This window comes from Magallana gigas, chromosome 1 (assembly GCF_963853765.1).
Source record: "Magallana gigas chromosome 1, xbMagGiga1.1, whole genome shotgun sequence".
Lineage (NCBI taxonomy): Eukaryota > Metazoa > Mollusca > Bivalvia > Ostreida > Ostreidae > Magallana > Magallana gigas.
The window spans coordinates 53,818,472-53,879,419 of NC_088853.1; the positions used below are offsets into that span (position 1 = coordinate 53,818,472).

The 60,948-nt window shown below is 35.7% G+C and overlaps 1 protein-coding gene and 1 pseudogene across 1 annotated transcript; one reads left to right on the forward strand and one right to left on the reverse strand.

Moving 5' to 3' along the window:
* Positions 1 to 10,526: 10,526 nt before the first annotated feature.
* On the reverse strand, positions 10,527 to 14,014 carry LOC136271280 (uncharacterized; annotated as a pseudogene).
* A 26,617-nt stretch (positions 14,015 to 40,631) lies between these two features.
* On the forward strand, positions 40,632 to 60,488 carry LOC117685405 (uncharacterized). The gene is made up of 6 exons (XM_066086777.1): positions 40,632 to 40,920; positions 41,033 to 41,266; positions 41,498 to 41,574; positions 53,043 to 53,265; positions 58,430 to 58,482; positions 60,369 to 60,488. Exons 1-6 carry the CDS (start codon positions 40,632 to 40,634, stop codon positions 60,486 to 60,488), a joined length of 996 nt encoding a protein of 331 aa, XP_065942849.1.
* The last annotated feature ends 460 nt before the right edge of the window (positions 60,489 to 60,948 follow it).

Sequence of the window (60,948 nt, forward strand, 5' to 3'; positions counted from 1 at the left end):
TTTTGGATCTTTTGATGAAACATATACTCAACACATCTCTCTTTATCAGAGCTTCGACATCGAAATACGTACCGAACAAAACACGTTACTGAACATATTACATTAGGACGGTGAAGCATACAATTTTAAAACAAAGTCAGGTGGTAAAGAAAGGATTGCTAGAAGGCCAAGCCGAGCTGCGACACAAAAACTTACTGAATTTACAGAGGATGAGTTGTCGAGGAACAAACTTTTTAGGCAAACATAAAATCAACCATTAAAAAAGAAACCGACAAAAAAGGATCAGAATTTAGAAATTGAATTAGAGAATGACAAGATTACCTTGGATCGCTATTTTCAAGGTATTTCTATATAAATTGTCGTGAAAAACAATGCTTCGAAATACATAAAATTGAACTTTTTAGCTCACCTGAGCTGAAAGCTCAAGTGAGCTATTCTGATCACATTTTGTCCGTCGTCCGTCTGTCTGTCCGTCCGCCCGTCCGTCTGTAAACTTTTTACATTTTGAACTTCTTCTCTAAAACCGCTTATCCAATTTCAACCAAATTTGGCACAAAGCATCCTTATGGGATGGCGAATATAAATTGCAGAAATAAAAGTCCGATCTGTATTCAAAGCGGAGAAAACCTTGAAACTGTAGAAAAAAGGGGGTGCATTTTTAAAAATCTTCTTCTCAAGAACTACGGAGGCAAATTCAACGTAGTTTAGCAAATATTATCCTTATGGGAAGGAAAATATAAATTGCAAAAATTAAGGTCTAATTCAGTTTCAAATCTGAGTTATTACGAAAATAATGATAAAGGAAAGGCGTGTTTCAGCTTCGGTTCGGTTCGGCATCCGGTAAAATGGGTAGGCAAGACTTGGCCTGGTCAAAACAAAAGATTGGCAGTTATTAATCTGCCAATCTCATTAAAATTTCAGGATATTTGATGGACCAGTTATATTTGTATTCGCTGTAAATATTGCCGCAAAATAATGCGTATTTAGAATTGACGATTGCCGATCTGCCCCGGCTTTTATTTTGCCACGGCCCGGGTTTGCATACCCATTTTACCAAGACTCGTATTCCATACTTCTAAAACGAGGTTCTTTGTTTAAAGCAGCCATGACATTATACGAAAAAGGGTCGATCTGACTATGATGAATTTGCTTGTTATGCAACAGTTCGTGTATGAAGGGAAATTTTTGAAACATGCAAAATATATTGGTGCCGATTTTGTGAAGTAAATTGAGGCTAAATATTTCAATGCGTTGACAGATTTCACACATGACGTTGGTGTTAGCTTGTTCTGATTTTCGTTTCGTTTTCATTATTTATGCTTTGTAATTTAACCTGTGAACTCTCGTATTTCGTGATTTTTACGTATCAATTCAAACAGAGACTTCGGTAAATCAAACAGTTAACTGTTTACCTGCGCAATTTAAGCAAAATCTGATGTATCAAAAAAGTGCTGAAATACAATTCATTCTATCGGTAATTCGGCATTATCTTTTGCGTAATGGTAGATTAATGCAATAGGTTTTGTTGAGATCGAAGCTCGGCATTTTCTCGAGTTTATTCAGTTTAAATAGAGTTTGATATCGCTGAAGGAAATATATAGGTATATATACATGTATATATATGATTCATTTCGAAAATATAAATTGTGTTCTTTATTTGTTATAGTGCATGCATGTTTCTTGTGTTTAATTGTTTACAATTTCTATTTACTAACCATATTTGAGTGTTAAGCTTCGAATTATAAGCAAGATACAGAGATTTGCTCACAATTCTATGTTTGTACACAGATCTTAAAAACTAAAGATTAAAAAAGTAAAAAAAATTGTCAATATTTATTAAGAAAATTTTCAAAGTCTGTTCTTCCAGAAACCAATTTTAACAACTTATTGTATTGTAAACTTAACCTTTTTTCGTCATTATTACTCCTACTGTACATGTGATCCTTGACTGTGTTTGTGTACATTTGTATAAACTGATTTTGAACTTTAAATACCAATGAACTGGTCTTGAGTGAATAAAAGAATTGAAAATCTTAGGCCATTCTTTTTTTCCATTTTAAATGCTGAATAGGAAATACCAAGTTAAAAATCTTAAGCTGAATGTAATAAAGTCATGTCAACAAAATATGACTCAAACCTAGGGAAACTGTGAGCTCTGTATCTTGCTTATAATTCTACGATTGACGCTGAAATTTTGGTTGAACATTAGAAATTCTATATGAATTAGAGTATGTTAAATACTTGTACAAACAAAATAAAAGAATGATATTCTGTATATACCTACTCTCTGGGGTCCCTTCATTATACAATAAATAATGTGAAATCTACATCAATTTTGATAGTTTTTCAGACACGAGTAAATAAAAACGACATCTTTAAAACAGTTTCCATAGTTCTGACACATTTCTGTTATGGGGATAAAATAATTATCGCTATTACAGCGGAAAATTATCCTGGTTTGTACGCGAGGTAAATAACAGTCATTTAATTATAATGGAGAAGACAAATTAAATTTTTGAATGTTTTAATTTGAGGAATTGAGCACATTGAGGTACAATTTTCTTCTTCACATCTATACATGTAGGATTTTTTAAATAAAATACAATAACTATTATATATTTTTTTTTAAATACACTAACAAGTAAGTAGTTGATGAAACAAATGTACCTATATGCTCTCATATATTTTAATCGCTTTACAAAGGGGGGGGGGGGGGGCAGAACAAAAATATAGGGAATTGGAAGTTAACAACTTAACAGTGTACCCCTACCAAATGTTTAGTTTTATATCTTGCGTAGGATTTTCTTATTCTGGTAAAAAAAATAGTATTTCATGAAGGTACAATGTCAATGATTACGTGTATGCAAAAATAAGTGTAAAATTCGAATACTTGACAATATTTATTTTTTGTTATACTACCGAGGGACCATATGGCACAATATCTTTTGAACGCCCATTGTTGCTCAGGTGAGCGATGTGGCCCCATGGGCCTCTTGTTTTTTTACTAAGTACCAAGTCTTGTCAGCGGCGATAATTTGAGCTTCGGTCCAAAAACTTTTTTTTCGCTTGTAGTTTGCCGGAGAAACTGCATAGGAGAGTTGCTTTAAATCAACTTCCAAAATGGTAAATTCTCGAGTCGTATGTTAATTTATTGAATAAGATGATTTAAGTGTATTTTTGAGATATAAAAGATAAAGAAGAAAGAAACTTAAGCTTAAATAACAGATTTTACATACTCCACTTGTAAACACAAAAAGGGGACCCGACTCCTCCATGGACAGGTAGGTTTTCAGATCGCGTGTACATGTACTTATTGTATTGTCATGGTGTATATTTTATACATACACTTAACACATATTTTTTAAATTTCAGAATATTTTAATTATGTATATTGACATGTACATGCATATCCTGTAAAGATAACTATTTTTTAAATTATTTGCGTGTAGTGTAGATTTTATTCTCTTAATGCACACATATTATTCTTTGTACAAACTGCAGTCCAGAACATCCTTGATTGACAGAAAAACTGAATGGGTGAAAAAAGACGTATGTTAATGATGCATTGGCGACTTGTATTACATACATGTCCTCAGAGTAAGAGGGGAATAGTGACGACCACTCTTTCATCATAGTTTAACCTCTGCCATTGAGATTTAAGGAGTTCAGTGGAATCATGGGAGAGCTGGACTACAAGTTCAGGAGGACCCAGTCAGGTCGTTTTCGGGGACATACATTGTAATTAAGAGTTCTGATAAACCAACGCTCAGTCTTAAAGTATAGTAGATCGAGGTTATAAAAGTGTTCATTATAAATTTACCAGATATACATTATTACAGTTAAAATGAATCATTACCATTCTAGGAAGTCTGCTATAATCATGTTCTCTTTAAATTAGATAGTCAACATAAATCAAAACAAAACTGTATGAAAACAAGGCTTCATCAAAGGAATATGTGTCGGTGTACATAAACCTTACATATATAAAGCGTCATCAGTGGACCCTGTTTCTGTGTACATGAACTCTGCATAAATAACGCGTCATCAATGAACCCTGTTTCTGAGTACATGAACTCTGCATAAATAACGCGTCATCAGTGGACACTGTTTATGTGTACATGAACTCTGCATAAATAACGCGTCATCACTGTATTCTGTTTCTGTATACATGAACTCTGCATAAATAACGCGTCTTCAGTGGACACTGTTTCTGTGTACTTGAACTCTGCATAAATAACGCGTCATCAGTGGACACTGTTTCTGTGTACATGAACTCTGCATAAATAACGCATCATCAGTGGACCCTGTTTCTGTGTACATGAACTCTGCATAAATAACGCGTCATCAATAGACCCTGTTTCTGTGTACATGAACTCTGCATAATTAACGCGTCATCAATAAACCCTTTTTCTGTGTACATGAACTCTGCATAAATAACGCGTCATCAATAGACCCTGTTTCTGTGTACATGAACTCTGTATAAATAACGCGTCATCAATGGACCCTGTGTCTGTGTACATGAACACTGCATAAATAACGCGTCAACAGTGGACCCTATTTCTGTGTACATGAACTCTGCATAATTAACGCGTCATCCGTACACCCTGTTTCTGTGTACATGAACTCTGCATAAATAACGCGTCTTCAGTGGACCCTGTTTCTGTGTACATAAACTCTGCATAAATAACGCGTCATCAGTGGACCCTGTTTCTGTGTACATGAACTCTGCATAAATAACGCGTCATCAATAGACCCTGTTTCTGTGTACATGAACTCTGTATAATTAACGCGTCATCCGTACACCCTGTTTCTGTGTACATAAACTCTGCATAAATAACGCGTCATCCGTGGACCCTGTTTCTGTGTACATGAACTCTGCATAAATAACGCGTTATCAATAGACCCTTTTTCTGTGTACATGAACTCTGCATAAATAACGCGTCATCAATAGACCCTGTTTCTGTGTACATGAACTCTGTATAAATAACGCGTCATCAATGGACCCTGTGTCTGTGAACATGAACTCTCACAGGATGAATGACCATCTTTAAGTCCTCCTTAAAGATAGCTTAAAGGTGTTTAAAGGTAGCTTAAAGACGATCTTTAAGCCACCTTTAAGCTACCTTTAAGCTATATGTATTGCTTAAAGGTGGCTTAAAGAAAGCGTAAAGATGGCTTAAAGGCAGCTTAAAGACTATCTTTAAGCCACCTTTAAGCCACCTTTAAGGACAACTTATAGGTCCTTAATGTCCAAACTTCTTTAAGCCACCTTTAAGCCACCTTTAAGCTACCTTTAAGCCACCTTTAAGCCATTAAAAAAAATTTAATTCAATATTGTGCTTAATTTCCAACAAAATGTATTAACTTTATGAAAGAAAAGGTATTAAAACGGTTTTTGTTCTAGAAAGAAAAATGAAAAAAAAAAAACCCCAAAAAAACGGCCGCGGTGAGAATTGAACCCGGGACCCTTAGTTTAACGAGCATCACCACACATCCTCTGCGCCACGGCAACTTACATATTTTTAAGTGTTTTTATATCCTATATATCAGTGGATATTGAATCACTGTATTGAATGTGTTTACTTGAAAAGATTTTGACAAACCATTCAGTTTGTAACAATCAATTATATCTAATTTATAAATAACATGCATGCATGTATTTAGAATGAAATACGGAACTTGGTCTTCAGTGAACAAAAATATATTATACCTAAATGGAAACCGTTAGGTTCACTATAGTAGGCTTTCTTAGTTAATAAATTTAAACCGAGTAGATATACGTAATTCATCTAATTTATAGCTATAAAAATGTAAGAAAGAAAATGAAATCATTTCTTTTATTAAATGCATTGATACTATTAGGGTATTTGTTCAATTTCCCGCAATTTCCCGGTTTTCATGATCGCGGCGCCGTTCCAATATGTTTAAATATTTACATGTAATTGTATGTACATGATTTTTAAACTATCAATTCTATAACAAACAAAATTACCAATTACCGGTGACGTATTTACTGCATGTGGCAATTGCAAATGACTTGTACATACAATTGTATGATGTGCCAGGCCGGGTATATTTGGCATATTTACCCTTATACATATATTTAAATAATCAACCCCTATTTATGATCACCGGTACATTAATTAATTAGCCTCAAGATTTTACTCTTACATACATGTATCGTTAATTTGTAGACGTAACATATTTGAAACCCAGAGCTAGGAAATAATACTTTGAAAATGAATTACAAATGTAAATTAACTTTTATTCACTAGACTTATCGTATACTCGTACATACTAAGATTCAACGCCTAAACAAACATACTTTAATTAGTTTTATGCACATATTAAGATACAGAGACTGCGCTCATCCCTACAATAATTTTGAAACCCCCAAAAAATTATAAAGAATTTTATAACGGCAATCTGTGTCCATCGGAGCGGTGCTGATGATAGCGATCTGTGTTTAATGGAGCGACGATTAAAACCGCCTGGAACCCCCCCCCCTTCCTTGGAAATTATATTATTACTCGGATGACCCCCTCCCATCTCTATAAAAGAGCTTTTGCATTTAATATATGTTTTTATTGTTCAGCTTGATCAATATTGACTTAAAGGCCACTTAAAGACAGTGTAAAGGCAGTGTAAAGAGAGCGTAAATGCCACTTAAAGATGCTTAAAGGTGGCTTAAAGGTGGCTTAAAGGTAGCTTAAAGAAGTTTGGACATTAAGGACCTATAAGCACTTGCTTAAAGGTGACTTAAAGGCGGCTTAAAGGTTGTATAGCCTTTAAGCTCCTTTAAGTCACCTTTAAGCCACCTTTAAGGACTTGCTTAAAGATGGTTTTTCGCCCTGTGTCTGCATAAATAACGCGTCATCAGTGGACCCTATTTCTGTGTACATGAACTCTGCATAATTAACGCGTCATCCGTACACCCTGTTTCTGTGTACATGAACTCTGCATAAATAACGCGTCATCAGTGGACCCTGTTTCTTTGTACATGAACTCTGCATAAATAACGCGTCATCAATAGACCCTGTTTCTGTGTACATGAACTCTGCATAAATACCGCTTCACCAGTGGACCCTGTTTCTGTGTACATGAACTCTGCATAAATAACGCGTCATCAGTGGACCCTGTTTTTGTGTACATGAACTCTGCATAAATAACGCGTCATCATTGAACCCTGTTTCTGTGTACATGAACTCTGCATAAATTACGCATCATCAATAGACCCTGTTTCTGTGTACATGAACACTGCATAAATAACGCGTCAACAGTGGACCCTATTTCTGTGTACATGAACTCTGCATAATTAACGCGTCATCCGTACACCCTGTTTCTGTGTACATGAACTCTGCATAAATAACGCGTCTTCAGTGGACCCTGTTTCTGTGTACATAAACTCTGCATAAATAACGCGTCATCAGTGGACCCTGTTTCTGTGTACATGAACTCTGCATAAATAACGCGTCATCAATAGACCCTGTTTCTGTGTACATGAACTCTGTATAATTAACGCGTCATCCGTACACCCTGTTTCTGTGTACATAAACTCTGCATAAATAACGCGTCATCCGTGGACCCTGTTTCTGTGTACATGAACTCTGCATAAATAACGCGTTATCAATAGACCCTTTTTCTGTGTACATGAACTCTGCATAAATAACGCGTCATCAATAGACCCTGTTTCTGTGTACATGAACTCTGTATAAATAACGCGTCATCAATGGACCCTGTGTCTGTGAACATGAACTCTGCATAAATAACGCGTCATCAGTGGACCCTATTTCTGTGTACATGAACTCTGCATAATTAACGCGTCATCCGTACACCCTGTTTCTGTGTACATGAACTCTGCATAAATAACGCGTCATCAGTGGACCCTGTTTCTTTGTACATGAACTCTGCATAAATAACGCGTCATCAATAGACCCTGTTTCTGTGTACATGAACTCTGCATAAATACCGCTTCACCAGTGGACCCTGTTTCTGTGTACATGAACTCTGCATAAATAACGCGTCATCAGTGGACCCTGTTTTTGTGTACATGAACTCTGCATAAATAACGCGTCATCATTGAACCCTGTTTCTGTGTACATGAACTCTGCATAAATTACGCATCATCAATAGACCCTGTTTCGGTGTACATGAACTCTGCATAAATAACGCGTCATCAGTGAACACTGTTTCTGTGTACATGAACTCTGCATAAATAACACGTCATCAGTGGACCCTGTTTCTGTGTACATGAACTCTGCATAAATAACGCGTCATCAGTAGACCCTGTTTCTGTGTACATGAACTCTGCATAAATAACGCGTCATCAGTGGACACTGTTTCTTTGTACATGAACTCTGCATAAATAACGCGTCATCAATAGACCCTGTTTCTGTGTACATGAACTCTGCATAAATTACGCATCATTAATAGACCCTGTTTCTGTGTACATGAACTCTGCATAAATAACGCTTCATCAGTGGACACTGTTTCTGTGTACATGAACTCTGCATAAATAACACGTCATCAGTGGACCCTGTTTCTGTGTACATGAACTCTGCATAAATAACGCGTCATCAGTAGACCCTGTTTCTGTGTACATGAACTCTGCATAAATAACGCGTCATCAGTGGACTCTGTTTCTGTGTACATGGACTCTGCATAAATAACCCCTATCAATGGACTATGTTTTAGTGAACTTTACATATATAAAGAGTCATCACTTGGATGCAATATAATTTAATACTGTGCTGCATGTAATACAACAAGCTCAGATCCTAAGAAGTCTTAAAAGATTTGAAAAAAGGGGAGAATGAAAGTCTTAAAGGTATGAGATGAATGTGCCTCCTAGTTTTGGGGTACGCATGTATATCAATGTATACTTTTTTGTCCCAAGCCGGTTTTATCGGAGGTATCTATAGCTTTCCTCAGCGTCCGTCAGTCTGTCTGTCCCGCTTCAGTTTTTACACTTTTTTAGTTATGCGTTTGAGAAATAATAAAATAGTATGAAACTTGCTAAACAGCCTCTAAATGTCAAACAACAGATTGAGTTGACACTTTTGTAGCGTCTGGTAAACACTTTTTGAGAATTTTTTTTTTTTAATGTTCGGGTTTGTTATCAGGATTGGTGTGTATTGAATAAACGAGGCCAGTATGTGGTCAGCAATATGCGTTGCTTGTATTATAACTTGTATAATTTTTAACAAATTAGTTCTGTAAAATTGTATGCAGTATTATGTTGCGCGTTTAATCGGGACTAATTTTATAATCCAATCTGGTTGGGCTTTTTAACTGTTTAGTGTGTATTGAATAAACGAGGAAATTGTGTATATCGTGCATTACTTGTACCATTACTTTTTTGTCTTTCTAACAAACAAAAAAGGTTCTGGAAAACAGTGTCAAGCATTGCGTTGAAAATGTAATCGACAGGGTTTTTAGTGTTATTACAGTCAGGTTCGTTATCGGGTTGGTCTGTTGATTTGTGGTACAGAAGACTGTAAGAAATGATATTGTACATATTTGTATAAAATATGACAATATGTATTTTTATATTAATAATATGCAGCATATATACATACTTATATAGTGGTACATGCAGATAGCTTAAAACCTTTGAAGACAAGCGTTCCAGGAGCCGCAGATGATAATTTATATCGAGACGATGATAATGACAACATGACGGGTGGTGAAGAATTACATGGCGACGGCGAGACAAGCCCGAAGTTACGTCCAGACGATACAGCTGGACCTGAAGTTCCGGATAAAACAGTACCCGATGACCGATCAGAGCGAGCTCTTAGCAACGAATTTGGCATTGACAACGCGCAAATTCCCGTTTTCAAGACAACGCGCATAGGACGTCAAATTCGACCGAAAAAGTATTTTGTTATTCATTCTTTTATAACGCAGAAAACAGGCAAGATGTAAATACATGGATTATTATATATGCGAATATTGTGGAATTAAAAATTCTGCGACGAAATAATTTAGATATACATAATTTGCTTATGCCTTTTTTTTTTCATGTGTTTAATACTATGTCGATATTAACCTATATTGAATATGTAAATAATTGCTTCTGATGTAACATGTTTTAATCTGAGATGTGTTTTTGTTTTTCTTGAAATAAATTTGCATTTTCAAATGTCATATTATATGTTTAAATAGTTCATTGAACAATTTTTGTTTTGCATTGTCAGCATATAAGATGCGATTTTTTTTGTTTTTATTGCGTGCTATTCGTATAAAAGTTGCTAGTTTTAAAGATTTTGTTACGCGCTATCTTTATATTTGAACGGAGTCAAATCTTAAGGGGGGGGGGTTGTAACGGTTTAATATGTTATATCTATTAATATCATTCTTCATTAATTAATTGTTCACACATTATCTACACTTTAGCTATAAATCTTTTCCGTGTCTTAATCGCCCATCTAATCTCACCCCCTGCTGACTCCACATTGACCATTGTGTTCAATGTATTGACTCCTGATTGCAAGAATCTTAAAATGTGCTCCTGACCGTCAGGCCATCCTTAAAAAAATGTTTGTTTGGAATTGCCGCCTGGGGGTTTTCAGACCCAGGAGGGAGGGAGGTAAATTATTTTTTTTTTTCAAATTGGAAATTTATTTTATAATTGTTGAAGAATTAAAATGTCAATTGAAAACAGTGAAATGTTTATTACTTTTCTTTGTTCTGACATGTCAAACAAGAAAAACACACACAAAAGAGTGCTCAAAAATAACATTCAGTGAACCAAAACTGATATTCAAACTTTTAGATCTAGTTTTAACAGTCTATTTCATAGGGTTTCTTCTTGGAACTTCTAGCCCTTTTTGGAGACAATTCACACAAACTGGAAGAACCACGCGGAATTTCTTTAGAAGATTTTGGTCCTTTTGAACATCAGCTGAAGCACAATAGCAGCAAAGATCTTTTCTTGTGCCTTTGGCTGCTTCTGCATAATATGCAAACTCCATGTGCATTGTGCAGTTCAACTGCAAACGAACAAACACTTTTCCATGAAGAACATCACCTAGAACAAAGAAACAATACTTCAATGAATCACATGCAGCAACTATTAATTTTATTGCATTAATTTCCTAAAAATTGCAATATTAAATAAAATATTAATTTTTAATATTCTGGATTTATCTATAAATAATTTACCTTCAGGTATTAAAAGAGCTCCACATGTGTAATCATACTTTTCTAGTGTTCTTGCCAAAGTCCTTGTGTCCCTAAGTGTCAGAGTTTTCTTTGAATAGATACATCTTATCTTTTCACATTCACAGCAGGTAACTGTTGACCTTACATTTTGGGCAACCAGAAAGCTGTTCTTTACTCCCTGAAATCAGATGCGATATTTATTTAATTTTTCATAACTAAAAGTAATAAATAAGAGTTTAAGTAAGAGAAAATGTTAGCAGATATTTGCATATCAAATACCAAAGATTCAATATATACAAATTATCATTCATTCTAGTATTAACATACTTGCAATTCCTCTGCAACAGTAGTCGCTGTAGAATTTTTTGCAGAGGGTCGATCACCGTCTGTTGTTGGTTGACCCAACACCTCAGTCAAAGGCTTGTAGTGAATCTTGTCAGCCTTCTGGATAGGATCAGGTAGCCACGGCAGGTCTTCTATCTGCATTGGAGAACAGCAGTTAGGGTCTTTACATTTACGAATTTGGAAAGTGTATTGCCTCTGACGACAGTGGTTCTCTAGGAATCTTTGGTATTCTGAAAACAAAACAAAATATATGTACTGTTTAATATCAAAATGGCCTGTACAACTTGATATTGCAGAAATACTTTTTTATTACTTTATGAAATTACCTTGCTTGTTGGACAAATGTTTTTGCTGATACTGCCCAAGCTGAATGGTATTGTCAATAAGCTGCCCTATCTGCTCTTCCATTGACTTCACAGCCTCATCAGAAGCAGCATTTGGACACTTAAAAGACTGTCCTTTAAGTGTAAGTCGACGTGTGCGATTTTGCAGCATGGTGATGATTTCATTAAGAGAATCCAACCACTGTCCTTTCAAATCCGGCACTTTTTCTGATTTCTTTCTAATTTCTGCCATACTGTTAGCACTTTTCAGGATTTGCTCTGTGTTGCTATCACATTCATTTCTGGCAAGTGACATGTTCTGAATAGATAGATTCAGTACTGACATTATCCTTTCTACTGGGTTTGCCCATGAATGTCCTGGTGCTGTTCTACCAGCAATCAGCATGTCAAGGTTTAAATTCCTGAACAACACAATAAGTGAGAGTTTTACTGAGTGGTACGTTAGTCTGTGGTCAGGTCCTCCATCTGAGTAAATCATCAGGATAGGCTTTACTGGTAGTTCTCCCAATAACATCTTCTGTATCTCTACTGCATGTCTGAATGGGCTGCTTGCCTGGAATATTGAATCCTTGTATATTACTGACACCTGTCCTTGGTAAAATGATCCATCCTTGTCTTCTGGTAATGCCACATTAAGAATTACTGATGGAGTAATGGAACCTTTACTTGAAACATCATGATCCATAGCAGACAACTGAGAAGCAGAAGGAACCAGACTTTTCTTTCCCCGAACACCTGATGAAATGTACTGTCCAGGCTCTCCAATATCAATCTTTGATTTGTCATCAATGCTAAGGAAAGTCACACTGTCTTTGAAAATATTTGCAAAATGTCTCATGTATTTATACTGTGAAGCACAGTAGTGTTCATCCTGATGAGAAAGTCTCAACTGTCTTGTCTGGACTTTGAATTGAAGAGGAATGACAGATTTGTACAATCTTGCTGTTTTAATATAAGCATTTTTTGGTGCAAATGAAAATAAAACTGTTGATTCACTTGGAATTGGGGTTCCAGTTGGTAAATCAGCACTTACGTCCCTGATGAGATCAGTGACAGAAATGTACCTTGAGACATGCTCAATATTGTGTCTCCTCTCATCAGCTGCACACTGTTCTTCTACCTTTGCTCTAAGGAGATCGAAGAAAACCTGAAATGTATCTCCTGGCCCAGTATTTAAGTGTCGTAGATCAATTACCAGGTCTGGATCTTCCGAAGATATAGCTTCTTGAATTCTGTATTCAATTGAAGGATTTTGATCAACAGAGGCATCATTAGTCAGTTCTTTGTAAATAGATCTAAGAATATGTTTTGGTGTTTGACAAGCATGTAATCCAGTGTATTTACGAGTGAAATCTGACTTCATATTTCTGGTATGGTATTCAAGAAGACGTGGTTTCAGATTCTCAATAGTTTTTGATCCTTCATTAACAATTTCCTGTACACTTCGGTCAGTTGGGACTCGCCATATGAAAACTGAGGTACCAACAGATCCACCAGGGTTATACTTGAGCACATTAACTGGCATTGACAAAGCAATCTTCTGAAGAAAGTCATATCTATCAAAATTTGTCTTGAAAGGTTCATCTAAATGAATAGCTTCATCAAAAAATACATATTCATAATGGTTCATTTTTGCTAAACAAGTGTCAAGGATAGCATACTTGGGCCCTACTTTTTCTGTCTGTGGACAGGACAGGATGAGTAAGGTTTTGTCGACATTGTTGTTCTTCATTTGCCTTATCTAACTGATCTGTGTAAATGTTGAAACACTTTGCCAGTTCAAGAATATCATCTTTGATTTCATTCCACTTACTCACAAAAGGCTGGGATATCAACTGAAATAGGGCAGTGCTATGAGACTTTAAGTCAATGGCCGACAGTCTTGGTGCTTTCTTCTTTATTTTCTTGAAGTCATGGTAACCACAAAAACTCAAGAGTCTGCATGAAAAAAAAAATCATACTTTTAAAGAAAGTAAGAAATGAAGCACATACGGATTAATTTGACATTGAGGGTGTTTATTAATAACTGTATTTTTAAGCTTGAATAATACCTCATTTCAGATTCCTGATTGTTGTTCTTAAGTGCAGCAATTTTCTGTTGAAGTTTTTTCAAATTGTCTTTGTCAATGAGCCACAGTGCATTCACCAAGACTCATATAATTGGGGAAAAAACAGTCTTTCTGCTTAAGTAGATCCACCAGGTCATTATACAACTGATCTTTGGCTGTTAATTAAAAATGATATCATTTTTAATGTTACGAAAATATTAGGTTTTAAGTGTTAAAACAATTAGAATATGTGTCTAAATGTTTCTACACTAAGTCAGAGACAAAAATAACATTTATGTATCTTTAAACTAAGTGTATGTGTTGATACATGAATTCAATACATGCGCGGATCTAGAGGGGGGGTCGGGGGGGTCCCGACCCCCCCTGGAAAATGAAAATTTATTAAATTTACATAGTAAAATTATCGCGAAAATATGCCTCGGACCCCCCCTGGCAAACACAATTATCCTTCGGACCCCCCCCCTGGAAAAATTTTCTGGATCCGCGCATGCAATATGTCAGATTTTTCTAATATTATGTGTTCATGTGTTAAGCAATGTACACACCTGTAAACTTCTTTTCATTTGTGTCTTTCTTTGGAGCTGATTTTGTACACAATGTCTGAGTTTGCATGATGTGGTGGAGTGCGTTGGCTCGCTGAGGGGGTACCGGATCAACAGTATTGCTATTGATTTTATATGTGACGTATTTTAAGGACTTATCAAACTGACGGACCACCTTTATTTCTTCTTCTATATCAGGATAAAAAATCTCTGACCCATGTAGTTTTGATGACAACTGGACTGATATCTCCCCCCGCGTGGCCGTTTTCAATCTCGACATGTCGGTTTTGTCCATCTCCAATGCAACCTCTGTCAGTATTTGCTTCCATGTGTCATCGCTATCAAAACTGCAATTCTGTTGCTTATTTTAAGTTCACCATTCAACTGTATGGATACGCACAACGGAATGGTTGATGAGTCTTCAGGACTCGAACGTTTTCCACCACTGGCACCAGCCTTCATGTTTGACATTTTGGCGCGTTTGCGAGAACCTTCGGATCTCAATATTATAAATACTTCAAAGAAAACGTTTTATTGATCCAGTGTGTTTATGAATATTATGAGGAGATCGAACCCGATTTAAAAAAAAACATTCGACGAACGAACTATTTATAAACCTGTTGGTACGAAACAAAACAATAAAAAAATTGTTCTTTTTATTTTGCCAATAAAATTTTTTCAGCTGAGGCGGGCGGCAATTCCAAACAAACAGTAATTTTATTATGGCCTCAGGAGCGGATCTTTGGTATATATAGCTCGACAATAGCTAGTTACACGGTCTCTTACTCAGACAGATAGTCAGAACTTACTTTAAGTTAGATAGGACTTTCATAGCACTTAAGTTAGATAGGACTTTCATAGCACTTGGATTATTAATTTCGCCTATGATAAATGTGTATAAGTAATTGTGTTTATTTGGATTTTATAGTGTGGTTTATTTGTTCGGAATGTTTATATTTGTGATGTGTAAATAAACGGTAGACTTGAAATTCGGCATCAATTTTCAAAATGTGAGGAACAAATATCATGGAAACTGGAATCATGAAAGGTTGTTGTAAGACCTCTCGGTTCGGCGCTACATTTGCCATGTACGTATATGAAAAACTTCATCAGTACTGTTACTTCTGATGACTGTGGGACATACTGCCGTAACACTTAGACTCAGTTTAAGGCCGATTGTGCTTCACGCGAGAAACAGGTACACCATCATATCAGCCATTGTGTCGTATTGAATTATATTTAAATTAAGGTACGAGTTAACAAAATATGCCTACAGAGCTAAAGGTTAAACTGAACGAGCAATAACTCGTTATTACACTGGGATAATTTTTGGAGTTAAACACCAAATGAATGTCTATAATGTTTCAATATATATATATATATATATATATAAAGCCTTGGTACAGCAAAAAATACTTAAATAAATAAAACAGAATGCGACAATCCAAATTAAATAAATTGTTTACTATTAGCGCTTTCAGCCATGTCGGCTCTTCAGACAGTTATACAAAATTATATATATATATATATATATATATATATATATTATATATATATATATATATATAAAAACACCGGTTACTTCTTATCACTTATATCTCAATTGACGTACAACTCATCAACTATTACTTACTCGTCTACGTGTTAACTCGTTCTTGTCATCACTCGTATCTATACCAATTTTAAATGTGGGCAATGGTGCATTATGGAATTTCCAGTTATATAAAATATTTTGAATGTCCTTCGAGTCATAAGCGGTAGTTAAGTCAATTTATTATAGTATCAATTTAGCAATCATCATCAAGAGGCGGTATATATATTAAGACGCATGGCGAACTCGTCAACACGATTTTAATAGGGTGCGTGGTTTTTGTTTTCTGAATCACACACAGTAACACAATCTCCTTTAAAAGTTTAAATAAATTCCAATGTAGTGATATAGTAATCAACCTTTACTCTTATTTATAAAATAAGAACCAACTCTATTCTACCATTTCTTTCTATATAATTAAAAGCATGTAAAAAATAAAAGAATGAAATTGAACACAGTTAATCCAAAATTCTTTAAATCCTAGTTATGATTTATTTACCCAAAACTTACCAAAATCCAATTTAATCACCAAGACAAATCTAATAAAAATGATTTAATATACCATCAATATTTAAATTTTACCAAACACCAGAACTTGCACCTTGGTAAATATTTCAGTGATGTTCGGTGTAAAATTACCGAGATTCTATTTCACCGGCTACACTTTTTGAAATAATTTAGGTGCAATCGGAGAAATCTTAACTAAAATAATAAATGGGAGGAGGGGGGGGGGGGAGTGCTGTTATTAAAATATATTAGCAAACACCCTATAATTTCACCGACACCATGCAATTTGTGTTAAATAAGTTTACCAGAGATCTCGGTGAAATAGTAGGTGTCGCTTGGTAAATCCCTAAGAAAACCCAATTAATTCATTCATTACCAAATCTCCACGCGCTCGCCTAATAGTTCCCCCGACATCTTCAGAAGCAACAAGACTACAGTTACTTAAAGCAAATTTACCCCCTTTTATACCAGGCCAAACCGCAATGACGGATACAAATGGACAATAGAGATGCTCCTCGCAAACTCCCCCTACCAGACTAGCCCATGCTGTGATTCAAGAAGTTGGGCAGCACTGAAAACAAACATTAAGAAATATTTACATAGCAATTCACTTCTGCAGAAATCATTTAATTAGCTTTAAACGATTTTATTTCATAGTATACTAAAAGTTACAATGTTATTAAATCATATTGACTATGTTCTTATGTTTTTTAATTTTATAACATAACTCCTTTCTTTGTAAAGTTTAGTCCCTAAACTAAATATAAAGGAGTAGTGAATCACTGTACAAATCAAATCATAAATTACAAGGTCTCACTTTCTTTTCATGGTTCAGTCCCTGGTTTTGTTACACTTGCAAACATCCAACTTCCTCCAAATCCACCAGACCATAATGTTTACATTCCATTAAAATCGCGGCTAAAGATCCTTTCTCCTCCGGTAAGGTTATCTCGTCAATTTCACCATTTCGCAAGAATTTTAGAATAAAGGTAAAATGTTCAGGGTCTCGATCTAAGAAATATGAAGCCGCGTTCGCAGATTTCAATGTTATCAATTTTGACAGTTTTGATGGTATTTTGGTTAAAGTCTCCTTTGTCGTTTTGAATTCATAACCTCCCACATCTAGTTGAATGGTTTCTCTTGGAATTTTTTCCAAGCTATCCATCACTTTAATTTCTTCCTCTTCTTTCTCAAACTGACCGCCCCCTTCATCGATAGAAACTTCATCATAATCCTTGCACATTATAGGCGATCGCGACCTTGACATAGAAGATGATGACGGCATTGGTCTTGGACTACAAATTTTGGTAACTTGCATCGGAAGTATTTCCTTATACCATTTCTCCATTTTTCTCTTGCTAATTTTCCTGATGACCGATTATGAATATTGACAATTAAGTAGGGAAATCCTCTGCGACATTTTCCGTGTTCCTGATCTTTTCTCGCTTAAGTTTTACCACAGTCCTGTCACTTAAACTTAAATCCACTGTGCTGCTCTTGCACATGTCTGTTTGCTGCATACAGGCTTTCTGACCTGAACTTCTCCCAGATATTACACACATACTTTGCCACCTACAAATAAAACTCACAGTTTTTAAAATCACGATTACTAAATAAAAGTATAAAAATAAAAACAACTTAACAGATATTACCCTATCATTAGTATAACTGAAAATCTCCATATTGATGGGGAATTTTAACACTTCTCTTTGGACGTTGCTCACGACCTTCACTTTCTACTTTAGTCGCACTTCTAGAGTTACTTTTACATTGCACACGTGTATCACTACAAAGCACACCATCTTCCATATCATCACTGAAACGACAATCCTCGGAATTCACTTCATCACCAACATTATACATGTAATCACTATTTACATTCAGCCTGTTTTCTCCTAGTTGGATATTTACTCCATCAAAAGCAACCGCTTAATCTCTCACTCCACCATGTACAAATTAACTGATCATCCAGTCTGGTTTATTTTCTCCCTTGTATGGCTTTAACCTATCACAATGCACAGCTTTTGGTTTTGATCTTGGTCCGACCCATTAATTTCTCTTAAGTATTTGGTAAAAGTTGCATAAACATTTTTTTTTAAATCGCCTGGTAATTGACCCTTCTTCAGAAAACTTAGGGCACAGTAGATGGATCAGAGACTTCATGGTGAGTTATACCAATATCCTTACGCAATGAATGTCCTCAACAAAAGCTGTTAAACGCTGGAAGAGGTCCTCAGGCCGCTCGCTCGGGTCGTATCGTATGGAGTCAAAATCGATGAAGTGGGCGCCAGTGGTTTGAAAACCATAATGGAGTCGAATTGTCTGCCAAATTTTATCAACTGACGTAGAATTTTTAACGATTGTGTTCCTAGAAATAACAGGGCAGTAGTTTGCAATCTGGCCCAACATAAGCTCAAGCATGTTAACTTTCTGCATGCGAATGAGGCGGATGCCTTCGGGTATCGATTCGTCGTCGTCGGCGAATCCGCGGAATGGAGTATTTTTGGTCTTTTTCTCCCACCATGTTCCGGTAATGAGGAATGGTGCGAAGTTTTTATCAAGGGACAGTGTATATAACAAGTTCTGTCTCCAATTTTCAAACGTGTTGACAGTCTCAATCTTTGTAAGGCACCATTGTTTTGGCGCGCGAGACGTACTAGCCATGTTTTGTAGTAAAGCCAACACAATATCCAATACACACACGTGTCCACGATAATAGATAATTACGGTGTGATTAAAGTACCTTATGTTCACTGAACGGAGGGTCGAATACTGCTGCCACCACGCCAATAAATAAAAGACAATCACAACACGTGTTGTTTGGTAAGAGGAAGTTTACTGAATGCCGGAAATCAAGGTAACACTAATAACAAAGAAAATGGGGTCGCACTAATAAATGAAAATGCCTGGCGCTGAAAAAAAAATTCTAGCCTGTATAGTTGTTGTGGGTAGAGAACTTCGTTGTTTCATGTTGCAATTGATTCACTGCCTGGTATGTTCTTCACACAACTACGATATTTGTTGTGTTCACTTACAATTCCATATGAATGTCTCCTCACTGCACCTTACTCTGGTCAATTATGGATCGGAAGTCCTTATTATATGTCCGTTACCTTTTGAATACGCAATGTACCTGACTGCTTCTAGATGTGTTATCAGTTAAACCTGCTCCTGTGGATATTTCTTGTAATAGATAGCCATTTGTCTATTCAAAGCTCTAAGCCATTCATTCATAGAATATAATTCAACATCATCTTTCTCCACCTGGTGAATTCTTTACCAGGAGAAAAAATTTATTCCTTACCATTTTTTACTAGAATAGAAGACTACGAAATCAACTGCTTATGGCATATTTTTTTATGAATTTTTTTTTTAGGTACATGGGCTTCAATTCAGACCGATGTACTTACAAAACCACTACTGCACCTACCTGATGTTATCTTAGAAGACTGATTAACGATTGCTGTCTCGACAGTTTCCTGAATTGCGTTATCCCTATTGTTATTTGAGTTAATATTAGATGCACATGCAATACTCCCGTGACTGGTGATGGCAGTTGGCCGGAGAGAATTAACCATGTTAGAGATTTCCTCTTTCGCTGTGACTTTTTCCGTGACCTCATTCGTAATCGCGGAGAACGGGTTGTGGTAGTGAGCTATTCCAAAATTATGTTCTTTTTTTTAAGGTTCGATTCGTCAAATCTGTAGATTTCCGCTTAGTGCCATGATGAACACTACTGAAGATAAGTGTTGTGCTGGTAATAGCAAATTGTATTTAAAGGACAGGTGACACAATCACAAAAACATTGACCAACAAGTTGAACTGTGAGTGGGATACAATTTCTGCAAAATTTTCCTTACTACTCAGGCACGTAGCATCGTTTTTGAAAGTGGGGGGGGGGGGGCAGACCTGGCCCTCCCTGATGCTACGTGCCTGCTACTCCCATCTGTTTCACAGCTATTGCTGAATTACTGAGCTGATAAGACGCGTGACCTCAATATGCATATCTGAAGCCTCTGAGATCGGAAACCTTCGGTGCGACGTAATAGCCGACACACTGCCCATACGCTGTATCTTTCAACCATAGGGATTTCTGAATTGCTCTTATCTAAAATCTGAAGTCATTAACTTTTGCTAATTGCTATTAAAAGTTTGAGAACCCAGTACATAAACAGAGTTATTGTAAGCTTAGAAACCCCATTTCTGTTTCCTCAGCAATTATGAATAGGAGTAAAAATTGTGACCTGTATTGTTAACTTTTCATTGATCTATATACTTCATGCTGGAAAAAATATGTCAGATGTTGGATTTGTAAAAGATAAAAATCATCAAAACCATGGAATCATTTTTTCTGAAGAAAGGATTTTGTTTTGTCAACACATAGTTAGTGATAATGTATAGAGACTTTTTGTAACCAGGAATTTCACTGGATCTTAAACCCTAAATAAACCCTAATTAAGTTAATTGGACTTAATAAAGGATTTTTTGATTTAAGAAGTATTACCAGAAATCCTGGTACCTGTAGGCAAATATGTTTGTAAATTTCTTTAGTGACACAAAATCAGGGGTCTACCTTAATCTCAATACTAATAACCGAAACATGTTTTAATTTCATTTTTTAGTATGGTATTTGATCATCTTTGTTTATTGAAATTTAATTAAAAGAATTATATATATACCAATTTTCATAATCAGTAAAGACTGAAACAGTAGTTTTTTAACATAGTATTCAAGTTTTAAAAACGTATTAATTTCGGACTCCTTGAATTTTATCCAAATGTAATTTGATCCTTCTTTTAATAGTTTATGAAGATCATTTTTTGGTAGTACTTCTGGGTTGTGTATAATTTATTCTCTATTGATCAAACCTAAAAAAAAAAAAAGCCCAAAAACGAGCTGTTATGCACACTGATTACTTCTTATATACTGACATTAGATTCAGATGGACAATGAATTATTATTTTAGAGCAACACCAATTGTTACAAATAGTACACAGAAAAGGATTTATATAATTGTATGTAATATAATAACAATCTAACTCATCGTGCTCCCATTTGAGTTTTTTTTAAAGAAAATTTTTTTTAGATTAATATCAACTTATTCAAATCAATGTTTTGGATCTGCAAGATTGGATTAATATGCATATTCAAACAATATATTTCAAACTTTACTGAATATTGACAATCTGAACAAGTGGTTGCCTAGTGTCTGGCTGACAGGATGATAATCTGCAATAAATGATTATCAATCACAGAATCTTCAGATTCATTCTAATTTAATTACTTTTTTTTCAATTCCTATGTACACAAAATTTCTCAAAAACTCCATTAACCAATAATACAACATGTAATCTTGTACATTCTATAATCTTACTACTTTGTTTTCAGGAGAGGGTTCATACACTAAACTTTTCAATAAAATATGCTTTTAATAAATTCACTTTAATCTGATAGTGCTTTAATTCAAAATCATCATTTGCAACACAAATACACTATCCTGTACGTGTAAATAAATCCTCGTCCATTGCTCTGTTTACTATGTAGCCGATAGCTGAATATATGTCATCTTTGGCGAATAACGCACAGGGGTTTTTTTTCTCATTAAAGATCGGCAAAACTCGGAGACCAGCTGCAGCTGGGATTTTCAGCACACTTAATTGAGTTGTGTGTTCTTATCTGATGCTAGTCAAATGGAAAAATTGTTATAAACTGATTAATATTTATCAAAGAAAATGTTTTTAGAAGAAAATGATTTTGTGTCACCTGTCCTTTAAGTACACATTTAAAAGAAGGTGATAATTGTGCAACATTTCTTTAATAAATCGCATAAATATTTCTTTATACATAAATGCAACGCTCTAATTACAAGACAATGTATAATGTTGTATGAATAAACACAAAATAAATGCAGTCTCGTTAAGATGACGAAATACGATCTCGTTAAGAGGACCTATTGCGATTTATTAAGAGAACCAAAACGGCTTGTTTACAGGAGCAAATAGGATCTAATTAAGAAAACCAAAAACGGCCTGGTTTAGAAGACGAATGTGTGGTGTCTTAAAGAGAACCAGAGGTCTGCTGACGTATGTTCCTTTTGTTATAGTACACACTTCACAAGCACAAACACACGTTCTCTCATCACATGGCGCTACATCAACTATCTCGTTGTGTTTATATCTACGTTTTCAAACTCAAAATACGACTTATAGGAAGAGAATTCAAATCATCTTATTAGTAAGTTTATCTCAAGTTATGCAAATTATGGCAGGTGGCATATACAAAGTTCTGTAGCTGTTAATGTTGTTTGCTGTCTTGCCATTGAATGAGCGTGGGCGTCGGTATCACTCTGGTTTTGAACACATGGCTGCAGGATTTCCATGGTGTTATCACCCGAATTTGTCTGGTTTTGTGACATAGTTTGTGATTGTCTTAAGATTGCTGCAGCTTATAAGTCGTAATTAATAGCATCACTCGACACTGGTTCTGCTTGAGTAACTGGATCATCAAACACTGGTTCTGCTTGAAGACCTACCTAATCCTTTCGTGGTACTTTAGCTGGTCTCCTCCATTTTGTTGACTGCCCCTCTAAAGCCCGCTTAGGCATGGTTTATCATTTTCATACTTATTAATAAACATGCTTAACTACCAGAGTATTAGCCTTTGAGGACTAATTGACAATTTCTTTCTTTTCATGCATGGTTGTATCTTATATTTGAAAAACATGTAACCATCCTTTAAAACTTGCATGACTTGATTTCTGTGATACACCTTTGTATCAAAGTAGTAACCTAGAAATATTAGACTTCCTATGTGTTCTTTTTTATTTTGATATAACACATACTTAAAACAGATTATGGCTTACTTAGATATAGCCAATCTGCTCATGCTTCAACTTAGAAAAAGCTTTAATCAGAATATAACTTAGAATTCTGACAGCTCTTCAATAAGCAGAATCATATACTTTAAATTCGCATTTTTTCAATTGCATATATATACAATAAAACAGATGTTGGCATACTTGATTTAGCCAATCCAATTATGACTTAGCTTCGATAAAAGTTTGTATTAAGCCATTAAATTAAATTTTTTGTCCACTCTTGCAATTATTTATTTATAAATCTATGAAATCTTACCACTACTGCGTTACATCGAAATAGGATTACAGTACTGTACGTAAACTGTATAGATTGAATCGAACATACTTTAACAAATTTCATAGAATGTTTCCAAAATTTATTCCTTATGCTTATGTAACAAAAATTTACCATGTAAGGTTAGCTGCCGAACTGTAGCTCTCCGGGGAAAAAATATTGACAGACCGGAGAGCTACAGGGCCACCCATTGAAAAAATTGTATATTTATTGCGCAGAAAAACGTGCGCTAGTTTTCGACTGATTTACCTTATTTATACGCAAATTAGTGAAAAGAGTTTACCATTAAATTCTTCATCTGTCTTCCGGTCTGTCAATATTTTTTTTCCCCGGAGAGCTACAGTTCTGCAGCTAATGTTAAGTATGCATTCTCATTTGCTTAGAAATCACTCAAGTAATACTCATTAAAAATATTCTTAATAAATCTTTTTAAATTTTTCTTTGACAAACTTGCCTTGAGGTTTTGATCTCTGTATATTAACTTTGAAAAAGACACTTGCTAGGATCATTTAAAGAATTCCTGTAAATCAGTCACCTCGTGTGACGTCACGTCAACAGGACATCCACATTAGACTTGTACATCTGAGAAATCGTTTCCAACAGCAAGTTTGACTACCCATATCATTCCATGGCTTCAACCAATTAGTTCAAGAACTATGCGTAACCGTTACGCGAGCAAAACATCATACCAAGACGTCCAGCGGTGCGCCCAGTACTGCTTCAACGTCATCGTATTGCCGACTAGCGTGGTGCACACGACATCTGCGATTCTGAATACAGGTCTGGGCCAATATTATGTTCACTGATGAATCCAGATTTCATTTAGCCATCACGGCCGTTGAGGGGTTTATCGTAGCGTTGGGGAGCGTTACCAGGACGCTTGTGTTGTGCAAGGAAGGACCCCTCTACAAATTGTCAATGGAAATCTCACCAGCGTACGCTATCGAGATGAAATTATTCATATAACCAAGACACAGTAGTCACTATAAATGATTAGTTGTAAAAAGAAGAAAGTAAATGCATCATTATACACATTGATGATAGGCCCGAGTAAAATTAAGTAGACTTGGATCCGGGTCCATTTGTCAAGATTGTAAAATTGAGAAAAAGTTATATAAATGGAGCATGGGGTATGGGGTATAATCAAGTAAAATATTTAGACAGATGACTTAAATGGCATACATGCATTACATATAATGTATTCAAATATTAACACATGTATTATTTTTTTCTTTTCTGATTTTTATGTTTACAATTCTAATGGTCAAGTAAAGTTTGACTGCAATGGTAAACATTCGCCGGTTTTGGTTCCGAATTTTATACACCAAACCTATTGGTGGTTATGTGTGCGTTTGAGACGCTTGAATTAGTTTCGGTCTTATATATCGCTGGCTATGCCTCAGCGTTGTTCGGTTCCTTTTTGTTGTAATTATGGTGGACATCAGTTTCCGAAGGATAAGCAACGTCGTTTTCAGTGGAGGGTTGCCATAAAACGCCTAGATCCACTGACCAAAAAACTCGGGGAACCAAATGACAGAGACGTTGTCTGTCACTTGCATTTTGTTGGCAGTGATTACAAGGACACCTCAGGTTAGAAAACGTATATATATTGACTTAGCGTTCTTTGTTAGTTGTTAATTTTTTGTTGTGTTTAACAATAAGACGATTATACACATTCAGATGATAAAATTAATGCATCATGCTCTATACTATAGCATCGTACGGGTGGGGGGGGGGGGGGGGGGGTGGGTTACTCAAGTACATGTAGCACGGTTCATTGCACAATACTGAATAGTCGTTCTGTTTTTTTACTCGCTTACTCTGGATAAAATGTTCTTGTATGGTTTTAAAAGTAATCAAACACTGCCAATGCAATGAATGTAGATTTCTTCTATTATTTAAGCATACAAGTGTTCTCAATTTGTACTTTATTGGTTGTTTACATTTTTAGTTTATTGTTACATTTTTACATTCTTCGTGTTGCTTTGTGTTATTTTTTATTTATTTCAGTGCAGCTTGAATTGGCCAACAACAGATTCAATGAAGATAAGTTTAAACACTTTTTTTCATTATCTTGACATATGTACCTGAATACTATTCTTACATCAATTTTTTTTTAATTAGATGAGTATATTATTTAGCCTATCCGAATAGTGTACATGTATCATATACTATTCTTACTTAAGTTTTTTAATAATAAGATGAGTTTATTATTTAGCCTATCGAATAGTATATCATCAATATGCATTATAAATGATATTTATCAATTATAATATGCCATATATATATATACTGTCTTTTAACAGCTGATCACCTCCATCTAAAAGATGATGCAGCGTCACAATCAATAGATTTATTCATTCTTACTATTTTCCTATAGGGTACCTCTGATTTTTATTCTATGTTCATATCCTTTTTGGTGCCTCAATTTTATCAATTCAGGTATTGGTCAATATTGGACTATAGTCGGACTGTTCTATTTGTTTACTATGATGCTATAAATACCCATGTTTTGGTCAGTGAGCCGGGGTCCATTAGCACGCACTGCAGTAGTAACACGATGTATAGCTAAGTGTATTTTTTACGGTAACCATCTCCATAAGGGGTAAGTTCGTTTTTCCTTATACTTTAGTCTTGTTTGTAATATTTAAGACGTTAGGTAACTGTTCTTATACGTGTTCGATAGTATTTTCGTGTTAACGTTTTATATACTTGTTTATTTACCGTAGAATTATGGTGCGTTTCGTGTTAACGTTTTATATACTTGTTTATTTACCGTAGAATTATGGTGCGTTTGTGTGACAAGCGTGGTTTGCTAGTTTATTTGTGAGTTTATATTTCGTAGTCTTATACGGCGTTATTGGTCATACATTGACTGTTTTGTGATGTTAAGGGGTCTTATACACTTAACTATATTGCATGTTAAGAGGTCTTATACGCTTAACTGTGACAGTGTTTGATACGTTAAGGGGTCTGATACACTTAACGGTTTTGTAGAGCGAGTATTGTTCGGTGTGATTGTATGGCGTGCAGTTGCGGTAATTAGGTAAATAAGTATATTGTGGAAGTGAAACGTTTAATTAAAAGGTTCCAGCAAGGCTCCAGCAATGTCCCAGTGATGATTCGGCCATAGTCACCAGTGTTCCGGTATTGAACATCTTACCACCCGTGTAACCTCCTTCGAGTATTCACTTACTACGCTGGAAGCCGGTGGACGGAAGCCGTCATCTTAGGACGTGGTACCGAAGGAGGACACATTGGAGGAACACTGGAGGGACACTGCTGTCCAATATACCACCATAGGACATTGACGAATCATATATTAGAAACAATTTTTTTTTTGTTAATATTTTGTGTGCGTGTGAATGTGTATATTTGTAAATTTATTGATTTTATATATAGATAAAGATTGTAAATACTTATTGTTGTTCTCATTGATTGACTGGTTAGACACACGACGGCTGTCGTGACATGCAGTGCCCTCTATTCTTATTCCTGATGATGAGCCCCCTACTCCAAGCCCAAGGCTACAGAGACTGTCTCGGAGGAAGCAAGAATTTGATGAGCCACACCTTGTAGCTATCGGTGTACAGCAGGAAGTTGTCATAGAAGAAAAAGAGGAAGCACCATCACTGCAACAAGCAACCCCAGATGCAGATTCTTTCATTAAGAATCCTTTTTCAAAAAAATGCTCCATTGAGAATTTTAAGGACAACCCGGATGCTATTTCATACTACACAGGTTTCAGTGATTTTGACCAGTTCATGACATTTTTTAATTGTCTTGGTCCATGTGTAGATGAGCTTGATTACAAATGTTCTGTACTTGAATTGAAGGACCAGGTTTTTCTTACCTTAATGAAATTAAGACAGGCCAAAGAAGACTTTGAATTGTCTCCCTTTTTTGTAAGTTTCCATGTCCACAGTTTCAAGAATTGTCATAACGTGGATAATTTTTTTGTATTTTCAACTGAAAGAACTAAATTTCTGGCCCTCTGCAGATATTGTACAAGATTTTATGCCCGTTAATTTTGCTGAAAAATTTCCAAGTACAAGAGTAATATTGGATGCTGCAGAAATCCCCATACAAAAGCCATCTGATGTAAATTCTCAGTCCGTTACTTGGTCCAATTACAAACATAGAAACACCATTAAAGCAATGATCGGTGTTACTCCTAGCGGTGCAGTCTCTTATGTTTCAGATGCGTATGGAGGATCAGCAAGTGACAGGATGATTATTGAAGATCAGAGTTGTTAAACAAGGGTATGTTTGAAAAAGGTGATAGCATCATGGCTGATAGAGGAATTATGGTGCAAGATCTTTTTGCAAATAATTATGTTCAAGTTAACACCCCAACATTGTTGAAAGGAAAGTCTCAGCCTGATGCCCACGAGGTTGTTCATGATCGTCGTGTAGCATCCAAGCGTATACACGTTGAGAGAGTGATAGGTCTTGCCAAAAGGTACAACATTCTTAAAGGTGAACTAAGTCATAGCAAGCTGCAGCTTGGATCACGCATCATATTTGTATGTTTTGTTTTGAGTAACTTCAGAAACTGTATTGTTGACAAATTTAATTGCATAATGGTTTTCATGGAACTTGTTAATATTTGTTTGATCTAGTTTAAAGAATTGACTATGAAATAAATGCAAAATGTTTTCAAAAATTTGTATGATAATGGAATGAAATATGGACACCATTTTCAAGGAACCACCTGTACAAAAGAGTGAAAACGTGGACTGTAAATCAAAAAGTTCAACTTATCATATTAAGTGGAAGACAAACATTAGGAAAATAAAAAGATATTCTGGATGTGATATCTGTATTATGATGTGTTTAAAAAAGGAAATGCACAAGAAATATAGATGGTTTTATGTTGTAAGTCTGGCCACTGATTTATAAAAGAAATGAAGTCAATGATTCCACCCTATCCGGTGCTAATTTAAAAGGATTCAGTCACCGGATTCAAAAGCATAAATCAAAAGAAGTTTTTCTGTCCATTGTAAAAAGTGTTCATCTTTACCCTTAAGCAGATTCGGACGCAACCTTTTATTAAGGCGGATTCCACCTTATACTAAGGCGGATTCCACCTTATTTTTAGGTGGATTTCACCTTATTTTAGGGCGGAATCTTACGTATTCCACCTTATATTAAGGCGGATTCCAATTTATCATAATGTGGATTCCACCTAAGATTAAGGAGGATTCCTTTTTTGTTTTAAGGCGGATTTTTATTACCCGGAATACGCTTAATCTCCTTTAAATATTTCGAGCCATATACCGCCCGGAATCCACCCGGACTCCACCCTGAATCTGTGATATTAGTTATACATTCAGAGGAATGAAAGACGGAATCCGCCTTTCAAATTTCGCCTACATTCCGCCTTAAGTCAGGGTGGAATTTTTCGTACGGGAAGAGAGTGAATATTGTCTAAAGTAATTTCACCGGGGATTGCTATATTGTCATTTGATTTGCCGTAAATAATGGCGTGACTCTGGGACACCAGATTTGCTGTGTCGCTAACGGAGGTGTTTGCACTGGATTTGGACATAGTTAATAATAAATAGCCTGGACGCTAAGGAAAACAACACATACACACTCGTAGAGCGTAAGGTCTTGATACAGAATCACAGGTGTCTTTTGTTGACAATGGGCTCAGAGGACCCTCTGAATAGAGGTCACAGTTCAGTGGCTCAACCCTAACAAATGTGCACAAATTCTTCTTATCAATTAACACTGTCGTTAATTTGCGCAAATAAGAGACATATAGTGCATACTAGTATATGAAGATCTTACGTTACATAAATCTACATCACCGTTAACGTTCTTGCTCTAAACAAGGTTTAAGCTGAATCGATCTGACCCACCGCCATCCTGCTTGATATATATATATATATACATTTTTTTTCCTGTGACCAAAAGCGCCGAAGCTCACCCCAGCTCGAAAAGTTCGGTTAAAAAAGCGTCGTGATTTATTTGTCTTTTTCTTTCAATATCTCTTTTTTTCGATGGTATTTTGCTAAAACATGTAGAGAAAAACTTGATTAAGTCAAGATCTTTTATTTCACATCAAGAAAAAGGGGGTGGCTCTTCAAATAAGGGGCTGACATGGCTCTAAAGTATTTTAATTATATCTCTTTACGGTGAAATATTTTGTGATACATTATAGAAGCAATAATGTTTATTATAAGTTTATATCGTTTACTCTTATATTACGTAATTAGTGATTTTAAGGGACCAGAAGTCCAAATCTTTGATCCTCAATATCTCAAAATGGAGGAAAATTCTGAAAAGCAATATTGAACAGAAGATGCTCAAAATATTAAGCTTTACAATATGCAGCCATAATTTATTTGTTATGCGGTCCCTAAAAGGAGTTACAGAGCCAGCCTCTAAAACGACCCTATCAAGATATCTCGAGTACGGTACAGAATTTGTAAACACTTGTTGCACAAAATGTGTTTGAATTGACAAGAACATTCTAATGACATCAAAAAAGGGGACTGGACCTTCAAATAAGGGGCTCTTAAGTTTTTTAAAGATAACTTTTAACTGTGAAATATTTTGTGATACGTTATAGAGGCAATTATGTTTATTCTAAGGTTATTTACCTATACATGGCAATCATTTACTCCTATGTTATGTAATTGGGGATTTTAAGGGGCCAGAAGTCCAACACTTTGATCCTAAATATCTCAAAATAGAGGAACATTCTGGAAAGCAGTATTGACCAAAAGATGCTCAAAATAATGTCCTTAACAATGTACAGCCATATATTGTTTGTTATCTGGACCCTATAACGAGTTTTAGGACAGGATATCAAAACGATTTTCCAGGATATCTCAAACGTTAACCAATTTCTAAACACTTATTTATATTTGTTGATATGTATTATTTTCTCCATAGACTCTCTCGGGGATGCAGGAGGAAATATTACTGATGAGACTGTAGCCAGACACAGTCAAATGATGGGAAGTTTTGGGAAAACGCTGGACAAAATTGTTCTAGGAGCTGCTGACGTACAACAGAGAAAATTCATTGTTCATGAAAAAAGCAAATTCTTTGACGATCTTAAGCAATTGGTTAAAATTTAGTACCCAGAAGAGCTGTTTAAAGAGATTCCTGATCGATCTTTCGGCGCGTTTCATCAGTTTAAGTTTGATGTTAATTCAAATTTTCCTTTAAAATTAAAGAATAAAATTCAGCAAAGATAAAATAAACTAGACAAAATAAGACGAAATACCACTATGTAAAAATTCTGACAAACAATGTAAGATTAAATTGATTAAACGACCTTTTCTGTTTCATTGTTTTCTTTTGAAACGATTTCAGTTTTATCCGAAACTCAATTTTCCGAGCTGTCATAGGAGTGCGCTGACATTGTGACCCACATATTTAAACCCGGGATGTAAAAGTTGAGAAACTGATTTGACAGCGGGTAAGTGTTGGTTATTTTGTGATGTATAGGTGCATTATTGTTTAGAATGTGGAATCCATAGGTCTGCTGCTAAAATTCAAGGAAACCGGAGTCGAAATATGGATCGAAGCGAAAACCGTCTTCAGTTCCGGCATTTACACGTTTACCAGAATCAAAACACGAGGGCTTGCGAAGAGAAGTTGATGAAGGCTTCTCTAAAGAGCATATGCGATGGCGCAACGCACTGATACTGACGTACGACATTAAAGATGGTAATCACTAAAATGGTGTTTATCAGATAGAAAAGGCACCGATTAACGAAGTGTGGTTGAACATTATCAATGAACAGGATCATCTCCTACACTCGAATTTCATTTTCTGTATCGGACAGAAAACTTTATATAATAAGACTAGTAGTTTTCATGGTTAGATGGGTTATCTAATCACAGACAAGTACACGGTGATCTCACTTGTGTTAATACAGTAATATATATTCTTGTTTTCAGTATATCTACCCTTGGTACATTAGATTTGACTTCATGTGTGTTGACCGTGAAGACAGACTCAAACCAATTTTTACGCAACTCAGGTGATTACGTTTCTTACGATCGAATTTCACTACGTGGCTTTTCTCACTTTTTAAACATCAGTCACTAGATGACACTGACAGAGGAACGGTGTTGATTTACTCTCAGTCATATCGAATCAAAACTGTTGTCATTTCAGTTTATTCATTTAAAGGGACTTGGACACGATTTGAGACCAAACATTTTATTTTTTATGTATAAAATGGTTTCATGGTGCATTTTAAATGATTGACCAAAATATTAAATGTTAAAGTCAAGTTACAAGCGAGATACAGAGGTAAGAATTGATTGTTATGTTAACAAAGCTCGAGTCCTATAGTTGTTTGCAAAAAAGTAGTGTAGAAAATTACCATTTCTTAGACAAAATGGCATGTAAATAACAATTTAAACTAATTCAATATCTTCTTAAATAATATTTCCAACAAAAGAAAGTTATATTTGATTGAAATGTATCCCAATACAACGAATATGTAAAAAATGACAATATTCGAGTTTTGTTTACAAAGAGAGAATTGTAAACTCTGTATCTTGCTTATAAATTGATATTTGAGTTTCAAATCTTGACATGGCATTATAAACTTCTATATTTATCAGTATAAACATTGAAAATGGAAAAGTAAAATTTGAAAATGTTAAGTCAAATCGTGTCCAAGTCCCTTTAAACAAACAATGATAGTAATCCAATAAAATTTAATCATAATTGTTTTCAACATTTAAATAGGATGCACAGTCTATCTGACTATAGCGCACTGTCCTTTTTGTCTTTCTGTCCTTTACTTCTTGGAACTAAAAATCAAAGAAAAATCCTTTAAATGTATATAATATTCAATGACGGGTCAAACAAAATAAAGAGAAAATAGACTATAACTACATGTAGTATACAACTTCGTTTTACAGGATTTTTTGTAACTGAGAAAGAGAGATTTGAAATAAAACATTTGTCTTACGATCTGAGGTAGTAAGACGGCGGAGTTAACAGGAGAGACTTTTTGGAGGGAATCGTGCGGGATCGGCCACCCTTTTGCCCATTTGGGACTATCTTGGCCTGGATCCGTTTTTCCCGCGGCAGTCGATTCCATCACTTCCAGCTGTTATACAAAATATATTTTAATTGTTATTCTATATATATATCTATATATCAAAAGGCTTTTAAGAGGGGTTTTTTAATTGTTACGATCAATTAGGTTAACTTCTATACATACATGCTCTTTGATGCGGGTTTCCTCGGCCCGTGGCTGGGGATTTTCGACATCAACCGTCTCCCTCTCCCCCTCGTCACTGGGACGCAGCATTCAATGCCTAAATGGCTTAAGATGAATCGTAGGATCCATCCAAGGAGGAGGAGGAGGAGTACCATAACCAAAGCTGAGATGGCTACGCCATATGCATCTTGGACTGTAATAAAATTAAACTAAAAAAAAGTTACTTATAAATACGCTGTACATGAACACAATAGAATATTTTATATTTAAACTCCACCTGGGGCCACTCTACTTAATTTATAATTTAAGAAATGAATTAACTACTTACATGCTGATCTACAACATCAGGTTTCGTATCATGCAAAACAAAAACCAAAATTGGAACAGATTGGAAAAGAAAAACACGTACATACGAAATATCACATTTATTTCTACAATCCTAATACATGTAGAAACGAGAACACAAAAAATAAGCGTACATGTATATTACAGAAATACAATATTAACTAGAACTTTTTTGTCTTCAACAAAAAGTAAGGGCTTTTCGACATCCCCTTTCCCTTTTTTGATATTAAATGTCAGGTAAAATCGTATCTATTTATTTTTTTTTACAAATTCTTCACCGCCTTGGTATAATATAACTTATAAATAAAGCAATGTCAAAAAAAAAGATATCTTCAGAACTTTAAAAGGAAATATGCTTTTCATTTCTAAAAGATTATTTCCAAAAAATCATAAAAAAGTATTTATTCGTTTCTCAAACGCGGTATGCCTTGAGTATTAATATTCTACGTTCATTGAGCAAAGCGAAATAACTCTTTCTAAATCACTTTTCAACTTTTAAAAAATTGCAATATTCACGCCCTTAAAGCTCCTATAAGAAGTCTAAAAATGGTCTTACGGAGCATAATTTTTAAATTGTACTCTTTACTCAAAACTTAAAACCGAAAAGATTTTTAAAATCGGATGAAAAATAAAAAAGATACATCTAAGGGGCTGTTTTCAGCTTTGATCCCTCTAAATCCCTTATCTTTCAAAATTTTAATACCATAACCTTTTCCGGTCTGCAAATTAGGTCCGTCAATATAAATATCAAATATGTAAATATTTACTTGAAAACTGTTTGAAAAAGTGGCACGCGTGAATTCAGTTTAACATTTAAACACCCATATACGATAATTTATTAACGTATAAAACAGGAAGTTCTCAATAGTTTCAAACGAAACTTTAAATATATGATAATTATGACAGTTCTAACATTTTCCATTCCTCATTTTAAAAATTTGGTGGTTATTTCAATCTTTACTTTTTTCATCCCCCCTTATTATGTGGCTGGCCTCATCATCCTCCGGAGGGGGGTCAGGTTGGTCCAGGAGGCTTCTGGGTGGAGTGGCATCCCCATTGCTGGCGGCTGGATGGTCAACAACCACTCCCCTAACCTTCGGAGCAGGAACGGGAGGGGCAATACGACGACGCAGCCCATTACGGAACAAGGGGTGCCCAGCAATCGTCTCATCTGAAAAAAGGGCCCGGTAAGCCCTGCGCAACGCCGGGCTCAACCGGGAGACAAGGTGTCCCTGCACCCTCCAGTGCAAGAGCATGGCAGGATGAAGTATACCCCACAGGTGGTAAGTGCGTGGCGGACTCTCCTGAACGAAATGGCATAGGCTGTCCATGGCCTCCCGCAAGTCGCCTGGTACACCCGCACCGGGTTCCCTGAAAAGTTGGAACACTCTGTACAAGGTATGTCAATGTAGCCCAGCTTCCAGTGAGTTGGTCGGCCAACCATTTACACACTCTCAATCGCATGGATGTGGCCTCATCCCCCTGGGGCATGGACCTCCGGAACACGGGGTGGAGGTGACAGAGTTTTACGTGATCCCTCAGCTTGTGTGTCCTCTCGGCACAATTGGGGAATGGGCAGGGAGAGAGTGGTAATCGTCTCCTCCTGTCATGAAGTGGGCCGTCTCCGGATGGGGCGGGACCACTTGCACTAGGTGCCTGATCATCATCATGTGATGGCAGCTCCACAGGGGGGGCAGCCATCAGGTTTCCTCCGTCTCCGCTGGTCTGCTCGGTAGGCGCCCCAGCGTCGCACAATGGTGGCCCCTCAGGGGGACCTGCCATAGGTGTTCTTTCATTCCTCCACTCCCAGCGGGAGGAGGTGCAATCTTCGTCACTGTCAGAATCTCTGAATAAGAGAACAAGACGATTAACACCCCCAACCCAATTAGGGCAAACAAATTGCTCCAAGGTGGAAGCCTCCTCAAAGGTGACACCCACACACAGACCGTGAAACCCTTTATCACAATGATCGCACTGTACCATCAACTTCGGAGACGAGGTGCACGTGGGGGAGGCTATGTTCTATGCAAGGTCTGTTACGGGGACGCCCCCGACGTCTGGGGGCAGGGGAGGACTGTCTGAGCGCTTAGGGGGCCGACCTTGGCGTGGCTGCTGCCTGTGGGTGGAGTCCAGAGATTCGGGAAGCTTGCAGGCGCCCGCCGCCCCTGCAGGGGGGCTAGAAGCCAAGTCGCTCCCGGTCTCCCGCTTGGCACCTAGAGTTCTCAAGTTCTCCCTAAACCGAACCAACCATGGGGGATGTCCCTGTCAACACACTTTTTCAACCGGTCGTGATTGGCCACCATGACTGCCGACTTGGTCTTTACTCGGTACAGGTGGGGGTCAGCTTCTTGACGATGATTGACATCTACGTTGATGTCTTTATGTATAAACAAAAGCATAAGAGCATTAAATCGCTCTCCTCCCATCGTAGAGCGCAGATAACTTATAATAAATCGTAAAGATGAATTGGCCCGCTCCACAGAACTGGATGTTACTGACGTTAAAAGTAGTAAATGAATAACTTTGGTGATGTTTGTAAACATGGTTCGGCATGTTCTATCGTCCAGAAGTGTCTTTGAAAGTGTGTCTGGCTGATCTGTTTGATGACTCCACATTTGCGTCCATAACTCTTGCAGAAATGAAGATTGGTCTGGCATGTCTGACCCAAAGCTGGTTTCCATAGCATGTAAAACTTCCTGGTTCAAACGAGAGAGATTTGAGGGCACCAGACACAATGCTTGAGCACTTTGTTGAGCCAAGGTTGAAAACCGAAAGTCGAGTTGTTGTATTAAAGAATCCAAATATGGAAGTAGGTATTTCGCTTGGAGTACTCTTTTGCTGATGACGCAGGAACATGGCTTCTTTGAGATTGCCTTGAGCATTGACGAGGGACAGTCATGACACCGTCTGTTTATTGAGCCATCTCCTCCATGCGATGGAAGACATTGTCATATTCATTATCAACCCTGATATAACCTCGCGCACATGTGCGACCATTCTGTATCCCTCCAATACATCCAAGCTGCTTCCTTGTAATTTCTTACTAAGTCCAGACATGTATTTAAAGAAATTCCGGATGGTTTGAAAGGAGGCAATACATTGTGAATCTGACAATTTTGCTAAGAGACCATTTGCTTCCACAACCGCCTTTGCATCCCAGTTTCTTTCTCTTAACGAAATTGCTTCTAAACATAGCAAAATTGGCTGATACATCTCTTGAAATGTTTGCAGGGCGATGTGTTTCTCTGCCCATCTGGTCTCTGAAAACATATTAAACTTCTTCTTGTCAATTTTGTTTTCAGTTCTTTCATCGTTGATTTCCAGCCTTCGCGTGCGCTTTGGTGAATATTTAAAGAATATACCCTGCTTCTTTAATGTGTCTAAACAGCTTTTACTGATGGCAAGATTCAGATCATGACAGCTACAATAATGATATACAGCTTTAGAATATTGGTCTTTAAATCGTGCTGCACACCCTGAATGTTTTCCAGACATATTTCCAGCACCATCCATTGTTTGGGAACGACATTAGTTCGGATCCAGACCAACTGCATTCATACAAGAGATAATGGATTCACATATTTGCATTCCAGTGATTTCCTCACACTCTATAAATTCTATAAGCCGTTCAATAGGCTTCCCATTGACAACATACCGAATTACAACACCGAGCTGTTCCCAGTTACTGGCGTCAGTCACCTCATCACACTGATAGCCAAAGTATGGACCTATCGGCTGATCTCGAACCGCCTGCACAATTGTATCTTGTATGAACTTCTTAATACAGAAAAGTAGTTCATTTTGTGATGCTTTTGATACGTATGTCGCATTTTTTTTTACAGGATCTCAAATGATCGTCCAACAGGTTGTCACCACAAGATGTTCGAAAATCGAGAAGCTCTTTGAAATTCCCCATGTTTAAATTATCTTCTCTGCAACTTTGTAATGATCTTTTGACCCCAAAGCTAACATTTTGAGCATTTCAATATGTTAAGCTCGCCGTATTGTTGTGACAATGGACACAGAATATAAGTAATGAGTTAGATATATCAACAGCAACCTCCCAAACTTACCCCCAACTAACTCACTGCCAGAGGTCCAGGTATCTCGTCAACAAAGACTTTCTGCCGACAAAAAGAAAAGGTCCACTGCAAAATGTTACAGAGACAATAAGATTATTTAGATTATTTAAGTCTAGTTTAAAAGCTTGTAAAGACGGTTACAATGTACACAATAAGATTTAAGCCAGATCAACAGGAGAATCCTAAAACAAAGACCAAAAATATTCTTAAAAACTCAATTGTTTTGACTAGGGTTCCTGGACAATGCTTGGGTCCAACTTCAGTGTTTGATAAGTTTATATAAACAGTAAACCTAACTTCTTGATAGCTGCAATGCTTATGAACAGTAATGTAACTAGAGCAGAGCTCGTGGCAAAGCCACGAGTAGATCTTCCGTTGTTGCTGCGGGTTGAAAATATATGTGATATGGTGTCAAACGATTATAATGACTAAACTTTCAGTTCTGCTTTTGTTATAAAAACGTGTTGTGATTGAAAGCCTGTATATAAAACGTGTTTTGAAAAAGAAAGGAAGGAAATGTTTTATGAAAACTATTTGTCGAACACAGTTTGTGTAATCGTTTCAAACATTCTTTAAAAAATGAGATGTTTAATGGCAACTTAAATTTTCAAAGGGTAGCAAGCATTGTTATAAACAGTATGTACTCATGATTCATATCAGGAATTGTTTATTTTTTTTAAAAACCGAACCCGCCTACAAAACACGTAACTTTTTCTCTGGGATAACTTCTTTATTTAAATCTTCCTAAGTTTTTGAAGATGTGCAAGTTTAGAATTGTTACGTGCTGACAAAATTTAGTAATTAGTCAAAATTGATGGCCTCTCTGAACTTTTTCTACAGGGAAATGTGTGTCGTCTGATATAATTTAATGATACGAGTAGACTTGGGCATTCAAAATGATATATAATCAGCTAAAAAAAGATCAGCGGGAGAATTGATGCAAAAGCGAGCATCTAAATTTTACACCAGATGGTGCTGTTTATTTAGCCATGGTTCGGAATCCGTAAATGCAGACATACATTGTATGTATATCGATACACCTTTACCTCCTCACCTACAGCCATACAAATTAGGGTGAAACCTTCATATACACATGCATAGTATTATAGTTCTGGAAACTATTTATCTTGTATTTTAATATATTGGGTATTAATTAATTAATACTAAAATTAGTATTCCACTGGCTGTAGCTAACCTTGTAAGTAAATTAAGTTGCATTACAACCTCATAATACACAACTTCATTTAAAAGTTGTTTTTTTTTTTATCAATTTTCATACAATTAGCAATAAATACAATCCCCAATAGCGCACATATATCTCCCTTAAGTGTAACTTTAAGAAGCGCATATATTTTTGAGAGGCAGATATGTCGCTATATTATAGTCTGCAAGTCAAGTGAATTATCATGGTATTTCAAAGAAATAAGAAATATGTCGACACTTGCAGTACTTTGATGATTTCTATGGCAATCTACTGCATTTCATAATGTAGTCGTATTTCCCAAGAACAAAATTTCCTTTGACTTCAAACTTTTAATTATAATACATTATGAATTATTCTGTTCATAACTATAGAAGTTTAGCGTGTTTAACAGGTTAATTTATTAGCCACATTCTCAGGTTACGATTTCACATCTTCAATGTGAAGATGATTGGATTCGAATAATAGTCTTATTGTTTATAAAAGCACCCTTCCAACTGTTACTCAATTACATATGTTCTGAGAAGCGACACAAGATTTTCGGTCGCGATTGAATTAACACATACTGACTGAATAAGCAAACAAATATGTTCAGTGACGGCGGACATAATGAGTAATTTTGTTTAAGATAAACGAATATTTCGTAACATCGAACTTAAATGGCGATTAAAAATAAAAATAATGAAATTTATAAGGAGGCGGACATAATGTGACGATGTTAAACAAAAAGTGGCGGACAATTCGTGATGGCGGACATAACGTGACGATTTTTTCAAAAAAGTGGTGGACATTTCGTGATGGCAGACATAACGTGACGATTTTTTCAAAAAAGTGGAGGACATATCGTGACGGCGGACATAACGTGACTCAACATTTGCCTGTTGTGTTGTCCTTTACAATGTTGATGTTAACCTCATGGAAAGGTAGAACAAAGGTATAATTGTGACTATTTTTGGTATAGAAATCTTCGATAACACCAAAACACAGCACCTCACCAAACTGGTCTTCACCATCATTGTTATACAGAGTAGTGTAGCTATTCCTCTGAGTCACCTTTCGATATGATTTTGAATGAATCATCTGCCCTCTGACCAAAGCACGTTGGTACTGAACAAATTTGCCATCATTTAACGGATGCGTTAAATGAATAAACGGATGCGTTAAATGAATTTCTCCATTGAAGTCATGAATTGATGCTTTTACTTCCTCCCCTTTTCCCACCAAGAAAATGTCGATTTCTACCTCAAACAAAGACTTTCTAAAAAAAAAAAAGGAATACATTTTAAGATTAAAACATTTGTTCTATTCATTCAATGTTTACAAACGAGTTTACATACACCAGTAGCATTCATCATCTTACGCTTTGTATTGATCACTGGTCATTGTTTAGAATCAATGTTGGCACTGAACATTGGCAAGCGTTGTACAATGCTTACAGCTCTTGCAACCTGAAATTAATAACAAAAAGAAATTTCCGAATCATCGAAATATATTTATATGCAATTTACCTAAAAGTAGTACACTTTTATTTTATCTTGCTTTATAAATTAAAATTTCAAAAGTGGAATTTACTGCTATGTTAATACCTGATGTTCCGGATGTTGCGAGCTGTGAAAATAATGTTTGAGCTCTCTGTTGTAATCCTCAAAAGGTAAGCAAGTATGGGTCCATAGAGGCCCATTTTTCAGGACATCAGTTTTCAAATGCAGCAACAGATGAACAGAAAATGTAAGATGTCTTTCTCCTAAAAAAATAAAGCACTCCTTTATTGTCAAATATTTTGATATTGGTAATGAATTAAAAATATCACCTTGACCAAAAAGATGAGTCACGTCAAGTTCTAAAACTTACATTAATGTCACCTTCTAAGTTCATAATTTTATATTACACTTAATCTGCTGCTTTATTGCAGATAAACATTTATATTAATTTTTTTGCTGTATATGATTTAACTTTTGTTATAACACTCTGATTGTTTGAAATTACTTAATATCGTATAAAGAATGTTGTCTATGTCACAGAAATACTAATATCAGCGCTTTATGAAATTAGTTGCAAAAAAGGTTAAACATTTTTTTTATTATGCAGTCATGTCCTAGGAAGCATATCAAACACAGATGGTGCTCCCAACCACTGCTCAACAATGGACTACACAGTGGGGACCTGATGATAGCAGCAGCAGTTCTGTGCTCGGGAAACAACTTTAGCAAGGTGGAATTGATGGCAAAGATCCTAAAACTGCATTTTCCAAGCCAGTCGTCATTTACTCGTATGCAACGCACCTATCTTGTTCCTGCGATTGAAGAAAAATGGGATGAACATCTTCGCAGCTTTCGGACAGAGCTTGAGGATAAAGACGTAGTTCTTCTTGGTAGGTTTGTTGTTGTGGTTTGTTTATAAACCAACAATTTTTTTTTCTTAATTTGATGATTTGAGCTGTGTGTGTATGTATGTGTGTAAACTATTTCATTTTTCTCTGAAAGGGGATGGACGTATGGACAGTCCTGGCCATTGTGCCAAATGTTGTACATATTCCATGATGGAGAATGATAGCAAGAAGATCATTGCGATTGAAACACTTGACAAGAGGGAGGTGGGGAAGAAAAGCACTAATATGGAGAAAGCTGGCTTTCAGAGAGCTTTGGAAGATGTGAGGTCCAGCAACAATGTCACTGAAGTAGTGACTGATGCACATTTACAGATTGGTGCATTAATGAGTATGTTAAACTCTAATACACGTAATAGAATAAATAACATCACTAATAAAGGACATTGCCATTAATAATATATGCGTGTTATTGCTAGCCACATATTATTTGAAACAGAGCTTAACTTTATTTTTAGTATAACTACGGGGAAAAAGGTATCTTTACGTAACATAACGCTGTACAAGCATTACAATCAGTTGTATAACCGCTTAGCATAGTTTATTATTTATTTTATGACAGAACGCCAGTACCCTCAAATTAAACACTCCCATGACATATGGCATGCCGCCAAAAACCTGGGGGAAAAAATTGTCAAGGTAATTATTTTTAACCACATTTAGTTTATTTTATTTATTTCATCTTCAATAAGTTAAAGTATTTAAATGAAAACAATTGTATGGGGCAATTAAGCTTAAAATATAAACAAACATAGATATAGCATTGTTGATGTGGCTGCAGAATAAAAGTTAAGTTTGGAGAGTATTTACGGAATTTTATCGGAATTTAAAGATGTAAGTAGCGTGTATTTGATGTGAGATTTTAAAAGATTAGTGCGAATGTTTCTCGACTTGTTGCAATACTGCTGTTGTCAGAGGCAAAATCCCATCGTGAGCCCTGGACCGGTAAATGTCCGAGTAAAAATAAACTGGTGAATTCGAGAGAATAATGACGTATATCTTCGCTATTTTAAGACCCATCAACTTGAAATTCGGCATGAGTGTATCTTAGACATTATTTTTTTGAAAAATACACGCAAGTGTTTTAAAAAATAATTGATTTATTAGGCTTTTGAACGAGTTGGTAGTTTTTTATCTGGGTCAGAGTTCGACCCCTTTCTTTATTTATGGTTACATTGAAATTAATGTTAAAACGGGCTTGGCCCCTGTGGTTTTCAAGTTGAACTGACAGAAAACATAGGTTTCGAAGTACGTTTTTTCCATCTTTCGATTTGGTTGGTCTTAGGAATTGGGAGTAGGGATCTCTTTCTGCATTGAGGGTCACATAATGACATTGGAGACTCAAAAGCCTTAACTTGATATCTTTGTTAAAAATTTGTCTTTGGGTCTGATCTTTGTAGCATTGCTGAAGAGGGGAAGAATGAAGTGAAGCATCTTTAATTCGTTAAAAAAAGGTCCAATTACGCGTAAGCTGAAAGTGGGCGAAAGGATAGAGGAAATATGCCTCTTGAATAAGATTACTGAAAGGTTTGTGCGCTTACTGTAGTTAAGGGTCAAAAGGTCAAGGTCACTCTTTCAGCGGATATGACCGCTTCGTAAGCCCAGGAGTCTCTCCGACAGATTACTGAAAGGTTTGTGCGCTTACTGTAGTTAAGGGTCAAAAGGTCAAGGTCACTCTTTCAGCGGATATGACCGCTTCGTAAGCCCAGGAGTCTCTCCGACAAGACAGCGTTCACTATTTCTGAATGACGTATCTAAAGTTCCATAATATAAAAAAGCTCATATAAGCACCTGAATTTCTATAAATAAGCATTTTTATAACTGATTAATATACCCCCTCTATATAAAATATTCTTTTCATTTATAGAAATTCAGAGGCCTGTAGTAAAAAGTTTCAGATTAAGTGTCAGAGCTTAAAGCTTTCACAATGTGCCCGGATACGATCTGGTATTTAAAAGCAGCTAAAACTGACATTTTGCAAGGTATGCATTTTGTGCACGTGATAACATTATTTAATTACCAATTAGTAATCCAGAATAGAAATACATTTTGGTCCCCAAGAACTCAATGTTTTCTACCAAACGAATCTCTGAATTCGAAGTGGTATAGAAGAGTTCTTCTTTCATCTCGATTAAGAACATCTCAAAGAACTCTCGCCTCTCGGGGGTCCTCCAAGGAAGGTTACCTCCAATAGGAACCTCAAATTTTTTCGTTGGCATAACTCCTCAATCGAATATCGGAAACAAGACTCCCTAGACACGTCTAAAGGTCGTCCAGCAAGAAACAATATTGTGTATTGATTAAGTACCGCCACAGGCTCATTTTTATTACCCTTACAAATTATATTATACAAATATATTTACATTCATTACTGTCTTTGCCTATGATAACACTGTGTATCGATTTTGTACTATACAGTCCAATAAATTCAAACGACGTATAGTTTGGGCACAAGCGGGGTTTGCTTTTTTATATTCAAATATTTGATCGTACAATTGCTGAAAAATGATATATAAATATTAGTAATAAGGAATCATTTGTTAAATATTCTGAGGTATAATTTCGGGCGGGATGTGATAAAATCTATTATAGAATCCTTTGGGCTATATTGAATTTGAACACGCCCCGACCAAAATTATCGCCTCATAATACTCAATGAATGATTCCTTATTTCTTAAATAAAATATAAAATCTCATTATAAGTAGTTATGCGCTAACAGGATGTCTATGAGTTGAGAGAGAGAGACTTACAATTTCCCCAAGGCCATTTTAACCAATGTCTCTGCATTCTCATCTGATTTTTGTGATTCAATTTCTCCATCTGTTGTCAGTTGCAATTGTTCTTCATTGCTATCGTTTGAATTGCCTCTAAATAAAATGCATGTAGTTAGAGGGGAACCCATTGTGACGTGTTTTGACCGTCTCATTATATTTTTAAAAATAGTTGGGTCTACCATTCCAGTTCCTCCACAGCGATTTCAATGATGTTGTTGTTCCTTGATAACAGAGGTTGAAGTCTGTCATCAGGGTTCAGGAATTTGTCGGCGTTTATGAGAGTCAGCATTTTGTTCCCTTCCATAAGTGGTGATTCATGTAGATAATCTATCAAGTTCTATAAAACAAAACATAGAAACGTTCAATTTAAAATAATGCAAGGAGGGTGCATTTATAATCGTTGGTGCTTTCCATTTACATATATCGTTACATTGATTTGCTTATTTCTTTCATCGGTTTACCTTGGAAAATTTAAAAAAAAAGTAAGCCAGTTTAAAAACTAACCTTGAAACCTTTATTTTTTTTTATTAAGATTACTAAAACAAATAACTCTTCATATGAACTGGAATAATTGATCACCTTCAGATGATTATTGAGTGTTTCAAATTCTTACAATACACGTAAAGTTGACTAATTACAGGAGGTATCGTCCCTAGACTTGAGCACTCTGTATTCCGGCCACCGTCCGTGTATTTAACAGCAATACGCTGCTATCATCGCTATAATCATCTTAAAATTATTTTATCTTTAAACTAGTTTTAGAAATACCTGGACACGAGATTCAAACGGAAAGAAGTGTCTGATTATGTGAACGTTCCATCCAAATCTGACTTCAATCCCATTTGATATGTTTGGCTCGTCTTTGGTCGTGAAACTGTTCGAACTAGTAGATCCAAGATTTATATCTGAGAGGCTGTTATCACTTGATGCAGACGTCAGAATTTCTATTTCCGATGTGTTTTGTTGATAATCCTCTTAAGAGTATACAAATTAACAATGTTTTTTTTTAAAATAATTTTATTTCTTTTAGAATTAAAGGATTTCAGGTTGATGATAAGGTTGATGTTTTAACGATGATATTACTGCAATAACAGAGTATTATGTTTATAAAACTGATGACAACGGTAGCTTCCTTCAGTTTTTTTCTTTGAGTAAATTCGTACCAAATCTCAGAATCTGAAGAGGGGTGTCCTAAGTTCAGTCGTAAATAATCGTTAGGATTACACCGCATGCGTTTTTTCACTTGTTTCAACATGTCACTTAATAAACGTTTCACAAAACCGCTCTCTGATTTCTTAGGAAAAGGACGAAAACTGACCTATATACATTTTGTTTCACTTTAAATTTGCGAGATTGTCGCCCCCTGTCTAAAGTCAGAAACGACTTTTCTTCGTAACCGTTTTATTGACAGGTTTTGTCTTTAAAACTTTTAAATTTCTTTCAATCAATCGCTTTTTTTTTTTTTATATTTTAACAACCTTAATTATTCATCAAAATACTTTCTTCTAAATTCATCCTGCGTTGGACCAAATGAAACAGTATGATAAAAAAGAGTACAGGTTTATATTACCTCCATAACATGTGTTTTACAATGACTCATCATGAGTAACGTGATTAAAAAGGGCGCTTCACCGCTGCGGGTATGTCGCAGGTGTATACAATGATTCATCATGAGTCACGCGCTTCAAGGGGACCCCTTCTGGCTGGTTCGGGTATTGCGCAATGTCCTCCCCAGAGGCTATATAATAGAGCACTTTTCTTCAGATCGTCACACAGAGTGAATGAGCATATTTCAGAAACTCTACAACAGATTATACCTTGTCGAAAGATGGCCACGGAAAATCAACTCAAAATTAACCAGAGGGAGAAATGACAGATCGAACCCTCAAAGAAGTTCGGATTTTCTTAGACAGCAGAAATGGAAGGAGGAGGAAAAGAAACATGCTTTATGATTTCTCTTTTACCCCCTCCATAGAATTAAAAAACGGTATTAGACATGCTGATAAGAGAAAAGGAAGAAGACAAAGAATTCTACAAAATGATCGTCACCCAGGAAAAAATAAGACTAGCTTAGAACCCTCACTTAGTTACAGGAACCTTTATACCCGGAACGGGCACAAAATCCCTCTATCAAAAAAACAAGACCTGCTCAAGGATTACTAAATGTATTACCCAGAAAACGAGTTCGACAGACTGAAATAAGACGTTATTTTGGCGGAGAAACAACTAGAGGAGGCCCAAGAGGAACTACCAAAAGCCGAGAAAAAAATAGCGGCAATGAAGAAAGAAAAAGACGAAATCACAGTCTAGATGAACGAAATAAACGTCAAAGCAGAGCGAGCGAGAAAAGCATACCTAGAGGCAACAATAAAATATGTTTCTTTAAAGACTTTTTTTCTAAAAAAAAGTTGTTCAATTTGTTCATTTACTATTTGTGTTCTTGTTCCAATATATTATTAAAATGTCAATTGCCTTTTTTTTTTACATTACCTCAAGGATATGTTTTTCCTTGTTTAACAAATCAATCATCAAATGGGAATGTGGGCAATAGTCATATTGTCAGTTCCTTGGTAAGAAATTGATGTTGACCTCGGCCTATGCTCTCGGGCAACACTTCGTACCCCAGGACTAACACAATGACTACTGCCCTCATACCCATTTAAGAGATTTATAATGTCTATGAATGACACACAACGACAAACTAGTGATAACAATGGGTCTCATGAGTGACTCAGGTGCCCTAATAGTACAGAGTATATCTGCATTAGAAAAGTAAGATAAAATGAATACTATACCGCATATATTCCCTCTTTGATCTCTCAATCAACAGTGTAGTCAGACACAAGGAACCTGTAAAGAAGTGAACCCACCAAATCATATATATGATGTAATTTATATTAACTACCAGCTTAAATGTCCCATGCTTTGCTAATCCCCTAACCTTGGCTGACTATTTGACTGTCCCCCGGCAGATAATTTGGACAATTTCCCAGCCGCCCTGACATTACCACAAGGATATTTTTTTCCTTGTTTAACAAATCAATCATCAAATAGGAATGTGGGCAATAGTCATATTGTCAGTTCCTTGGTAAGAAATTGATGTTGACCTCAGCCTATGCTCTCAGGCAACAGTTCGTACCCCTTTACTACATTTAACATAATGACTACTGCCCTCATACAGGGAGAATCTAGGAACAAATATGTAAAGTACCTTGATCTTAGGATTTTTTTTTTAAAGAAACTAATTTCAATTAATTTTCAAAAGTAATTTCTGACAATATTTTTCTTCATCAATGGTGCAGTTTTATATGTTGATAATAACTTAAAATAGAACAACGCAACAATAATATCATAACTTACTTCAGCTATAGTGGCACAGTATTTCCTCAGATTCGTCGCATGGACTCTCTCTGGAAATTTGAAGTCACGCCGACTTCTTGAGACGTTCTGACCGCTCTGACAACATCCATATCTGTTAAAATAGGTAATGTATCTATATAATTTTATTTTGTTTGTGAAGGAATGTTTGTGAAGAAAACTAATTCTTACAACACCACTCTAATCCAGAAATGTTTTTCTTTATAACTAAAATCAGATCACTATATCAGCACATGGTAGAAAACTGGAATAACATCCCTACCCGAGTTGGCAAATAAAAAAAATGTTTTCCCCTTTAATGCCAAAATTCTTCCTTGTCAATGGGTTGGCCAGATATTCCATGGCTGGAATGACCTCCTTGGGGATGATTACGGAAACCGAGTTCCATTCTGTTGCAGCAAAATGAAATTCGAAAAGTACATGTATGATCAGAATGAATTCTAAAATAACAGCACTATCACCTTGATTCAAAATTTGTTGCATTTAAGTGTCAGAAACATTTTAAAGTAAATTCCAAGATATCCCAGGCTTAAAATACATATCGAGGTTCTTTTCAACTATTAGAACAGCTTCAAAATGAAAACTTTCGAAATATTGCCAGGCTTAGGCTAGGTTTGGTAAAGAACATCTAATCATGGGGCAAATAACAGCACTGCAGTGAAATTTCTCAGTACCGGCACCACTTAAATCCAGCACCTTCTCAATATCGGCAAATTAAATAGTCCTCGCCAGCTCCTCTTAGGGTATTCAATGAACACATCTTCTTCACTCTTCTGTACCATTTTTTTCTTCCTTCTCTGTCCCATGTCTCTACGCTATAGTCGAAGCTTCACCTCTTGGCTTCCATCCCCACTTGGGCACTTCCATGAGCATACGATCTTCACTCTTTTTACCATGATTTCCTGTTAGGTCAACGTAATTTCCTTCTTCATCACGGTAGGCTAATATCGACAAAGACATAAGACTTGTAGATTTTATTTTAGCATAAATGACAGTTTTTAATCCAATAAACAGATTAAGTTCAGAAATTTCGACCAACACCGGAGACACGCGTTTCACTCAATTACATTCATAATGTTTTTTTAAGTATACCTCCCGAACACTTTCTTTGAAACCGCCATAACTATTACATCCTGCTACTCTGTCATAAAGCTTTTTCCTTACTAAGAGTTATTGTTTAACATTCTATTGAAAAGCAAAGGTTACATAACCTAGTTTACTTTGCTAAATCCGATCACAGCAAGCATGACAAGGTTATCCATCCGTAAAAAATAAACAGGTATGTAAACGTATATCGTAGATTTATTAAGACAAACCTTGGATATATGTTATCGTGGGAGGGACGGGTGTGGTGGTCTTTTCGGTGATGATTGTTTGAGCGATCAAGAGAAGGTGTCTGAGGAGACGGGTGAACATCGAGATCAAGTCCCAGTCACTTACCGAGTTTGATGCAGTTGTCATGAGGGACTTTAAAAATAATTAACTTTTTTAGTGTTAATTCTGACGCTATGTGTGAGGAGAAGAGTCCACGATGTACCAATTCAAGTTCGACCCCCACACCACCACCAGTCATGCCAGCTCCTCAACCATGACCACACCGCCGTTCGACAGGGCAGAGGCGCCCACCCAACAGACTGACTTGTTGACTTATCCAACCTCCTTTTGTAATGATAAACTTTTTAACATATTGACTTTTCTGAAGTTCTTTATGTATTTAATAAACGAAAAATAAATATTAAAAAAGATCTAGTTTCACAAGACTAAGACTCCGCGAGTTTTCTAAGCTAGAGATACTTTGCATAAAAATGCTGGGTATTACCTTTCGACAAATGTAAAACGATGAAAATGGGATATCTACAGTATTATATAAGGTAATTTTTTTCATAAACATCTAAAATTTATTTTATGTTTTTTTTTAGACTAACGATGTTTGGTTAGATGCCAGGCCGATTATAATTCACTTAACCCCGAGAGCCCCTATGTTTAGACTGGTATGTATGATTCATTACATTTTTATCTCTACAATGAAATAACAAAACAATATGTAAAATATTGATTAAGTAACATTGTGTAAGTTACAAATGTTCATTCAAAGAAATAACTGAAATAAACTATGTTAAAGAATTTATACGTATACATATTCTATAGGTAAGAAGGAGAATATAATTTACAGAGACGGAGGAAGGTGGGGAGGTGAGCACTCTGTTTGATTCACCGGCACGGATGCAGGCGCCTGCAGACACGTTAAATATATTTTAAAATTCGTGAACAAAGATATAGAAATCAAAACTATATAGAAGCATACCTTGCATGTCTGCTGGTGTCGTTGACATTTTTTCTCATCAACATATTCAACGCTGCGGTTTTCACATTTAAATAATTTATCTCTGCGCTCAATGTGGACATGTGCGGTGCGATGAGATGAAAACTTGAACGTGTAGTCGCAGTACAAACATTTAAATTCCGCTTTGCACACCCTAATAGTTGTCTTTTCGATTCAGAACTTCTTCACAAATATCGCATCGAAAACATTCTGATTTTTCATGTACCTATCTATTATGACGCGTGAGAGAAGATTATGTTACAAAATGACTTGTTGCATATGATACAAAATGACACTCAAAAACAACCACACTTTGCAAATGCTATTGACAACTGAACTAGACTAAAAGTACATATCTTTAACATATATGTTGTATATCGTTCGTCATGAAATTACATTATTTTACTTCTTGGTTCTATTGCCGGGTTGATAGATCTGACCGGATGTTGTCCGGAAATTTACATGTTTCTTGTAAACGCAAGTGTTGAGGATTTGCTATTAACTTTAATCATAATTTTGTGATATTTCAACCCCTTAAGCTTTCCTTCAATTAAAACCTTGTAAATTGTTTGGTTGTGCTCTCCCGACCGACTCAATTTCTCTACATTCCAGAACACGAAATATATTTTATTATATTGACACGGACAAACTACATTGCGACCGACCTCCGTCTCACGAGGCCTTTTATTTCAGTTTAAAGAATGCCAATATTACCGACGAAGAGTATGCTGTCTGTCAAAGAGTGTGGAACGAAAAGAAAATGACAACCTTTCGCGATTTTCTAGTCTGGTACAAAAACCTTGATGTCGAACCTTTCGTACAAGCCGTTAAAAATTTGCAAAAGTATTATTTCGAACGAAACATTGATAAATTCAAATGTAGTATTTCGGTACCAAGTCTTGCACGGCGAGTGTTGTTTGGAAGTGGTACAAAAGAGGTAGCTAGTTTGAGAATGAAGATGTATATGACACCATCAAGCAAAACATCATTTGGGTTCGGGCATAATTTTCAAACGCTACCACGACACTGGAAGTATGAATCCATTTGTAGATATATGTAAAATACATGGTTAGTGTCATAAAATAAGAGCTATATGACACTTCGGTAGGAAAATGAAATATCACAAACCGCTTGGTTTAATACAATGGCCGATATAGAAACAACATTAAGATAATCTCTTTATCCCGCAAAAAAGATCGATAAATGAATTTATTGTTTCAGTAAGCATTGTGGCAACGCACTTTGAAAGAAATTTGGCACTTTGAATTTTTTTTTTTCATTTGTTGATTACAGGAAAAAGGCTCCTACCCCCTCATTTTTCCCTCCAAAACATATGATATTCAGCAACTTAGATTAAATGTATAATAACAGAAAAAAATACGCTTTGTTGTAAATTAAGTACAGTTATATTGAAAAAAAAAACGAGCTGGTCAAACAATATTGTATCAATAACGTATCCTGTTTTAGCTCACCTGAACCGAAGGTTCCAGTGAGCTTTTCTGATCACCTGAAGTCGGTTATCTCTCTTTCTCTCTCTCTCTCTCTCTCTCTCTGTGCGTGCTTGTGTGTATGTGTGTGTGCGTGCGTGGGTTCGTGGGAGAGAAAGAGAGAGAGAAAGAGAGAGAGATTGTTAGCACAACGCACGACGAAGGACGACAACCAATTGCAAAAGGTCACCATATAATAAAAACATTATTTTCATTTCAGTCTCGAACGTCATAAATACTACAAACACCAACAAAAGGCAAAATCCTATCTAAACAGGTATCTGTCACTCATAATAGACGGAATGGATCAGAGTAAGACTCAACTCCCGCACTTTGTGCATGCCAGTAAATTCATCTCCGCCATGTGGAGGTTGCGTCTGCGATTGGTAGGGGTGATAGTACATGGGATTGGTGTATACGCCTTTTTCGATTTATTTGAATACAGCCATTCAACCAATCTGACATTATCTGTTTTGCTGAGTGTCATTTACATGTTGAGGGAGTCTCTTCCAGATGTCCTCTATCTCCAAATGGACAACTGCGCGAGGGAGAACAAGAATAGGGAATGATTTGCAACAATTTTTTACCTCAAAAATTCATCTCAGTGTTCCATATTTTTAAAAGTTGTTTTTTTCTTAGTTTTCTTGGTTTAGGAAAATCAATATTTCCTTCTTGATGGTGGGCCATACCCAGATGGTGGGCCATACCCACGAGGACATTGATCAGGTGTTTCAAAGTACGAATAACAGTCTTATCATCTTATCCTCACTCTTTGGTTGTTTCTGCATTTAAAAGTGCCCTCCCTTTTATGTTGCAGGGGGGGGGGGGGGGGGGTGGGGGTTATATACAATAAAGTAATAAAAGCATGTGCATAAAAACACTCACTTTGAAAAAATGGTGTTCTAAATAAGTGATTAAAATTGCAAGATAATGCAATAGCAATAGCAATATTGCATTAAACAAACCCACACAAACACACCAATGAAGATGACATGTCCTAATGTTTCTTCGGTATATCAGATTCAGCCACTGGTTGTGTAAACATGCAGCAATGACCCTGGAAAAGCTGATGGAGGGATTTGAGAAATGTTATACTCCAACACCAGCAAGCATACGGACCTCCACGGTGTTCAACATCACCGAGTGGCTTATTCCACATCTTAACACCATCAAAAACCACTCCAAGCCACATATTTTTAAAATCGCAAAAGATGACAATGGCAGGGCTAAAATTTTTTGGAAAGAGTGGTCTACAGACAAAGTACGTGCCGTAAAGTTAGAGATTTTAACAAATGTTGTAACAGGTCGGGTACACTACCTTATATGGATAGCATTATTTAACACGTGACAGTATTTACGTCAAACAGATTCTCCAATCCAGTGAATGAGTTGCAATGCATGACGTTTTACAACGTGTTTACGATTCAACAAACGCACGTAGTTTTTGTCCGTTTTATTCACAATATTTAATTGCTTGCCGGAATGTTTGTACATATTGATTTTTACTTTACAAGGTAAAAAAGGAAATATTACCTACCATTAAATTTGTTCCATGCTCACATTGAAAAATCCCGTTGTTTTAGTTGATCAATTGTTGCCTCAAATAATGATCAGTATTAAGCGACTGACAAACAAACGCATAAAAGTACAAACAGGTTTTGGTGACTTTATCATTGTACACTAGAAATAAATACAGGTAACTGTACATTTTTAACATACATGAATAGCCACGATAGTAGAAATGCACAAATATACAAACGCAGAAGCGCAAGCTATGAAGCATATAGTATTTTGTCTGTTAACCATTCTGATGAACGTCACTGAAGAAAATATCAAAGCGCATTCTACTAAAGTTGTCCCAAATATGGGATATCACGTGAAAAAAAGGTAAAGAAATCCTCGACTCCAAAGCAGGTACTGTACTCTTCTTTTCTCTGTGTGTGTTTGTGTGTGAATAAACTTTAAAAAGTAAGGTATTTCTTTCTTTCAGAACCAAATTCTCAGGACAGTGCGAGCGTCTTTGATTTCGGCGATGACGAAGATGTGCCCTCCGGTAAATAATCATTATACACTTATACATGCACATTCAATAACAAAACTCCCACGTTACAGAATAGTAACTCATTTTAAATATTTCTATTTAGGTCATTATAGGAAAGGCCTGCGGACCCAGAAACTCGACACAAGAAATCCAGGTAGACGATTTTGTTCTGGTGGACATTCCAAAGTATGCAGGAGATTGGCTTCAAGTCTGCTGCATTCTGTCTATTGATTGTCAACATGTGACTGTGAGGTGGTACAAGGGATCCAAGACGACTGCTTGGACTCCGTGTACTAGGCGTGTCAAGGGCGCCCGAGGGAACGCGGGTAGGTTAAGGCAACTCCGAGTTTAATGACCGTCAAAATTATGATCAATTTAAAAACTGTTTATTTTTATGAAAACAGTGCGGAATATTAATACCAAGTGAATGTGTTCACCAAGATTTTATTTTTCTACTTCGGAATCGACTCGATCTTTGAAGCTGCCGTACCACGGTATCACGTGACAGTTAAAAATATATCACTTTTTTACCTTAACAAAAAATCACTACCCCGAAGTTCATTTGTATGTTTGCTACAATAATTCGATCGGCAATTAGTTCATGTTTATTAGTATTACTGCTAGAATCCTATTGTTAATCGCATAAAATAAATAATTTAAATATTTATCGGAAACCCTCTCAACTTTTATAATTTCATTGAAAATACTATGTATTTTTCATTTAAAACAAAGCACAGGGTTCTAGCAGCACTTTTCAAGTAGTTTAGGTCATATACCGTTGATAAGTCATCCTTCATAATATCCGGGGTAGTGTTACACTTTTGCCTTTTTTGTACACACTGACAGGGAAAAGGCTGGTGAGGCCATATAAATGTCGATCTGCTTACCTTTTAAAACAAAATATCCATGCCTGTATTATCCTGATTGTATCCTAACTGACACTCAACTGACACTCATCTAAATCTTAGGTATCTGTATTGAATAAGTCTTATTTCGGCATGGTTTACACTGCATTCCGAGGATTTGTCTCCCGACATGGTCTTCTCTATTAAACATGCTTGTGACGTCATCAATGATAATTATACGTAATAGAGAGAATTCGAAGATATATTCAGTTAGAATAGTTTCTTGTGATATTTTATCCCTGTAGTTTTTATAATTTAAACCAGAGATAAAGTTAAAATCAACAAGTTTCTGAATAAAATATGACATCATGCTTCTTATTGTGACGTCATATCGATAAGAGGAATTTGATCGCTGAGAGTTGCCTTATCATACCCGCGAAGACTGCATGAGCCCTGGACTGATCTCAGATCTGGAGACTGGGATTTTCTCTCACACCGTCCGGATTGCTCCCAAAGAAAATCAGAGATGATTTGGACGTATATGAACAGTATTAACACGAGTAGATAATGAGGAGTGTTTCATCGGGGGCGGAAGTTGTCCGCTCCGAAATGAATGTTTTATGTTCTTATTTTCATGGGAGTGTTTAACAGGGGGCGGAAACGGTCCGCTCAGAAATGTATATTTAACTTGTCTTTATCATATTCTTTTGCGTAAACTGCCCCAAATCATTTTATTTCTTACAAAATAAATAAATATTGAATTCATTTCTTAAATACGCGGGCATGTTAAGGCTTCCCGATGCGATATGTAGAAAGTCACTTGTCTGTACTTCATACGATATGACGTCATAATTAACTTTGACGTCACGATCTGCATTCCTGTCGATAGTTCTCGGGGAATGTATCTTAACGTTAAAAGTGAATTATATCAAACCAGTATAATACCGCATGTTTCCTTTATATAGATGTTGCAGTTAATTCTAGACGTACAGAATTCATTTATATTAAAAACCAGTATCAAATAATCGGCAGTTTTAAAGCTTCGTTTTAAGTTAAAGACTATTTATAAACTAGTGGTTTGGAGACTCTCCCTGCTACTTGTAAACAACTGAATGAAGAAATTTTAATGCATGTAAATCCAGCTTGGCGCAGGTGAAAGATCAACACAATTTTAGAATATTTTACGTAAAATTGGTAGAGAATATAAGTACCAATGTGAATCGTGCTGCGGAAACCTACGGATTTACCCCATTTTTTTGTAAATCGCTTTTGATTAGTAAAAATGTGCATTATTTTGATGATTTTGTGGAATGTTTCAACAATATCTTCTATAAACGAAATATCTATTTCTTTCCCAAGCAAGAACTTCAAAGTTTATTACTTAACAAAGGATTTTTCTTAAAAATATGTATGATTTAATGTCATTAATCACCTGCGCCGATGCGTTTTAACTAGATCATTTGCAATATTAGGATTCGCCTGTCACGTGATTACGAAGTACATATGACGTCACAAAAATGCATCAAATATAATGTTTAACATCGATGTCAATAAATGTAACATAGATTTAAAGAAATACTCCAGGTAAAATTATTTTTGCCATGATTCAAATAATATCGTTTTCCAGCCGTATTTTAGCATCGGGACGCCTTAACAATGCTGCGTAGCTATTTTATCCTAATCCCCAAGCTTTGTGGTGTATAAATTAGGGGAGGGGGTTACATGTTCGTGGTTGCACAGTTTTCCTATTCCTAGCAGAAACTCAACACAGGTACATATATGCTTTAAATTTAAATAATTCAGATTCATTAGATGACAATCATTTTTATAGAAGGATACATAAACGACCCGTATATATTATTAAACGTAGCTGAAGATCTAGTGATCTGTAGTCTGCTTTGATGGACGATTCTAAATGCTTTTGTCTCCTCTGAATTTTGGACTTGTCCTATTGTAAGTAATACGGGAAGATTTGTCCGAAATCGACTGCTTAACTTGAATGTTATAAACTCATAAGAACAAAAACGTGACTCAAACCAAGCTATGTAACTTGCTTATAATTCTACGATTGACGCTGAAATTTTGGTTGATCAATAGAAATGTCTTGCTAAAAGGATGATATGCTGTAACTACTTTCTGGTGCCCCTTCTTGAACGATGAATTGCCTAAAATCTACACAAATTTTTGATAGTTATTCAAACACTAGTAAATGAAAACGACCCTTTTCTCTTTTACACATATAATTTTTTAAAATACAATAACTAGTAAGTAGTGGAGGGAGAAAATTTCCCCTTATGCCCTCATGTATTTTAATCGTTTTATAAAGTGATTATTGGTGGGGCTAAAATAAAGGGAACTGGAAGTTAATCGTGAAAACCAACTGAAAATTTAGTTATTTATATTGCATATGATCTTATTTTTGGTAAAAATGGTATTCCAGATAAATATGTCAAAGATTAAGTATATGCAAAAATAAGTGAAAATTCGGATATTCATTTTTTGTTAATATACTGAGGGGCCACATGGCACAATATCCTTTGAACGCCCATATAAAGCCAGTGTTGCTCAGGTGAGCGATGTTGCCCATTGGGCCTCTTGTTATTAATAGGGGTTTTCCGCCAGGGACAAGGAATGTACCTTTTTATGAGATGAAAAACAACGAGTAAAATGCCGGATTTTCCCATCTTTGTAAACATTATCACTTGAATTTTCGATGCCAGTTGTTTAGGCAGGGGTGAAAGGGCTCGGACATGATTTTAAAGCATATGTGTAACATTTATGTAAACAAAACTCGTGCCTTTGTGGATGGGTGTGTTTTTAGCTACAAGATTGGTCAGGAACAATTGTTTTTAAAAAAAGTTGTAAAGAGGGATTTTCCCAGAAGTTTGTTTTAAACTCGCTACCCGTGTCTAAAGTTGCGTAATTTTGTATCAGGCTTTATAGTAAAAATTAAGTTAACAGTGGTGTGCAACCTGAGAGGATCCATCTAAAATTTTTATATAAATTCCAGTCGCCGAAAACTTAATGAAAAATGTTATTATCAGTTCAATGATTTATAAATACCCGTAAGATTTTTACAACAAAATTATCCTGATAACAGTACCAACGAAAATACCTTTCCACGAACCACCTTTTTATAAATGATATATTTATATTTATTTAAGGATTTGGAGTATTTGCTACTCAAAGTTTCATGAAAGGAGAATTCCTGCTAGGGGACAGACTTACACCCCAGGAAGCGGAGCAAATTAAGAAGAGAAAAGGAACGACATAATTACATGGGTTTTTTTTACTTGGAATGGAAAAATGTGTAAGTGTGTGGTTGAAATATCAAGATACTTTGTGATAAACACTTAAAAATCTCTAAAATTCGTTAACCAAATTAAAGCTGAACACAGCTCGTAAATAGGCACAGGCACACAGGTGCCTGGTAAATAAACCGATTCCGTTACACCCGATTGCACACCTGAAATTGTGGCAGACATGTAGTATTTCTTTCGTTGTATTTGGATTTTTCTGCATTTTATTCTAATTTTTCGTGGATATTCTGTTTGTAAATAACGCGTTTACCTGATTATTTGATGTTAGTACTTTCCTGGCTTGAGAACAGCTTGTGCATAAAACTTGATAATTTCATTGGGACAGAGTAACACAGTGAAGCAAGATGTAATTAAGAGAAATGGTATATATATAGGGGTTGTAGGGAAAGCAATGCTGAAGAAAAAAATGGTGGACAGTGCCTATGAACGAACAGTGTTTAGCTGTTAATTAATGTCTTATTTTCTCAGATAAAAAGGAGGGGGGGGTTTATATATGCAATTATGACATAATTTTTCTAGAGGAGACAGAAAACAAACATTGCTTATTACAAAGTGGCATTTCAGACAAACTTTTATCTGTGTTTTGTAGTATTGATGTCGTTTTGTTAACGACGAAAAGCATGGAAATGCAGTTATGAAGTTGAACATTTTTAACAATTACCCAAGGCTTTGTTTCTTCGCTGCCAAAGACATTGATCCTGGCGAGGAGATACGTTACGACTATGGAGATGAAAATGCTCCTTGGCGAAAGGTATTATTTCACTTTCATATTTTATAAATTAAATATTTAAGGTGTATATGTATGCATATAACTTGGCATTAACTAATACTACACAAGAGGTCATCATTTACTAAAACTACACAAGAGGTCATCACAGATCATCTTTCGCATTCATTTATTAACTAATCATAAATTAAAGCACCGTCATTTTGCACCAGAAGCGCTAGAATATGAAACCTCCTCTTTAAGTACATCATACGTAACATCATTTTGCGGGAACAGTATTTGACTCCTCGTGATTGCCGATTAAGTGTATAAAATAAACTTGTATTGTTAATGAAGGAAAGAGAATGACAACAATTATTCTGCACATAGACTAGTATATGCACTTTTTGTCTGTTTTTAGAAATAAAGAGAAAATAGAGAGGAAAGAAAAGGTTCTATTTGTTGTTAATTACAAATTATTATGAAAACTGTACCTGAATTCAAAACATTAAATGATGTATGAATTGAGGTATTAGTATGACTCAATATGTAATGACATTGGTTTAACTAGGAAAAAAAGTTGGATTGAGTAATACTGAATTTTCTTTTACTGTAACAGTTGATGAGGAGGATGATGATAATCCCTTTGATTTATTGAGAGAGACAACAGAGGTTAGGCATATAGTTATGTGTCTATGTATATAAAAACAGCAGTTAAGTACTTACAATGTATTTACACTGGTGGTTAAGTACATGTTTTCTGTAGTCAAACATGGTTCGTCAGTATTAAATATGCAAATGCCTGATTAACTACACTATTAAAGTTTGGATTTTTTTTATTACCATGTATATTGAATATTGATTTAAAATTATTGGAAATATGGCTTTTCGATGTAATATAGTACTTACATAATAGTACCACTTTAAAGGGGAGGGGGATACATGTATTTTTATCATATCATACATGTCTTTGAGTGTTTTACATGCTGTCTTTGAGTGTTTTACATACATAATAATATTATAGACATTCACCATTATTCCATCACACTTCAATTTTAAGGAATTAAAAGTTCACAAGTAAATTAAAATAATCATGATAATTATCATTACACGTTACATTTATTTTAAGATGATTATATTTTCTACATTAAAATATCTACAAAACAATACTAAGGTGACAGTCTTGTGTGACTACAAAACATGTACAATCTATCAAAATGTAAATAATGTCTAGAGTATAAATATATAGAAAAATTAGAAAAATAAACAAATATTCAAGGTGAATAGACTGTTTTAATCCTGCTTTCGTGAACACACCTCTGTAGGCCTACACTCCTACTATGTACATGTAAGTGCATGTCCCATGTACATGTCTTCAACAGTGTTAAACTTGTGATCTGTGCCTTATTTTGGTTTACTTGTATATACATGTATCAATGTATAACATAGATCCCATAAACCAATATGCTTCGAGTTGTTTTGAGTAAATAACACAAGGAAATGAAATAACAAGATTAGCTCGGTATATCAATAATATGTGAGATTTTTTAAATCAAATCGCCTAAGAAATTCGAATCGATTCTGCAAATGATACAGAATTTCTTTTCTTATCAACCCATGTGGCAGGGTTCTACATTGAACAAAAATAACTTATATATGATGTAGGAACTAAACTTTGCCATTAAACTATATCCACAGATTAACACATCTGAGATATGTCTATAAACAGCTGATAAATTACACATGCTGTGCAAATGCTCAGGAGTAATTGTAAGATTTACAAGTATATTCGGAACTCTACTGAATCACAACAACAATTAGTGCGTTTACAGTAAATTGTATGCAAAATTCTTCCATTACTGCACTTCAAATTTTAAGTAAAGCTTTATCAGGTGTATATGTTTAATATGACAAGACAAAAAGCTTGTATTTTGTCTTTGTGTCATTTGTTTAGTGTTTCCAGACCAAATTGAATGGACTCAGCCACTGACATTTTTTCATTGTAAATAATGTAATAAATGTGTTCTTAATTTAACATTCTAAGCTGAAAATATTTTAGATGGTCCAGTGGGAGCAATGCCCCCTTTCTCTCAACCAAAATTTCCCTTAAGTTAACGTTTAGAAAATTGATTTTTGGGCCATTACCCCCACCGCCACACACACACTTTTATCATAATTACATTAATTATATACATGTACATAAATGATGTACTTTTAAAGTTATCCTAAACTTGAAGTAAGTTAAACGAAGAAATTGCCGGGTATGAAAATAATACTTTGAAATTTAGTCTCGTTTTCGATTTCTTGAACTTACTATTATCATATTGATAATATAGTCTCATTAAAACCATTTCCCTTCTCCTTCCACTCGCCAAGGTCTGATAGACCTGTATCAATAACAGACTATCTCCACTTGACCTCCACATCTGCATACAATCTAAATTAACACCTACTTAGCAAAGATATGCCTTTATCTGTTTAATGAGTGGTGCAATACTCAATCTAGAGGTTACACAGAAAATAGCCATGAATTAAATCTTTTTTGTCTCCATTTGAAGAGTTCCAATCAATTTTCTAAAGCTCTAATTGGTAAGAAGAAATGGTCGTGTAAAGATGACCTTTTATCAATACAGGGTCTGTCAGGCTCTGACAAGTGTAAGGAGAAGGAGGTGTTTTAATCAGACTGATGGACAATCCTTCCCGACACGAAGTTGCGACGGAAGCCATACTCGTTGCTTTGCAACGAGCTCGGCTCTAGTTTTTAGAAAAAAGAAGAGAAAAAAAAACCCAAAAAACAACACGGGTATTAATTAATCTTTCAGCGAACTAACTGTTACTATAATCTTAATTTAATCATAATGATTTACTTTTTATACATTTCTAAGCACATTTGATAACATAGAAAAATATTAAATTTAGAGATGATTGGTGAAAATGTTTGGGACACTGATAACATATAACAAGAATGCTTAAATTAGAGACAATTAAATGTTTGAGACATTAATAATTATTTACCAGTACATTGAATATTACTGATAATGTTCTGGGTTTTTTTTAAAGCAATATGAGTTGCATGATAGCCTTATTTTAGTGGGAGAAGCCTTAATTGAAGCAAAATTGAATTATTGTCGTCCTGTA

Bases quoted from the DNA above. Each gene is read 5' to 3' on its own strand.
- LOC117685405 (XM_066086777.1), top strand. From the start codon at position 40,632: ATGCAGTCATGTCCTAGGAAGCATATCAAACACAGATGGTGCTCCCAA. The intron at 40,921-41,032 runs GTAGGTTTGTTG...TTTCTCTGAAAG, and splicing joins TAAAGACGTAGTTCTTCTTG to GGGATGGACGTATGGACAGT. The intron at 41,267-41,497 runs GTATGTTAAACT...ATTTTATGACAG, and splicing joins ACAGATTGGTGCATTAATGA to AACGCCAGTACCCTCAAATT.